The sequence below is a fragment of the Clarias gariepinus genome, chromosome 1 (assembly GCF_024256425.1).
Source record: "Clarias gariepinus isolate MV-2021 ecotype Netherlands chromosome 1, CGAR_prim_01v2, whole genome shotgun sequence".
NCBI lineage: Eukaryota > Metazoa > Chordata > Actinopteri > Siluriformes > Clariidae > Clarias > Clarias gariepinus.
In genome coordinates this window covers 10,311,054-10,383,142 of record NC_071100.1, presented here as the reverse complement: position 1 = coordinate 10,383,142, position 72,089 = coordinate 10,311,054, and the positions used below count along the sequence as shown (strand labels likewise).

The following is a 72,089-nucleotide window of genomic DNA, read 5'->3' as shown; positions in this document are numbered from 1 at the left end:
AGGAAAAAAAGGACATTTATAAGGGAAAAAGCACACATTTTTAAGGAAAAAAAAGGACATTTACAAGGGAAAAAGCACACATTTTTAAGGGAAAAAAGGACATTTACAAAGGAAAAAGCACACATTTTTAAGGAAAAAAAGGACATTTATAAGGGAAAAAGCACACATTTTTAAGGAAAAAAAAGGACATTTACAGGGGAAAAAGCACACATTTTTAAGGGAAAAAAAGGACATTTACAAAGGAAAAAGCACACATTTTTAAGGAAAAAAAGAAAAAAAGGACATTTACAAAGGAAAAAGGACACATTTTTAAGGAAAAAACGACATTTACAAAGGAAAAAGCACACGTTTTTAAGGAAAAAAAGGACATTTATAAGGGAAAAAGCACACATTTTTAAGGAAAAAAAGGACATTTATAAGGGAAAAAGCACACATTTTTAAGGGAAAAAAAGGACATTTACAAAGGAAAAAGCACACATTTTTAAGGAAAAAAAGGACATTTATAAGGGAAAAAGCACACATTTTTAAGGAAAAAAAAGGACATTTACAAGGGAAAAAGCACATTTTTAAGAAAAAAAAGGACATTTATAAGGAAAAAAGCACATTTTTAAGGAAAAAAAGGACATTTATAAGGGAAAAAGCACACATTTTTAAGGGAAAAAAAGGACATTTACAAAGGAAAAAGCACACATTTTTAAGGAAAAAAAGGACATTTATAAGGGAAAAAGCACACATTTTTAAGGAAAAAAAAGGACATTTACAAGGGAAAAAGCACACATTTTTAAGGGAAAAAAGGACATTTACAAAGGAAAAAGCACACATTTTTAAGGAAAAAAAGGACATTTATAAGGGAAAAAGCACACATTTTTAAGGAAAAAAAAGGACATTTACAAGGGAAAAAGCACACATTTTTAAGGGAAAAAAAGGACATTTACAAAGGAAAAAGCACACATTTTTAAGGAAACAAAGAAAAAAAGGACATTTACAAAGGAAAAAGGACACATTTTTAAGGAAAAAAAGGACATTTACAAAGGAAAAAGCACACATTTTCAAGGAAAGAAAACACATTTATAAGGGAAAAAGCACACATTTTTAAGGAAAAAAAGGACATTTATAAGGGAAAAAGCACACATTTTTAAGGGAAAAAAAAGACATTTACAAAGGAAAAAGCACACATTTTTAAGGAAAAAAAGGACATTTATAAGGGAAAAAGCACACATTTTTAAGGAAAAAAAGGACATTTATAAGGGAAAAAGCACACATTTTTAAGGAAAAAAAAGGACATTTACATAGGAAAAAGCACACATTTTTAAGGAAAAAAAAGGCATTTTCAAGGGAAAAAGCACACATTTTTAAGGAAAAAAAGGACATTTATAAGGGAAAAAGCACACATTTTTAAGGAAAAAAAAGGACATTTACAAGGGAAAAAGCACATTTTTAAGAAAAAAAAGGACATTTATAAGGAAAAAAGCACATTTTTAAGGAAAAAAAGGACATTTATAAGGGAAAAAGCACACATTTTTAAGGAAAAAAGGACATTTTCAAGGGAAAAAACACACACATATACGGGAAAGATGATTTGCCCTTCTAGGCCACCGTACTCTGGTCACTGTGCAGGACTTGTATCTGTCATTCCCAAGATGAATCGATGCTTTATTGGCTGCAAAACGAGGCCCTACACCATTCGAATAAATTATTGTGGTCTCAACAAGCTGTTAAAAATCCTGTGAAGTAAATCTATTACTAATGTTCTGTTACATTACTCATTTTTATAGCAGACAAATTTTTGAGTCCATTAGCAGCCTGCATCATTCCGTTTATTACTGTTTTTCAGGATTTGTACTAGTTATTAGTCCCATTGTTGTCTGGCTCTTCATTTTTCCAGTGGAAGTATAAGACACAAGACTGATCTGAGCAGACCCAGAACCTATTGTTATAACTGGCAGAGCAGCACCACTTAAACATTAATGAATAAATTCATAATTCAATTACTTAAAATACTTACCTTGCTATCCTCATTCCTATCCAGAAATAATCACTACTCCTATTAATCATGGCTTTTACAGTATTAATTTCTTTTTCACTCTCAATGGTTGCCAGGTCAGTGTATTTCAATCTGCAGTACATCTGAGCATCGGTCCAGTTCAGCTCTGTGTTCACCACATAAAACTGACGATATTCCCCCACAGTGAGAGTCCACAGTCCTACTGGGATAGACATTGCTCTTGAGCTAAATAATGTAAAAATGAAATAGAAGATCTTTATTAATTCTAAGAAACTGACCTGAGAAAAGCAGGTGAAAATGCAATGCTGAGCCCATAACTGTGGAGAACAAGTTCAAGTAGGCTTTATTGTCACTTCAACCATATACAGTTAGTACACAGTAAAACGAACCAACGTTCCTCCAGGACCAAGGTGCTACATGCAACATAAATTTCCAACATAAATTAACAAAAACATTAACATTTTTTTTTTATAGACAACATAAAGTGCACATGCAAATATGCAAACAAGAGCAACAAAGTGACAGTGCGACAAAAACATACCATAACATAATACTCTGTGGTGTTGAGGTGATGAGTTGAGGTAGTGGAGAAACAGTAAACAATCTTAAACGTAGCAGCAAGAATTAAGAAGTTAATGCAAAAAGTAATCCAGTAATGAATATTGTGCAAAAAGAGCATTTACAGGTTGGTGTGTATAATAGTTTGGTGGTGTAGGTCAGTGTGTTTGCGCTTGTGTTGATTAGTCAGTCCAGTCTCAATGTTTTAAGGTAGTTGAGTTAAGCTGTGTGATAATGTTTGTGTGTGTGTGTGTGTGTGTGTGTGTGTGTGTGTGTGTGTGTGTGTGTGTTTATCAGTCCAGTCCCTTTTTGTTGAGGAGACGGATAGCTTGTGGAAAAAAGCTGTTGCACAGTTTGGATGTGTGTGCCCGAATGCTTCGGTATCTTTTTCCAGATGGCAGGAGTGTGAAGTGTGTGTGAGAGGGGTGTGTCCGATCAGCCACAATGCTGCTGGCTTTGCGGATGCAGCGTATGGTGTAGATGTCTTCAATAGAGTGGAGAGAGACCCCGATGATCTTCTCTGCTGTCCTCACTATCTGCTGTAGGGTCTTGCGGTCCGATATGGCACAATTTCCAAACCAGACAGTGATGCACCCGCTTAACAGAGAAAGAGAAAAAAAATTAAATCCAGACAATAAATATTATTAGAATTTCGTAATTAGTACGACAGCAGACACTAGATTTACCAAATGCTTTTGAATAATGTCATGATTTCACACAAATTTTTCAAAAGCAGACGTCTGATGGCTTCATGATTCTGTACTAAAAGAATGACAGAACAAACGATCAGGAAGAAGAATAATGTTGGATTTCTTTAGTTCATATTAAATTCTTAATGTTTGACTTTTTTTAACTGCTAGATGAAAAACAAATAGTGCTTATGGACAGACTGTGTCACAGATAACCCCTAGACTCCTCGGTTGTGTTTTGTGTAGTTTGTGTTATTGAGCTGCAATTCCCAGAATGCACCTCGGTCAGGTGATGGGAGGTGATTAGTCTCATTATAAGTAGTCGTCTGTTCTGTTGATCAGGGTCTTGCATCTGTTATATTATACAGTTTTGTTCATCTCCTGGTCTGTTTATCTTCTGTTCTGTTTAGCTTCTATTCAGTTTGGTAAAGTCCCTGTGTAATGAAAGTTCTGTTAAAGTTTTGAGAAGATTTCCTTAGTTCCTGTTTGGTTAATTTAATGAATCACTGCTATTTTGGTTTTTCCTTGTTTCATTGTTTACTTCTTCTTAGTTCCAAACATGGGAATTGTTTAAGTTCTGTTTTCCTAATTAAAAGACTTTCTAAGTATTCACCTCTGTGATTATGCCTCAACTAAAGCCCTCACACAGAACCCTGTGACAGACTGGTGGTAGCAATGTTCTTTAATTTGCTATGTTTTCTTCTTCTTATTATTATTATTATTATTATTATTATTATTATTATTATTAAAATATTTTCTTCCACCCTTAAGTAGGAGAATTAGAGCCACCATCAAAACATATTTGAGTTCTGACTTTTATTTCACAATGAAAAAAAAGAAATGTAAAATAAAGCTTGAAAGAAATTATTTAAACAAATAACATAAAAGTAGTATAAAAAATTTTTTTTCAAAAGTTGCAAGCTGCCCGTCTGATCTCAGTCATGTGGTTGCATAAAAATCGCTGGTGCAGGAAAGGGTTCACAATAAACACCAAAATTGTCAGTGGGGTTTTATAGCATGTTATCTTCTCTATTCTATAGTAAACAGTGTATTTACAAAAAAATAGATGTGAACGTTTCTGCCAAACTAACAAATATCAGGAATAGGAGAAGGTACAAATACAGTTTAATTGTTGGAATAAAAACACTTGAGGAAGATAAACAAGAAGTAGGTGAACGCAGTAACACAAGAACACGACATGAGGCCAACAACCAGAAGACAACAGATGTTACAGATCCTAAATACTGTAATGCTTATTAGAAATAAACCTGACAGAGGTGCACTTAATCTCAGATATCAAGGCTGATGGGTAACTGAGTAATGTACAGTAGTTCTAACTACAAAAATTTAGTAAAAAGTTTTGACTAATAACACTTTAATCAATCAATCAATTAATCTACAAACAAATATGACCAATAATTATGGTTTTATTAAAGAAGATTTTTAAAAGAATTGAACTACTAAACAGAAATTTAAAAAAAGACATAACCAGAAATTGTTAGTGATAATAAAAGTTCACTCAAAAAAATTACTTGTTGAATGAACGTAATTAAATTATGGAAAGAATTTCCACCTGATTTAATGGCTTTCTTTGAGCATTAAGCAATTTTGTTGGCCCAACTTAATGTTTTTAGGTTCAGTCAAATTAATCTTATTAGGTTCATTTAACTTATTTACTACAGCTGCGTCCAACATAATTTAACACTGTTAACATAAATGAATAGCGTTGGTACAACACATTTCTTAGTTGTAAATTAAGTTGATCCAACTCAAGTAAATTTAAATTTCAAGACCTGGTCAACAGAATTCTGTGAAGGAAGGAAGCATAAGACAAACGGGATAAAACGGAGATTTTTATTTTACACCAGCAGCAACTTACAAATGAAGTCTCAATTTGAAAAGATGAACAAAACATAAAACACCACAAATAAGTATTAATCATAGAAAAAAACAATTTAACACCAACAAAAACGTTTTGTACTTTATAACTGTCCGTTATAACTTTTAAATATGACCGTTAGAGACGGTTGGTCAGGAAACTCCTGAAGTCAGATGCAGACAGGACACTTTCAGTCACAAACTCCTGTGAAAAAATACAGAGATAGATTCAATTAAAATTCATGATACTTAATTTATCAAATGAACAATATTTATACTTTCTTCCTCTCGCTTCACAACTCATGAGAACAGACCGAAACCAGAACCGAACCGCAGATTAAGCACGCGCATATAACCCTCGGTATTTTAAGTGTGATTAAAAATACAAGAAATAGCTTAACCCAAAACAACGTGACTAAACATCGCTAAACAGAAGGTAACATTTATGTTCAGTATTTGGTTTCTATTTAGAAAGATGGGAATTAATTCCTGCTTACCTTTTCCACACGCCCGCCAAACGTTTGTCTTCTCAACACGCTGTGTTCTCTTCTCGCGATGTCTTCTCGCGATATTTCCGGTTTTGCTATTTCCGGTTTTCATAGTGAGAAGATCTCTTTGGTTTATCTCAACATAATTAAATCTAATACATGTTAAGTTGTGGAATTTCATGTAAATACAACATAATTTATTCATGTTTATCTTGGAAACATGAAATTATTATGTACAAAACACGTATTACATTTTAGTACATGTAACAGGTAGCCATGTTCATTTTTTTGAGTGTTCTTTCTTACCTGAGGGTGAAGATTCTCTGTTGTCTCTGTCTGTATCTGATGACCACTGTGTCCTGTTTTCTCTGGAACTCCAGCTATACATTTATACATTACTTCCTTGTTTCCTGTGCTGCCTTCCATAAAGTTCCAAATAACAACATGCAAATGAACTAAAACACACTATATCTACTATGTATGTAAACAACTTGCTCATGGTTGTTACCTGGCCCCTGGGCCAGAATGCTCTAACCACTTATAATATAGGATAATTTCCCCCTTTTGATCTTTTACATTTTTATTGCATATTTGTCATACTTAAATGATTCAAATCATCATACACATTTTAACATTACACAAAGATAAGCCAAGTAAATGCAGAATGCAGTTTTCAAATAATAATAACGAAATACATTTCATTTATTCAGGGAAAAGAGCAGTCCAAACCTACCTGGCCCTATTTGAAAAAGTTGTTTTTATTTTTACTTAAATTTTAATTTAAATGACTAAAAGTGAAATTTCACTTGCCAATCTGTCCAAACCTACATTTGTGAAAACAAAAATAATTTCCAAATGACTAAATCATGAAAAAACTTGGATTTTTGTTTAGCTGAGTAAAAGTTCACTTGCTACACCCAGGCCTAATTACTGCCAGACCAGTTGAATTAAGAAATCACTTCGCACTTTAACAATGTCCACACATAGCTGGGTATTTTTAAAAATAGAGATTTTCTACTTAGTTTTTTCAAAAAATTCTGTCCACATGACCAACATTTTAAAAATATCTTTGTCCACATGAAAACGCAGAACACTGTATTAAGTGCTTTTAGGATCCTCCCTAATCAATAGGGGGACAATCAAAAGCCTAGACAAAATATTATTGTCTGTTGCGCGTTTTAGACGTCACTGTCTGCGGGGTCTTTGTCGTCGGAGTTTGTGTGTAGCAGCAGTGAATTTCATATTACATTAATATAATGTGCGAGTGTGTATGTACATGTATGTAGAAAGACCAGTAAGCAACATTAAGACAGTCACTAGTTTACTGTACGTAAGTCCACCATTGCACAAAATATCCTCACAAACAAATCTGATGTCAAATCAAGGAGACTAGCACACAGACAATGATCTCCATTTCCCCTGTCCACACAACACCTCTGAAAATGGAGTGTTGGAAAATCTTCACTTTGGAAGGAGTTTTCTAAAAGCTCAATTTTCAACAACCAAAATTGCGTGTGAACGAAAGGTGAAAACCGCAAAGAAAAATCTCTCATTTTTAAAAACACCCGGCTACGTGTGGACATAGTGTGGGCCTAAATGTTTTTGAGGCCTCTATTTTTCCGTTACTTATAAACATATAAATAGCTAAAGTCTGATTACACTGTATTCAGCACAAACTGGACTACACTAATATGTGAGCAGCTAAAGTGTTAAAGAAAATCAAAAGAAACAAAAGAGAAACAAATTAATTGATATGTACTGTATATTGATACATAGATAAACCTTAAACGTGGCCCGTCTATCAAAATTACTCCAAGAGCACAACAACGACTAATCCAGGAGCTTATTGAAGAACCCAGAACATCATCTAAAGATTGTAGGCCTTACTTGCCTTAGTTAAGGTTAGTGTTTGTGATTCAACAATAAGAAAGAGACTGACCAGAAGTGGCATCCATGAGTTTACGGCAAGAACCACTGCTGACCAAAAAGAACACAAGGCTCATCTCACATTTGCCTAAATGGGCCATTAGGTCATAACGATCAAGCTTAGGTGGTGTAAGGGCCATATTTCATTTTTGTGATTTGTTGTTATGTTTATCTTATTTCAGTTTATTAGTTAAGCATTAAGCATTAAGTATCATACTTATAATTTGTATTATGACATTATTTCATGAGTTGTTCTGTGACATCATCCCACAGTTATGCAGTTTCATGTTTATCACGCACGTTAGTTGTTAGTTGTTGTTAAGACACGGAAGGATACAGAAAGGTGTGGAGCACACAAGCTTTTGACCGTGAGACAGTAAGCTAAAAGGAATACAGTAAAATAAGTTGTTGTAACTGTAATCTATCGAAGCTACAGAACACAGCAAGCGACTTGTCGTGACTACAGTGGATTTATGCAAGAAACTGTAACAACCGTTGTTTTTGATGTTGAAAATAAACAAGAGACAAAGAAATCAACGAAACGTCTGGAGTCGTCAGTGACACTGTGTAACAAAAGACACGCGTCAGAACTTGTGAATAACAAGCACCTACATTAAAGTCAAAAGCTTGCTCCGCCGCAGAAATGAAGATAAGTGATTTAAGAGTGTGAAGAGCGCGCGTGCGACTTCGAAAACGCGCATCGACTGATAACGAGCAACCGAAACCAAAAGCGAGAAGAGGACTTGCCTGCCTTAAACTTCACCATGTCACACGGCGAGGACAACGCCGCTATCGCCGAATCTGAGCAGGTGATGATGCTCGACGAACTGAAGAGCACCAGAGAAGGCAAGTGGAGTCAGTTGACTGTATCATACAATGAACTAGAGGCTCTTATGGACAATGATTGTAATTTGCATGACGTTAAAGCCAAGTGCCGCCAATACAAAGCGCTGCTAAATGACTTTATTAAAAGCAATGTAACCGTGCGATCGTGCGCAAAGGATGAAAAGCGTGAAACCGATCAGCACCACTGGTTACACCCTAGATTAACGCGCTGCTCAGAATTCATGGTAAGAGTGAAGTCGTGGATCGCGAACACTAGTAATCGCTTTAAGTTGCCCCAAACAGGTGACGATGGAGTTTCGCCAAACGACAATGTGTCAATGCTGGCGCGCAAGACGCCCGCCCCCCAAAGGCACGGAAGCGTAACGTCAACGGCATCCAAGAGGTCCTTAACATCAGCAGCATCCGAAGCTCGACTAAAAAGGGCAGAAGCCAACAGAGCAGCTTTGCTGGCTAAAGCAGCAACCTTGAGAGATCGGCAGGCGCTGGAACTGGAGGAAGCACAACTAAAGGCTAAACAAGCACAATTTTTTTTTGGTAAAAATCATAAAGACTCAATTACAGTAAAGAGTAGTGGTGCATTAGTTATTAGTGCCTTCACTAAACCTTGTGCATCCTGTGAGCAAGATCATACCCTAGATGAATGCCACCAGTTTAACAATGAGACATATAAGGTCAAATTATATCAAATTCGAAACCGAACTAGTTCAAACATTGCCTGTTGCAGCGAGTCACGAAACGAGTGCGTGTATCGGGGCTGGAGATGACTGTATTCTCTCCATAGACCTGTTAAAATAAAGTGCAAGAAAGGCAACAAGACAGTAGAAGTATACGCCTTTATGGACCCAGGTAGCTCTGCTACCTTTTGTACAGAGTCATTAGCAAGGCGATTAAACGTACAAGGTAAAAAAATTGACATCATGTTAAGCACCATGAACGCGAGGAAACAAGTAGAAAGTTACGTGCTTACTGACCTAGAGGTTAGTAGTCTGGAAGAAAACACCTTTGTTGAACTCCCCAAGGTGTTCACACAAAAGAGTATCCCAGTCTCAGTGGAAAACATTCCACAACAGCACGACATCGATAAGTGGCCATACCTCAGCGAAGTAAAACTGCCTCACATTAATGCTGGAGTTGAAATTTTCATAGGTAACAAAGAGCACAGGCTCCTAGAACCATGGCAAGTAATTAACAGCAGGCACAATGGGCCATACGCAGTAAAGACCGCTCTTGGATGGACCATAAATGGACCTCTTCGAGAGTCGGTCGAGGAAGGCACATGTGACAATGAGCAAGTGAGCGTTGCAGTCAACAGAGTTTCCATCGAAAGTGTAGAACAAATGCTGATACAACAGTACAACCATGATTTTCCTGAACGGAATTATGATGACAAAGCTGAGTTGTCACAGGAGGACTATCAGTTTTTAGACTCTGTAACTAACTCTTTGCAGTTTACCGATAATCACTTCTACATCGGTCTCCCATTTAAGAAAGCAGCTATTCAAATGCCCAATAACCGAAGCGCAGCCATGCAGCGCGCACTGAACCTCAAACGGAAGTTTAAGCATAACCGCTCCTTTCACAAAGAGTATTTAAACTTCATGAACGACATGTTTGAAAAGGGTCATGCAGTCAAGGTCCCCACACCTCATCTAAGTCGACAAGACGGGCAAGTGTGGTACATACCTCACCATGGTGTGTACCATCCTCAAAAGAAAAAGCTAAGGGTAGTCTTTGACTGTGCTGCCAGCTATCAGGGAATATCATTAAATAGCGAGCTTCTGCAGGGACCCGACCTGACAAACTCACTCATTGGGGTGCTTACACGCTTTAGACAAGAGGAAGTTGCCATGATGGCAGACGTGGAAGCCATGTACTATCAGGTTAGAGTTCCGGAAAAGGACACAGACTTGTTGCGCTTCCTGTGGTGGCCGAATGGAGACGTGAGTCAGGACTTGGTTGAGTATAAAATGGTTGTTCATTTGTTTGGTGCAAAATCATCTCCAAGCGTAGCTAACTTCGCCCTTAGGAAAACAGCAGAAGAAAACTGTAGCAATGCATCTGCCGAGGCAGTCAACACAGTACTTAAAAACTTTTATGTAGACGACTGCTTGAAGTCTGTTTCTAGTCATAGTCAAGCAGTTGCGCTATATAGTAACCTCACCAAACTGTGCGCAAGTGGAGGGTTTCACCTCACCAAGTGGGCAAGTAATAGTCGTACATTGCTAGCTTCCATCCAAGAGAGTGAGAGAATTAAAGACATGAGGGACTTAGATTTGAGTAAAGATGCACTCCCTGTTGAAAGAGCTCTAGGGGTGTTGTGGTGTATTAATTCAGACACGCTCAAGTTTAAGATTAGTTTAAAAGAGCGGCCCGTGACTAGAAGAGGAATCTTGTCAGTTACTAGTTCAATTAATGACCCCTTAGGCTTCCTTGCACCAGTCATACTGCCAGCTAAGATCTTAATGCAGCAGTTATGTAAAGAGAGACTCGCTTGGGACGATGACATTCCCGAACAATTTATAAAAAGATGGAGGGCCTGGCTACACGAGTTGCATCAATTGTCTGAGTTTAGTGTAGCAAGATGCGTAAAACCAGTTGACTTTGGAGTCACAAATACAGCACAACTTCACCACTTCTCAGATGCAAGTGAAATGGGATATGGAGTTGTCTCGTATATTAGGTTAGTAAATGCTGATGGACTCACACACTGTGCATTCATGATGGGGAATTCTCGCGTAGCGCCCTTGAAACAAACTACTATCCCCCGAATGGAATTGACAGCGGCAGTGGTTGCTGTAAACAACGATAAAATGTTGAAAGGTCAACTGGAAACAGAACTGCTGGACTCTGTGTTTTGGACCGACAGCACAACTGTCTTGAGATACATTGTTAATGAAAAACTTCGCTTTAAAACCTTTGTCGCTAACAGAATCTCCATCATACGAGAGTCAACCAAGCCACAGCAGTGGAGGTATGTCAACACTTCAAAAAACCCAGCTGACGCTGCCTCCAGAGGAGTCTCCTGTGAAAAATTCATGAAAAACAACAATTGGATCCATGGTCCCCCCTTTCTTAAAACACCAGAGAGTAAATGGCCTGAGAACATTCACGATCTGTCAACGAAAGAGGATGAAATTGAGATTAAACACTCAGCCTCAGTGAATCTCGTAAAAACTACAGAGAGCACAGATGCCGTGGGTAAACTGATTAACTATCACTCTGACTGGTATAAGCTAAAAAGATCCGTTGCCTGGATTCTTTGCGTTAAAGACATGCTTAAACAGAGAACAAAAAGGATTACGGGACAGGCAAACAACTCAATAACAGAAAACCATAAGTCTCTAACAATTAAGGACTTAACAACGGCAGAAAACGAAGTCATTAGGTTCGTTCAAAACCAAAAATTCAAAGACGAAATTTCCATGTTACAAAAGGGTAATGCATCCGTAAAAAGAAACAGTTGTCTCTCCAAACTAGATCCAGTACTGCAGGACGGAGTGCTAAGAGTAGGAGGACGTCTTGGTAGGTCTGCAATGCCTGAGCATGCAAAACACCCTGTCATTATACCCAAAGACTCACACATTACAACTCTAATCTTAAGAAACACTCACGAACAGGTCAGACATTGTGGAAGGAATTATATGCTTTCAAAATTGCGGCAGAAATACTGGATTCCGACAGCAAATTCCCTTGTGAGAAAGTTTCTGTCCAGTTGTGTGACATGCAGAAAGATCAGAGCGAAGAATAGTGAACAAAAAATGTCAGAACTGCCACGCGATAAAATAACACCAGATCACCCACCGTTCACTAACGTAGGGGTAGACTATTTTGGACCCTTCGAGGTCAAACGGGGTAGAAGTAATGTTAAAAGATATGGCGTATTGTTTACTTGTCTGACAACAAGAGCCGTGCACATTGAAGTCGCGCAGTCATTAGATACAGACTGCTGCTTAAATGCTATTCGACGCTTCATGTGCAGAAGAGGCCAGGTGTCAGTTATAAGAAGTGATAATGGAACAAACTTCATAGGCGCTGAGACTGAATTGCGTAAAGCTATCCAACAATGGAATCAGTCAAAAATTAAAGGCGTCCTCATGCAAAAGGGGATACAATGGATATTTAATCCTCCTGCTGGGTCTCACTTCGGTGGAATATGGGAAAGGCAGATAAGGTCAGTTAAAAAAATCTTGAGGTCTGTACTAAAAGAACAAACATTAAATGATGAGAGCTTGCACACATTACTGTGTGAGGTTGAAGCTATAATGAATGACCGTCCCCTTACCACTGCTACAGACGATCCCACAGACCTGGAGCCTTTGACACCTAACCACCTGCTGCTGATGAAAAAACAGCCAAACTTGCCTCCTGGACTTTTCAAAAAAGAGGACATTTACGCACGTCGCAAGTGGAAGCAAATTCAGTACCTTGCCAACCTATTCTGGAAGCGATGGGTGCGTGAATACTTGCCCTTGCTTCAGGAGCGCCAAAAATTGTCTCAGTTGAGAAAAAAACCTTTCGATTGGAGACGTAGTTCTAATAATTGATGAGTCTTCTCCAAGAAATTCATGGGTCGTCGACGGATCACGAAAGTGTTCCCTGATAAAAAAGGACTTGTGAGACGTGTACTGGTCAAAACTAAAACCAGTACTCTGGAAAGACCCATCGATAAGCTGTGCCTCATACGTGAAATGGACTGTTAATTACCTTATAAAGTAGTCATGTTCCTTTCATTTGGTACGCAGCGATATGAATACCTTAAGTTAAACCGTTAACAAATGTTTTAAAGTGTTAAGAAAGCTGATTTAAATTTTAATCCAATAGTAAATGTTGTGGCCCAATTGTAAAAAACAACAAAACAAAAAATGTGTGTAATTGTCAGTCTTCCTGCCTGTCAATTAGGGGCTGGAAATGTAAGGGCCATATTTCATTTTTGTGATTTGTTGTTATGTTTATCTTATTTCAGTTTATTAGTTAAGCATTAAGCATTAAGTATCATACTTATAATTTGTATTGTGACATCATTTCATGAGTTGTTCTGTGACATCATCCCACAGTTATGCAGTTTCATGGTTATCACGCACGTTAGTTGTTAGTTGTTGTTAAGACACGCAAGGATACAGAAAGGTGTGGAGCACACAAGCTTTTGACCGTGAGACAGTAAGCTAAAAGTAATACAGTAAAATAAGTTGTTGTAACTGTAATCTATCGAAGCTACAGAACACAGCAAGCAACTTGTCGTGACTACAGTGGATTTATGCAAGAAACTGTAACAACCGTTGTTTTTGATGTTGAAAATAAACAAGAGACAAAGAAATCAACGAAACGTCTGATGTCGTCAGTGACACTGTGTAACAAAAGACACGCGTCAGAACTTGTGAATAACAAGCACCTACAGGTGGTTTATGCAGCAGGATAATAATCTGAAACACACAAGCATGTCCACATCTTGCTCCAAAAAACAAATTAAGGTTTTTGAGTAGTGCCCGGGCTTGAAGCCGATTCAGATCCTTACACAGGACACTCATGCTTGAAAACCTGTGTGGCTGAATTAAACTAATTTTGAAATAAAGAGTTGGCCAAAATTCCTCCACAGCGATGTAAAAGAATAATTTGCAGTTATTGCGAACACTTGTTTGCAGTTGTTGCCGCCAAGGGTGGCACAACCATTTATTAGGTTTAGGGGCAATTACCTTTTCACATATGGCCAGGCTGTTAAATAAAAATTTGTTCTCAAATATGCAAATAAAAAAAATAGGAAAGGGCAAATACAAATCCATTCAAAATGACAAAATATTTATTAAAACAGCAACAGGAAATGCAGTTTCGAGCAAACAGGAAACAAACAGCATTAGTTTACAAGATAGAGATAGTGTGCTGTGCAAGCATAAAAACTGTAAAAATAAATTACATCCTTAAACCTTATTTCATCTACACAGATTTTAACAGTCAAATTCAGACAATAAATAAATAACCTATTGGTGCCATTTATAATGGTACTAATTTAAGTTATCTTTATATCGCTTGTCACGCTTGCTGCTTTGTATTTTCATGCAAATCCCAGGAGCCTACACTGTGGGTTTTTTTCCATCTGAAAAGTGGTTGGTTATGTAAAATGTTGCATTCTTTACACACATGCAAATGTTCTTCTGTAATGTTATTTATTACTTTTAAAGTTATGTTTGGAAATATTGAATGGTTTTGTACATAATAATTTTGTACTAAAGGTAATATAGTGCCTAAGACTTATCTTAATTTTCTTCCTTGATTGTTTACAATTATGTCCTAAAATCTATGCTAGATAGAAACATGAATGTTGTGGCATTACATACAGTAGAACTGACATTAACACATTAATGGGGTAAAGTGACTTCATGGTAGATTATGTACATGTATAATATATACAGCATACATATACACTGATCAGCTAGAACATTAAAACCACCTGCATAATAATTGTGCAAGTCTTCTTTGTGCCCCCAAAACAGCTCTGATTGGTCAACGCATGGTGACCACGAGAGCTCTGAAGGTGTGCTGTGGTATCTGGCACCAAGGCATCAGCAGCAGGTCCTTTAAGTACAGGAAGGTGTGACGTGGGGCCTTCATGGATCAGACTTGTTTTCCACCACAGCACACAGACGCTCAATCTGATTGCAATCTAAGGATGTTTTAGGTCAAGTCAACACCTTCAAATGTATACCATGTTCCTTAATTCATTCCTGATCATTATCCACTGCTATCAAGGAATATTTTTCAGTGTGCGACAATATTTAGGCAAGTTGTAACGTTTGGATTGTGATTAAACCATTAGTTACTATGCTACGGGGTCTACATCTACCCAAACCTTCCCCCCACCCCCCCACCCCCCCGCCAAGCCTCCGGCGTCTGAGGAGAATGTCTGTAAAAGCACTTCAGATTCACCACATTCAATACATCAGTTTCTTTGTGGATTGCCCCAAGATACTGTGTAGTTAATTGGTCCTTTTCTATTCTTTAATTCTGCTGGTCCCTCCCACTTGGGCGCTAGCTGTGCAGAAAATCTCTTTGCTGGGGAGGAGAGTGAGTGAGGTCTTATCCCAACCAGTTCTCCCGGTTGAAAGTGCGCTTCTTTCCTTCGGGTATTGTGATATCTGGCTTGTTGGGATTTAGGATGTTCTACTTGGTGTTTAACCTCCTCCGTGATGAATCTTTGTCTGTCCAGTGATGAGTAGGTTGTATGAGCAGGTGTTGATAGGATATTGGTAAGCCTTGCTAGTGGTCTGCTAGGTTTAGGGTTTTCTGTTTTGTGTCGTTGACAAACGCTGCATGTTCTCATGTAGTGCCAGACGTCTTTTCGCATCATCAGCCACCATGCCACATCTAGCAGCCTCAGCAGGGTTTTTAGTTGCCCCCGTGTCATACCAAGGATTGTCATGGTAGTAATGGAGAAAGGTTTTAATTAATGCCTGGGGAACAACCAGCTGGAAGTTCTCTCCGTGTTTTACTGGTACCCGGCGATATAATGCGCCTTGGTGATGCTCGAATGAGACCTTCTGATCTAGTGTGCTTCTTGGGTGGGCCATAGAGAGCAGCTTTAAGATAGTAGGGTCCTTCTGTTGGGCTCGGATTATCTCCCTCAGGTCGCTGGGCAGGTCGGCAGAACCTTTCGTGTTCGTGATGGCTAGACATGGTTCGTCACCCCCTTTTAGTGACGGGGGCGCTCGGGAAATGTTATCTGGACCCAGATTTAAACAGTCCTCGCAGTCTTTCTCTACCCTGGAAACTCTCTTTACCAGCTGTTCCACGGTGTTCACAGTTCCTCTTAGACATTCTGCCACTTTTGAGTTGATTTGCCCCACTAGTTCTTCCTCGGAGATATCTGGCTTCCACTTTGGACAGAGGGCCCGGTAGTCATAGGCGAAGTCCCTCAGACATTGTCCCGGCTGCTGTACCCGAGACCTTAAGTTGACTTCAACTTCCGTGAGGTAGTCATCAGGTAAAAACGCCGCCATGAATGCCTGTTTAAAAGTCTTCCAATCCTTCACCTTGCCTTTCTCTGCCTTCCACCAACTCAGAGCAGGTCCTCGTAGAACCGTGCCGAGGGTTCCTAGCAGCTCTGGGCTGGGCAGTGGTCTGATCTCCAGATAATTCTCGGCTTGCTCAATGAAGTTGAACACATCAGCTGTCGCTGACGTGTCGCCAAAGGCTGGAAACTCCACGCAAATGAGTGGTCGAGCATAAAAAGAAGGAGAAAAGGGTGAGACTGAGGAGGTGGGCTGAGCAGGGAAGTGTACTGGAACACAAGGAGGAATGTCGTAGATATCATGACTGCTAGTGTGCTTTACCTTGGCCGTAGCTGTAGTGATTGAAGTGCTGGGCGAATGTTGATCCTGAGATTGTTGAGATGCAGGGGTGCCGGCCTGTAACCTGTGGCTGGTGGGTGTACTAGTGAGACGCAGTCTCTTCATCTGGTTTTCCCAGATGAGGTCACGTCGTAGAAAACAGTCAATGACGGCTCTCTCCATTTTCTCGAGAGCCTCCTGGCAGTAGCGCTTCAGCCCTTCCAAGCTCACGTCCACTGCGTCACAAAGACTGATTTCTCTGTTGATAATGCTGTCTAGGGACTGTCTAAAATCCCGCTCCACTGAGCTCACTTTATCTGTAAGCGCCACCATATCCACATTGCATTGATTTAGTTCATTTTGTAGTGTGTGCCCACATCAATATCAGTCACATGAGCAACAAGATCATCCTCATCATTGTCATCATCATGTCTATCAGATATATATAGAGAGCTAATCAATGAAGTTATTTCAGCTGTAAGGTTACGGCGTGTTACAAATGCATCATCCACATCCTCCATCACACTACTAGCTATAGCAAAGTCGGCCTTCACAGCACCATTAGCATTAGTGTTAGCAGTATTAGCGTCCATTTTGTTCAGCCACGCCACACAACACAGAAAAAAAAAAAAAATATATTGATTCCCTGTACGTATGGGCCACCACTATGTAACATTTGGATTCTGATTAAATTATTAATTACTATGCAACGGGGTCGAGAATCAAAATATGGGCTTGTAAACAGCACTTCCAGTATTGCGCAACCAAGGCAGGACAATATAAGACGCGACACAGAACAATTACTAAACCAGACCAAAGTGTATTATACAAAACAAACCAATAAATAAACAAACAAGGTGCACCACAAACCAATATATACAAAACATTTACAAATATAAACGAGGTGGGTGATGTATGCGGGTGTGTGAGTGTTTGTATGATAGTCCAGAGTCAAAGATATTGTAAGTATGCAATGGTGTACGGGAGAGATGACTCGGCCTCACCGGTATATGATGGTAAATCCGGGAGCTCAAGGAAACGGAATGAGATGGGTATTGTTGTGAGTCCAAGGGAAAGTAATCCACGGCAACATCACCAACAATCTCTCTGTCTCTATTCCACATGCAGCGCGCTGTCTTCATCTCTTCGTCCCGGGGCGCTTGCTGGTTCCGGCTTTATATCGGCCCACGTGACCCGATGCCGCTTCTGGGTTCTCCCGCGTTGTGATCGCGCATGCTCGCGAGAGCTTAACCCTGTGACCAACACTTGTCTATGGGGACAAGTAAAACCAGATAGGGCATATTTCCGTGCACAGGTGAGCAGAATTAGCTCCTTAATCATTTCCCTGTTATTTAAAATGCTCCTTTATGTGGCTGCGCTACAAGGTTATACATGTGAAAGCTATAATTCACTGTATTTTCCATCATGATAAGTTCTGGTGCTGATATCCGGCATGGTGCCGTGTTTAGTTGCATTTTGACGTCAGTCACATAGTGCATTGCGCATTAGATTTAGCTTTTAACTTGCAAAATACAGGAGAGAGTTCTCACATAGGGAAGAAGTATTTGCGCACAAACAGGAAAATTCATATATTTACACGGGAAAATCATACGTAGTCAAGGGGAAAATTATACATTTAAATGGGAAAAAACACAGGTAGAAAGGAAAAAAACCTACACATATACAGGAAAAATTATTTGCCCTTCTGGGCCACCATACACTGTCAGAAAAAAGGGTACGGTTGGGGTGCGTTTGTGACACTTACTGTAGGGTACAAATTGTGAAGTTGTACCCTCAATGGTTCATAGTCGCACCTTAGGGTACTTATATGTACCATTTAGGGGTGAAAAGGGTACAAATATGTTTTCAACTGTCTGAGGGTCCATTATTGGACCATTTAATCCCCAAATAAAGGTACAATTACTTGTGTGACAAAAGGAGTAGGCCAAAGTGTATAAAACAGTCACCTCAAATAGATTAAACAGAGAAGATAATCATTTTCATGGGTTGGTTATTTGGAAAAGATGCATAAAATAACCAAATATATTTACGAGCTCACATCTTCACTGAGTAGTTCTGAACAGTACACAAGCACATGACATTTTGATTATGCAGATTATCAAGATAATAACTTTTAAACATAAATCACATGCATTAAAGGCTGTATTTTTTATTGTAATTTTAAACTGATATAAGAGCGGTTTTAAGTTTTGCTTTTAGAGTTAAACAAATACATGTACTAATCTTTTTTAGCAAAATCACAATGTATTTTACATTTTGTTTATTTAACATTACATGGTGAACTACTTTGCCTCAAAGTTTAAGTACGCATTTTCGCAGCCACTCTCCTTTAAATTTTTGTCGTCCAATTGTACCCCGCGCGGTGCATTTTATGCGCGCGAAGAAGTTGAGACGACAGTTATTCGACATCATGGCTGACTCACTGCTGATGCTGTCGACTGAGGATCTTTTTCAAAAATTGAAAGAAGCTGGAGTAAACGTCACTGAAGACGAAGCAAAGAAATTCAGAGGTAAGTTTTGCTTTAAGAACTGTGAAAAACCGTTGATTCAAGTTCACTAGACATTGCGTCTGTACCTGACGCGTGAGGGAAACCTTTCTTCAAAAACACTGTCTCCTAATTAGCCTGAAATACTATAATTTACGGATATAATCCGTGTTGATTAATATCAGTTTTATTTGATTTATCAAAACTGGTAAACTCGTGAAATAAGTTCTATGAGCTGCTTAATTAAATAATTTTGCTTCTAATCGGTTATTCTCAGGGGAAAAAAATGCAGTTCTCTGTTCGTGCGTTAAGTGTACATATTGGTACCTTTTAGCTTTTGTACTTTAGGGTACTACCCAAATGACAGTTTTGTACCTTTTTCTGAGTGTAACGTTATGCCAGAGGTTCTCAACTCTGGTTGGCGAGATGCATTTTCCTGCAGAGTTTAGCTCCTACCTTGTTTAAGCTCACCTGGCTGTAACTTTCTAGTGATCCTAAAGACCTTAATTAACTTGTTCAGCTCTATATCCATATAATAACTTTTAATTTAAATCACATAAATGCATTGGACTGAAGAAAGACATGAACATCTTGGATGACAAGGGGGCGAGTACATCATCTGTAAATTTTAGTTCTAGAAGTGAACTTCTACTTTTTAAAAAAATGTCTAAAAAAATACTAGTCTAATGTACAGTAAAACATTTTACAAGTAGAAAATAATAATTTTAAATAATAATAATTATTATAAATTAATAATTTAATTTAAGACACCACACTGTAACATGCAAGTGTATAACAGTGGAGACAATAGTCCAAATTTTAGTTATTGCCCACTCCTACTCTGATCAGCAGTTTATGGACCTTACTGAGCCTAACTATTTAAAATTTTAAATTAATGAATAAGATACAGGCTATTTATAATATAAAATGTTTGAAAAGTACTTAATTTATTTATTTTTACAATAGATTCTGACTTTCGTGCAGCACTGATCCTGCTGCCCCACATCTTTAAAGAGAAAGCTGAGAGCTTAATCCCCTTGGGAGAGGTATGGAACTATTTGTTAAACTCTCACTTTGTAATAATCTGATACAGGTCTGGTTATGTAATTGTGACAGATGTTGCGTTGTTAAGATGTTTAGATAGATGTTTAACATTTTCTTTTCTTCTCACAGTGTGATGCTGATAATCCATACCCAACCATACAGTTGGTAGAAACTGACTGGAAAATGGCTTTCTCCAAGAGGGTTCAAGTCCTTGTCAAAGCAGATAGTGTGGAGGTGTACAGGGGAATAGGAGATGAAGAAGGGATACTTGCAGCCTTTAGTGCTCACTATGTTTTTAACTTGGCTTATCTACCCTACATGAAGAATACACTGACCTTCCTGCAGCATGCCATAGCAAAGATTATTGAGGTGGGTGGCAAGCCCCTTCCAATAACTGTCAGCCGAGTACTTAATATCCTGTGCTAAATATGCCACAACCATATCGATGCACAAGGTGTAAAAGAAAAAACTTCACCTTAATGAAACTAGTTCAACATGTTGGTCTGGTTCACAACCATGATTAAATACATTTTAAATATCAACACTGTATGGTTTCTGTGCGGCAAGTGTTTAATACAATTGTTGTATGATTCGCACTTTCACGCTTGCACAGATAAAGTTGACTTTGAATGGAGTGTAATAAAACCAGGGCAAGAGATGGACTTTCAGGCCCTTGATACGTAATTTGCTGATGATAAATTGTTTGTGATACTCAAGAATGTTTAAAAGATTCAAATGAAATGTGTAGTACTGTGTTTATGATCAAATGTTTTAAGGGTATAAAGTTACAATTAATGTGTAATGTGTACAAAAGATTGCTTTGTGAATTTACTTAACATGAGATCTAGTGCTATTTAAAAAAGTGAAATTACTAATTTTAATGTTACATGTTTTAATACAGGTTTTAAAAAGTTAATGTTTTTTAAAAGGTTTTAAATTTTTAAAAAGAGTATTAAAAATTGTTCAATATGCATCCTTTTGACACATTGTGATAGAGATTAAAACATTAATCGTATGAAAAATGTGAGAATGTATTGAATGTTCAATAAATGTCATGAATAGCATTCTGGCCTTTTTAATATGTTGTATGGAGTACAGATTTGCCATCACAAGGTACAGAAGGCTTGTCACTGGGGCAGTACCCTGAAAGGACACATTTGCACTTTTTTTTAAAGGTACACTGTGGTACCATAGCACTATATGGTACAATTAAGTCAGCAGGAGGTACATATTTGCCTTTCAAAGGTACATACTGCAAGGGTACAGATATGTACCCATATAAAAGGGTACAACAGGTGTACCCTTGAGGGTACTGCCCCAGTGACAAGCCATTGTACCCCTGAAGGTACAAATTTTTCACATTTTTTCTAACAGTGTATGGAAGGAATACTAAAGTAGTGCATTTACGCCATGGAGAACCCTGAGAAAAGTCGAAAAATTGTGCAGACCCTGGTCAAGGGGAACATGGATACATTGGATGACATGGCTGTCAGTGGCACTAGCGGTGAGTATGTTGTTTGTGTGGAACGATTTATGGATGACGGCTCCTTAGGTCTGGGCTGCCCAGAGGGACAGGAGCGTGCCGCCCTGCATGCATTTTTCTGCCTGTTAATAGGTGACTTGTGTAATGTTGATTTTATTGTACTCTTAATGTACAGGGGTGGGTCGGTATGAAACATTACAGACAAAGGTGAAAAATAAAATTTTGTACTTAAGGTAAAAATACAGTTACTTTAGTGAACTTTTACTGAAGTACAAGTAAAGTTACCCTTATAAAAATCTACTCAAGTAAAAGTAAAAAGTAGCTCATTAGAAATTTAAAGTTACTAAAAGTCAGTAAAAGTAAAAGTTACTGAGTTACTTTTTTTTTAAACAGTGGGGGTGATTTGGGGGATGGAACACCCTTGCATAATAAATCTGTTTCCTTTGTTGTGCTTGCAATCAAAGTGGCCGCTTAAATATGACCAGGGGTTTGCTTAATGAGAATTTGTTGGCATTTCACTTTCAGCTGTGTCTGCATCACTATCATCTGTTTTGTTCGTCTCCATCGTTCTTGTGAATTTAGTGCGTTTGTTCTCCACGCCCATAAATCAAATAGTGCAGTGGTTTCCTTCCCAGTTGTATTATTTGTATTATTTTTCATTCATTTATTTTTTACTCAGTAGCGAATATGATTTAAAATGTAGTAAAGCACAATACTTTAAACAAAACATACATGAGTAAAAATAAAATTACAGATTTTAAAAACTACTTTAAAAAGTAAAAGTGCAAAAAAAACCTACTCAATTACAGTAATGCGAGTAAATGTAATTCATTATTTTCCACCTCTGATTACAGATAATAGAAATGTCTTAATTCATTGTATAATGTACAATTATTTTAAATTAGGTGTGTCCATGGCCTCTACTGCACAGCTGACAGACAACAGAAAATTCTGAGTTGGAGATTTGTAAGATGAGATTAGAGTGTTAAAAGGGAAAAAATTCCTGACCAGGGAGAGAAACTATCTAAAAGAGCAACTGGCATCAGATTAGTCTCCCATCACACAGTACTGTATGTATTCAAATAATAGTATAATTTTCTCATTATGGGATTTTTATCTTTGTGGTTCTGTGTGCTTTTTCTGCTAGCTGTGAGCCTTATGTATGTATGTTTATTATTTATTATTTTATGTGTTTTTTTTTTTTTAACAGCTCTTAGAAGAGAGGCCACAGGTTCCATCCAGGCAATGCCCTTGTCTTCAAATGTCCTCTAGTGACTGCTCATCTGAATCTTCCTCTGATATTATGTTTGACTCCTCCTCTAAGACATCCTCATCACTTGGGAACAGGAAGAAGAAGAAGAGGAGGATAAAAAATGAAGATTGAAGGTAAAAAAAAAAGTATGGAAAGAAGTCAAAGAAAATAAAAGCAAACACATGCCAGAGAGGTTAGAATGCTATCTTCATCATGTCCTGACCTGGTCACTATTCTTGAAGACAAATTGCTCAAAATCCCTCTGGCCACTGTGCAGGACTTGTATCTGTCATTCCCAAGATTAATTAATGCTGTATTGGCCGCAAAAGGAGGCCCTACACCATACTAATGAACTATTATGGTTTAAAAAAAAGGATTTCAGTTTCATTGTCCAATGTTCCTGAGATGGTAATAGGAGGAGACCTTAAGAGGAATCAGCCTCAACAGGGAACCCCTCCTCATTTGTGTGAAAATGGATAGAACAACAAAAATGGAAATCAAAAACGTGTCTGTTAGACCCAATCCCAACCAGATTTTTAAAAGAAGTGATGCATACGGTTGGAGAGCCGCTTTTAAACATTATCAATTCTTCATTATATCTAGGTCACAACCCTAAACCTTTCAAGTTGGCAGTTATTAAGCCGCTTCTTAAAAATCTAATTTGAACGCGAATGAAATAATAAATTATAGACCCATTTCAAACCTCCCCTGTATATCAAAAATATTAGAAAAAGTAGTATCAGCTCAAATATGCACATTCTTGCAGGAAAAAACATCCTTGAAGAATTTCAGTCAGGTTTTAGGCCCCATCATAGTACAGAAACTGCACTAGTTAAGATTGCAACTGACTTGTTTTTAGCTTCGGACCAAGGCTGCATCTCAATACTAGTCTTGCTTGATCTTAGTGCTGCATTCGACACTATAGATCATAATATTTTCATAGATCACTTACAAAATCACGTAGGTATTCAGGGACAGGCATTAAAATGGTTTAGATCATACCTGTCTGATCGATACCATTTTGTAGATATTAATGGAGAACTGTCTGGTGTAATGCCAGTGAAATATGGGGTCCCACAAGGGTCAGTTTTAGGACCTCTGCTGTTCTTAATATACATGCTTCCCTTGGGTAACATCATTGGAAGACATGGGATTAGTTTCCCATGTTATGCTGATGATACCCAATTATATATATATATCAACAAAACCAGATGAAATACCTAAATTGTCTAGATTAACCGAGTGTGTCCAGGACATAAAAGATTGGATGACCAATAACTTTCTTTTACTAAACTCAGACAAGACAGAGATATTACTCATTGGCCCAAAAACCAGCACACAACAGCTTTGACAATTCAGCCTGCGTTTAAAAGGATGTACTGTTACTACTAGCTCAACAGTAAAAGACCTGGGCGTAATATTAGACAGTAACTTGTCCTTTAAAAATCATATTTCCAACATCACAAACACAGCCTTTTCCATCTTAAAAATATTGCCAAACTTAGGAGCATCTTATCCATATCCGATGCAGAAAAGCTAGTTCATTCATTCATGACCTCCAGACTGGACTATTGTAATGCATTACTAGGTGGTTGTCCTGCATCCTCAAAAAACAAGCTTTAGTTAGTCCAAAATGCAGCCGCCAGGGTTCTCACTAGATCCAGAAAATATGATAATATAACCCCAATATTATCATCCCTGCACTGGCTACCTGTTCAGTTTAGAATTAATCACAAAATAAGTTCCCTCTTGGCTCTTGACGAAGGCGGTCGCATCTGCTCTCCCTCCCTTATCTCTCCCCGCTTGCTTCTCTTGTCTGTCTTCTGAATACTATTCAGAGACTCTCCTCGCCTTGCTCTTGAAAATAAAAAGAAATATGGATTTGATCAAGTGGTCTCTGAATGCAATTGACACGATCTTCTCAACGAGAAGTGTGGGTTCTGGGGAACCTACTTGTCCTGCTGGGACGTTTGCTGCTGGATACACGATGGACGGTTGGGAGAAGTGGCGCATTGTGTGCCTGGCCGCACTGTCTCTGGAGGATGTTGAAGATATCTACCTATTCGGAACTTTGATAACAGGTATTCTGCCGATTGGATTAGGTGGGATACTTGGATATCGAAAAATCTTAAAAGCAGTCAGTCTCAACCCCAAGAGACTGGCTGGCTGGGAAATAGTGGTGACGAGAGCTGTCAGTAATCAGACTGTGGTTCTGGACCGCAAATTGGATAACATCTTGGTGAGACTAGCAGCTATGCAACGTGATTTGGACAGACCTGGAGACCAGTGATGGACATTAAATATCTGTGAAATTGGCAGATATTGACCGAAACCTGGCAAATATGATTTTTTTTTCGGCTGCCCCTTTTCTTTCCAGCTACTGCATTTCAAGACCGTGGCTGGAGACATAACTAACTCCCCGAAGACCAAGATAACGAGACGCTCTGGAATCCTACTCCCCCCCCTTCAAGGACACCTGGCGCAGACTATTACGGGATGTTACAGGCTTACAACTGACACGCACGCACTCACGCACTCACAGAACAGCTACAGATAGACACTCTACCTTCCCCATATCCAACGCCTTCGTGTGCTTATTCCCTTCAGTGTGGGCAGGCGGAATCGGGACCAGCGCTCTCTAGCTGCAGGGACTGGAGCTGTTTGCCTACATTGGACATTTCCTATCCCCTGTACCCTCATCGTTGCAATGTTTATGTCTTCCCACATGGAAAAAACCTATATAAAACATATATGTTTTAATATAGGTTTGATATAGGTTTTTAATATATGTGACATATATAAAATTGGCCGTTTTCCTATATTATATGTACATATATATGTACATATATACGTGCATATATGTACCTATGTGCATATATATGCACCTATATTTTTACCTAGATATTAGTAAAATTATTAAAATCCATAGCTGTTAGACAACATAAATAAAAGCCCAAAATGTAGAAATTTAATTTTTTTATTTTTTTTAAGAACAATCAAATAGTAAAAGAACAAAAATAAGACAAAAAAACTCAACAGGAAGAAAACATATATATATTTTGAGGACCTTCTCAGCTTCGTGAGTTTTGAATTGATAGATGTGCCTGTCTGCCCTCGGGTGGCTGCCGGCCACTTCTTCAATGTAGCATCTAGAGAAGACAAAAATAATAAGACAGTATAATAATAATAAATGATTATTTATTAAAACGTTTATAAACATCTGTAAACTCCATAAGGCATTAGCTTAGCCACCGGGAAATATCATGTTTGTGCTACATACAGAAAGGCAGCATGTTAGCATGATTTACCTAAACTATGTAAACGGCATTGAAAGCCAATGTGTCACACAAGCTGACAAGAGCTAGCTGAAGTGAGGAAAATATTTACTAATATTAGTTTAATATTATCAGAATAAGAGTTATATAAGACTTAATAACTTACCCAGTGTGTCCTCCTGGATTCTCTCTTCAAAATGCTCCCGTTCGTCGTCAGGGCCACACAGTCTTCTTCTGAGGTAAATGTAAACTCCTCCCACTTTCCAGAACATTCTGAAGAGTTTCCTTGTCATGGGGCGTGGCCTAGTATGTAAATTAGCCGGACTGATTTCCGTGTGATTGGCGTGTGGGCGTGTCCTGTCTCGGGTCATTAGCAGATAATGCGACAGAAATTCTAAAATGTGTTTTTTATTTAGTTAGTTCTTAGTTATTGCCTTGATAATAGAAAATATAAGCGCATCATGTATGACAGTTGCCAAAGTGAGATATGAGCTAAAATGACCAGATCCTGCCATGAGCTATATAGGAGACATATCTTGTATGTACATATAGGGCTTATATGTGGATATAAAGAAGCAATACAGAAGACCTATATGGCCTGTATATGCACATATACGCACCTCAATTTTGCCTATATGCAGCATATATATTATCATATATATGCATATATACTGCATATAGGCTTCATATATGCGCATATATCCCCATATAGGTGAGGATAAATGCGCATATATACTGCATATAGGCCTTCATATATGCGCATATATCCTCATATAGGTCAGGATATATGTGCATATATACTGCATATAGGTGAAGATATATGCGCATATATCCTCATATAGGTGAGGATATATGCGCATATACTGCATATAGGTTTCATATATGCGCATATATCCTCATATAGGTGAGGATATATGTGCATACATACTGCATATAGGTTTCATATATGCGCATATATCCTCATATAGGTTCTTTCCATGTGGGTTGTGTTTACATGTTTTTATGTGCTCGTTGCTGAGGTATTTTTTGTACCCCTGATCGCACACTGCCCTTTTCGAAGGACAGTCTGGGAGGGGATTTTTTACCCTCGTTATCCTAATGTATCTTATTCCTTATTTTCTATGATGGCGCCGGTTAGGTGGCTGCCGTCGCGACTCTGTGGTCGCACAAAATCATTTCACTGCATATTGTACTCTGTATGATTGTGTATGTGACAAATAAAATTTGAATTTGAATTTGAAATAGTATTACTTACTCATAAGGCTTTAAATGGTTTAGCTCCCACATACCTAACCAGTCTTCTGATACGCTATAATCCACCACGCTCCTTAAGATCACAAAACTCCGGACTTCTTGTAATTCCCAGAATTTCAAAATCTACAAAAGGGGCTAGCGCTTTTTCATATTTAGCTCCAAAGCTTTGGAATAGCCTTCCAAACAGTGTTCGGGGCTCAGACACAGTTTCCCAGTTTAAAAGTAGACTCAAGATGCATCTCTTTAACCTGGCATACACGTAACTCATCCCATAACCTCGTACTCCAGTACACCTATCCTGAATGGCAACTATGCTAATTCAATCCATCTGTTCTGTACTTTTCTACCCTTTCCGAGGCATCTGGAGATTGTACCAGCTTCAGTAGACAAAGGCCAACCCTGCAAGGATCCTGAGGCATCCAGAGAAGGACCAGCTTTAACTGGATTCTGCTTTATGATGATTGGAGCTACACACCCTGCTCCTGTGCTCCCAGTGATCCAGATCCCATCAGCCCTCTGCACCTACTGACTCATCCCTATGTTGACCTGGACTTCATATTAATTTAAAGAATTTCTGTTATATTGTACTTTCCGCTGCATAACACACATGATGTTATATCTTTTCTATCTGTTATCACTCAAATGAGGATGGGTTTCCTGTTGAGTCTGGTTCCTCTCAATGTTTCTTTATATTGCCATCTCAGGGAGTTTTTCCTTGCCACTGTCGCCGTCACCCTTGGCTTGCTCATCAGAGACATTTCATTCATTTATCTCATTTATATATAGACACATTTTTCTCACACATACACAATTTATTATTATTAATATTTTTTTTCTTTCTTTCTTTTTTATTATTATTTTTTTAAATGAATTTCTTTCATTTTTGTGAAGCTGCTTTGAGACAATGACCATTGTTAAAAGCGCTATATAAATAAAATTGAATTGAATTAAATTGAATAGCAGGGGTTGATCTCTATCATACTGTGTGTTAGGAGGCTGGAGTTCAGTATAACAGGAGATGTGAAGTTAACATAGAGTCCAGTTTGTTATTAAAGGCTCAGGTAGACTGTGGGAAACTTCAGTCCTAAACTATCGAGTGACTGAAGGCACAAGTCTTCTATTCAATGCAATTCAATTTTATTTGTATAATGCTTTTAACAATTGTCATTGTTGAAAAGCAGCTTTACACATTTAAAAGAATTATTTAAGTTTGTATGGAATTTGAATGTGTATGAATCAAAATGGTCAGATAGTCCCTGGTGAGCAAGCCAAGGGCGACAGTAGCAAAGAAAAACTCCCTGAGATGGTAGGAGGAAGAAACCTTAAGAGAAACCAGACTCAATAGAGAACCCATCCTCATTTGGGTGAAACAGAGATCAGGAATTTATCAGCATTCATACTGTGTGTTAGTTGGCAGGCAGTTCAGCATAACAGTTGATGTTAATTGATGTTAATATGGAGTCCAGTTAGTTATTGAAAACTCAGGTAGACTTGTATGAAGTTCCAGTCCTGCACTATCGAACTGTCAAGTCCTCAGAGAAACAGCTGCCACCACACCAGTCGAGAACCGTCTTCTAGGTAGAAAGAACCATCCCCAGACACCAGACGCATCCCAAGAGACACAGGGGGCATCCATTTAATGAGACCTCCAACCACAAGCGGAGCACCAGGATGGGTCAGACATGTCCGGAGGGCAGAGGGAGTCTGGATCACTGGCAGCTCAGGAACGGCATGTGAAGCTCGACAGAGAGAGAGAAAGAGAAAGAGCGGGAGAAAGAGAGCAGAACAGGAGAGATACCAGTAATAAAATAATGTGAATGTATATTTTAGGGCTGCAACTAACGATTGTTTTGATAATCGATTAGTTGGGCAATTTTTTTTATTTTTTCGATTAATCGGATAAAACCTAAACGCTTCTTTAATTTGATGTTTTGCTTATGACCATAAATCAGGGTATTATTTATGTATAAAAGTACATTTTAAAAAATGCAAAAGCCACATATAGAGTTTATGGTGGGCTGCTTTTGAAAACCGGTCGACGATAGTGAGGATGGTGTTCTTCCCTTCGGACACCGGCAGGCCCGTGATGAAATCCAAGGCGATGTGCGTCCAGGGCCCGCGAGGAACGGGAAGAGGTTGAAGCTCTCCGGGGGTTGGTCGATTTGTGTCCTTGGCCCTGGCGCACACCGGGCACGCCTGAACGAACTCCTCGATGTCTCTCTTCATGGAAGGCCACCAGAATGCCCGTCTTACGAACTGTAAAGTCCTTCTGTTTCCCGGGTGTCCGGCGACAGGCGAAGAGTGACCCCACTGGAGGACCTCAGCTCGTAGTGGTTGTGGAACGAAGAGTCGTCCAGGCGGCGCACCTGCCGGCCCGGCCTCCGCAGCCTGAGCCTGGCGAACCCTCGTTTCAAGATCCCACTGGAGGGGTGCCACGATACGTGAGGATGGTAGGACAGGCACGGGGTCCGCCCGGGGGACGTCTTCCTCCTGTTGTCGTGATAGAGCGTCCGCCTTGGTGTTCTTGGACCCCGGGCGGTATGACAGATGGAAGTCGAACTGTTCGAAGAATAATGTTTAAGGTTCCGGATGGTGATGAGGTTCTGGTGATCCGTCCAGACGACGAATGGCTCACTGGCGCCCTGAAGCCAGTGACGCCATTCCTCCAAGGCCCACTTTATGCCCAACAGCTCGCGGTCCCCTACCCCGTATCGCTGCTGAGTGGGATTAAATTTTTTGGAGAAAAAGCCACATGGGTGTAGCTTCTGGTCTGGACCTCGTTGGGAGAGAACAGCGCCAGTGCCCACATCCGACGCGTCCACCTCCACAACGAATGGTTGGTTGGCATCAGGATGAAGGAGGATAGGGGCGGTGGTGAATCGGTGGCAGAGTTCTCTGAAAGCCGTGATGGCAGCAGGAGTGAGTTGGAAGGGGTGAGATGCGGGCCTGGTCAGATTGGTCAATGGTGCTGCAACTGTACTGTAGCCCCGGATAAAGCGACGGTAGAAGTTCGCAAACCCGAGAAACCGTTGAAGCTGTTTGAGCGTCCTGGGTAGGGGCCAATGGCGCACAGCATCTAGTTTCTGCGGGTCCATGGCCACACCCTGGGGCGAGATAACAAAACCCAGGAACGTGGTGGAGTGCTGGTGAAAAGCACATTTTTCCAACTTACAGTACAGCTGGTGGGCGAACAATCTCTTTAGGACAGCTCGGACATGTTGGGTGTGTTCTGTCATGGTGCGGGAGTAGATAAGAATATCATCCAGATAAACGAACACCCATCGGCCTAACATGTCTCTGAGGACATCGTTGATAAATTGTTGGAAGGCCGAGGGTGCGTTACATAGTCCAAACGTGATGACCAAACTCTCACAGTGTCCTGTGGGTGTGATGAAGGCCGTTTTCCACTCATCGCCCTCTCTGATGCGCACCAAGTTGTAGGCGCTCCGGAGGTCCAACTTAGTAAACACGGTGGCACCAGAGAGGGCGTCCAGGGCTGAGTTGGTGAGCGGCAAAGGGTGACGGTTCTTGATGGTTATCTTGTTTAGCCCCCGATAGTCGAAGCACGGGCGAAGTTCCACCCCTTTCTTTTTCACAAAGAAAAACCCGGGCGCAGGAGATGAGGAGGGCCGGATCGTTCCATGTCGAAGAGCGTTGGTGATGTACTCCTCCATCGCCTGAGTCTCGGTCTTGGACAGAGAGTAGAGATGTCCACGGGGGGGAACGGAACCCGGCTGGAGCTCTATCGCCAGGTCATAAGGTCGATGAGGTGGAAGGTGGGTGGCTCTCCTCTTGCAAAAAACTCCAGCCAGGTCACGGTAGGCAGGCGGGATGGCGTTGATGTCGACATCGGGGGCCTCAGACTCCGTGGAACACGTCCCAGCCTGGGCCCGTAGGCAAAGTTCAGTGCAGGTCGGTCCCCACTGGAGGATGCGATTCTGATTCCAGGAGATGAGGGGGTCGTGCTGCAGCAGCCACGGGTAGCCGAGGATGATGGGAGGAGATGGGATGGAGGTGAGGTGAAGTTGGAGCTGTTCCTGGTGTTGGTCGATGATGAATGTGATTGGTTGGGTCTGGTGAGTGATAGGGCTAGATGAGAGGGGCCGACCGTCGACTGAAGTGATCTGAACTGGCTGGGATAACGCCTCGATCTTCATCCCAAATTTTTTGGCATAAGTTGAGTCAATGAAGTTACCAGCGGCACCGGAATCGATGAACGCCGTACCTCGAACTCGTTTGTGGCCAAATTGGAGAATTACCTGAACCGTGAGACGCGAAACGGTGGCGTTGGTCGTGGTGGAGAGGTGGAGAGGGCCCGGTGAGTCTCCTCTCGAACTCACCGGGGCTGGGCGTTTCCCGGGCGAAGTGGACAGATCGCCCGGTGATGTGCCGCTGACCCACAATAGGCACATAACCCCTCTCTGTACCGTCGTTCTCGTTCCGCCACGGTCAGGGAGGCGCGTCCTAGTTGCATGGGTTCCCCGGCTCCGGTGTCAACCACGGCAGGAGGTGGAGATCCGACAGATCCAGTAGTTGGGGCGGTGAAAGTAGTGGATGGTCGTGGTACGGTGTAAGAGAAGGTGGGTGCAGGCGGCAGGGTCCTCGGGGCTGGCTTCGGGCAAGAGAGGATACGCTGGTCAATACGGAGGGTGAGCTGGATCATCCCCTCCAGGGTGGCAGGAAGCTCTCGCCCGGCGAGCTCGTCTTTTATGCGTGGAGCCAGTCCCTCGTAGAAGGATGTCCGGAGCGCGGCATCTCCCCAGTCGGTCTGCACAGCAAGGGTCCGGAATTCAGCTGCACACCGGCTCACGGACGATCCTCCCTGCCGCAGATGGTAGAGTTTGGTGTCGGTCTCCACCTCGCCCGCTGGGTGTTCGAAGGTAAGCCTGAGTTGGCGGGTGAACTCATTATATAAATGCGCGGTGTCTGTATCCGCCCGGAGAACTGCCGTGGCCCACTCAGCTGCCTGCCCGGATAGCAACGAGACCAGAAGTGCGATGCGTAGCCGATCGGTGGAGTACCTGGTGGCATTAAACTCAAACACCAGATCAAGCGCTGTTAAAAACACATTACACTTTCCGTCCGTGCCATCCCATTTATCCGGAAGTGCCAGAAATACATCAGAAGGAGGGGGGGGGAGGTTGGGGCGGCGCCGCGGCCGCCGCGACGGGAGAACGGCTAGCCGCGCTATCTACAGCCGCCCGGAGATCCGCGTTCTCCTGCCGGAGCTCCGCGACCGGGACGTCTTGGAGGTCCCGGCGCAGATTAGCGATCTCCCCGGTTAGCGTGTTGATAAGCTTGGCGTGCTGATCTACCACGTCGCAGAGGTGCGCGTAGTCCGCTGGGTTCACCGCGGAAGGCTCAGTCATTCTGTCAAGAACTAACCTGGAGTGACCAGAAGACGTAGCTTTAGCGGTTAGCCCTTTGTTGCGTGAATGGTAAACCCAAACGCGGACGAACACGAGTGGGCAGGATAATCATGCTATTTGATCTAAGGACTCTCACGAATGGGGAGCAAGGGAAAGACACAATCTAACCCGCGTCCTATAAATACACACTCGATCAGGATTTTAAACCAAGAAGGTGAGTACTCACGGTTTGAAGAATTCCGACGTGGCATCGGCGACTCAATGACTGAGCGAGGTGCTATGGTTTGTTTACCTCTTTTATACTTCCTGGTTCGCGACCGCTTAACTTCCGGGTCCTAGTGCTGGTCGCGTTCCGAGTGTGCATGACAGTTTAATGATGTTTAATTTTGACATTTAAAGCTTTTTTGTTTGTTTTGCTTTTAACAATAATTGCAAATGGCAAGTTGACTGTGTGTTTATATATATATATATATATATATATATATATATATATATATATACCATTCAGTTGTTATGATATAAACAGCTAAAATAATGTAATTTTGTATAATAAAATGATATATGCATAAATAAAACCACAGTAAATTACGTTTGAAAATACATTTGCTAGTTAACAAGTTAACTTTGTAGTGAACTATAAAAAACTGTAGAAATGCAAAAAGCTAATAGTCACAAATGTACTGTTATTTGCTTTCGCTGAAAACCACAACAATCACTAAATGTAATATTCTACTGTTATTCGCACTGTGTAATTTAAGATAATCTAAAGTAGCGCCATTAAATTAATCACTATTGCTCATGAGGTGATTGTGCAATGTTATGCTAGCGAGTAGCAAGTGAACAGATCTAGCACGACTGTCCCGAAGTTAGCAAATAGTTTAAACAAAAGAACCTAAACTATACAACTTTTACACAATGAAGAGATACAGTTTTACTGACCCTGCTGATGGTTTGCCATCCGTAACACCAAAATTTTTTTTTTTTTTTTTTTTTTTTTAAGTGTTCGTGCATGACTGTGGTACTGCCATGGCATGAAAGCTCGGTCTTGCATAGCATGCAGGTTACTGTCTTCTTAGAGCTGTTTAATGTAAATTGCTATCAAACCTTGGAGGAATCGGGGCGAGCGCTTTTTCCTGCAGACGCTTCTGTAAAGTCTATTGCGCGAGCGGCTGTCTATCTTTGTGTATTTGTGCATCTTGTGGTCGCTCTCCTCAGTGATGTGAGCAGCCCAACTAATCGATAACGGCATTCGTTGACAACGAATTTCATTATTGATAATTATCTATTTTATCGATTAGTTGTTGCAGCCCTAATATATTTACTGTAGAGTGCAAGCAGAGACTCCGGCAGGACTAACTATGACAGCATAACTAAAAGGAAGAGCCGAAAGAAAACACAAACATGAGGGCTCCCTGAGATGTAAAGCAACCAAGCACTGTCAACAAACCTAAGTGATCAACGAGAGTGGGGAAGACAGCATCTAAACATAACAGTTCACCATAATACTCTACGTCCATGAGTCCCCCAGATCTGCTCTTTTACCTAAGGCAAATCTATTTATAAAAATGCTTGATTAAATAAATAGGTTTTTAGCCTGGACTTAAACACTGAGACTGTGTCTGAGTCCCGAAGACTATTTGGAAGGCTATTCCATAATTCTCGGGCTTTGTAAGAAAAAGCTCTGCCCCCAGCTGTAGTTTTTATAATACGCTGTACTGACAAGCAGCCTGCATCCTTTGATCGAAGTAGGCGTGGCGGATCGTAAGACATTAACAGTTCACTCAGATACTGCGGCGCGAGACCATTTAATGCTTTATATGTCAAGAGTAGTATTTTAAAATCAATGAGAAATTTCACAGGGAGCCAGTTCAGTGAAGATAAGATAGGGGCGATGTGCTCATATCTTCAGGTTCTAGTGAGGACTCTCACTGTTGCATTCTGGACTAGCTGAAGCTTGTTGACGCACCTTGTTGAACAACCAGACAGAAAGGCATTACAATAGTCCAACCTAGATGTGATAAAAGCATGAACTAGTTTTTCTGCATTGTTAAGCGACAATATATTTCTCATCTTGGCAATAGAATTAGAAAAAATGCTATCCTGGTAATATTATCTACATAAGCTCCAAATGAAAGGCTGGAATCTCCTCCCCCCTCCTTTTTCTTCGAGAAAGGCGTGTCAAGATTTCACAGTAAACACGCCCATTCAAGCCCTATTTATGCATTTACCTGGTTCCACCACTAGATGGCGCTTCGTTCTCAAGGACACGTTAACAACAAGCCAGCAATTTAGCTGCGCTGAGTTGCAATCACGTGATTTTAACAACCCGCTCCCACCCCCGCCGAACTGACGCTACCAAACTGCACTAGAGTTGAAGATGGCGGATTAATGGACTATTCACGGTAAGTGTTTTAATTTATAACATTTGTTTGGGATTAGTTTTAAGTTTATTTCCCAGTTTAGTTTTTTTATCGGCCATTTTGAAAATCACTGGCAGCACAAGCAGCGGTCAGATGTAACTTTAGATAACTTAATGATCTGTTTACCAGGTCTGGAGTTAACATTACAGTTTACTGTCAGTGTCACAAACACACAATGTCACTCCTCTTTAACTAAAAAAAGACACTAAAGCTTCGAAAATACTCTTAATGTCCCTATTACAAAAGCTGCACTACCGGATGAAGAGTGTTTGTGCTCTATAAAAATGCCTTTAGAATCTGACCGCGTGCTGTCTGGATGAATTCAGCATTTATTTATTCTTTGGGTAAGAGTTAATCTGCAAGTTATATCTGTGAATATAATGTGATGCAGTTCATGAAGGACACAAGCTGAGGATAGATGTACAGGAGCTCGCGAGCTAAACGCTCATAACCCGGTTTATATTTTCTCAGTTTGGCCGTGACTTTGCGCGGCAGCGCGAGCGCTTAGTTACCGAGCTGGATAAAAACTCTGAAGTGTTTATCAGCTAAGGAGTGTGAGGAGGGGGAGGTGTGTGTGTGAGGAGGTGTGGGGGGCTTCAGTACTGGGTAAGTTATAGTTTGGCTTCAGAGATGAACTAATATATACGAGTGTTATATCGCCTAACTTATTTGTATGAAAAGCGCATTTTAATTTAATGCAGACGATAATACAGACAGACCGGGGTTAACACTAACAAAGTTCAATGGTTAAAGTTATCCCAGTTTATTTACATTCCAGAATTCCCCAAAACAGTATTTTACACACTCTGTGGTGTAGGTTTACTAATATCTTTTATATTTATTACAACTAGATATTCTGTAACGTTTTGTAAGGGCCATATTTCATTCTTGTGATTTGTTGTTATGTTTATCTTATTTCAGTTCATTAGTTAAGCATTAAGCATTAAGTATCATAAATATAATTTGTATTGTGACATCACTTCATGGGTTGTTCTGTGACATCATCCCACAGTTATGCAGTTCCATGTCTATCACGCACGTTAGTTGTAGTTGTTGTTAAGACACGGAAGGATACAGAAAGGTTTGGAGCACACAAGCTTTTGACCGTGATAACGTGAGACGGTAAGCTAAAAGGAATACAGTAAAACAAGTTGTTGTAACTGTAATCTATCGAAGCTACAGAACACAGCAAGCGACTTGTCGTGACTACAGTGGATTTATGCAAGAAACTGTAACAACCGTTGTTTTTGATGTTGAAAATAAACAAGAGACAAAGAAATCAACGAAACGTCTGATGTCGTCAGTGACACTGTGTAACTAAAGACACGCGTCAGAACTTGTGAATAACATGCACCTACATTAAAGTCAAAAGCTTGGCTCCACAGCAGAAATGAAGATAAGTGATTTAGGATTGTGAAGAGTGCGCGTGCGACTTCAAAAACGCGCATCAACCGAAACCGAAAGCGAGAAGAGGACTTGCCTGCCTTAAACTTCACCATGTCACACGGCGAGGACAACGCCGCTATCGCCGAATCTGAGCAGGTGATGGTGCTCGACAACCTGAAGAGCGCCAGAGAAGGCAAGTGGAGTCAGTTGACTGTATTATACAATGAACTAGAGGCGCTTATGGACAATGCTTGTAATTTGCATGACGTTAAAGCCAAGCGCCGCCAATACAAAGCGCTGCTAAACGACTTTATTGAAAGTAATGTAACAGTGCGATCGTGCGCAAAGGTTGAAGAGCGTGAAACTGATCAGCAACACTGGTTTCACCCTAGATTAAAGCGCTGCTCAGAATTCATGGTAAGAGTGGAGTCATGGATCGCGGACACTAGTAATCGCTTTAAGTTGTCTCAAACAGTTGACGATGGAGTTTCGCCAAACGACAGTGTGTCAATGGCGGAGCGTAAGACGCCCGCCCCCCAAAGGCACGGAAGCGTAACGTCAGCGGCATCCAAGAGGTCCTTAACGTCAGCAGCATCCGAAGCTCGACTAAAAAAGGCAGAAGCCAATAGAGCAGCTTTGCTGGCTAAAGAAGCAACTTTAAGCCATCGGCAGGCGCTGGAGCTGGAGGAAGCACAATTAAAGGCTGAGGAAGAGCAATTGAAAGCACGATTAAAGGCTGAGGAAGAGCAATTGAAAGCAAGATTAAAGGTTGAGGAAGAGCAATTGAAAGCACAACTAAAGGCTAAACAAGCACAATTAAAGGCACAAAAGGAAAGGCTGGAAATGGAAACGGCGCTTGCAATGGCCGATGCTGAACTGAATTCTTACCAGAACCGCAAAAAACAACATCCTGCCAGACGGAGCGTGGTCGTTGAAACGAGTGGTGCACGCCCCTCGGAACCAGAGCAAAACGACCACTGCAACCACAGTTCGGCAACGGAATACCTCGAGCTGCCATCACGCCTCCGAGCAACCCACTTAAGCATGCCAGTGAGTGCCAAACCCATAATGTCAAGCACCCTAATGGAACGGCCCACCCAAGGTAACGAACACTCACTTTACAACACTGACATAGTGGAGCCTCAGGGTAGGATGCCACTTCAGGCAGATCTTACAGAAATGTTTGCAAAGAGTCAGAGGCAACATTCCTTACCTTCGCGCAACGTTCCTCCATTCTATGGTGACCCTCTTGAGTTCACGTCCTTCGTAAGTGCCTTTAAACACGCCATCGAAACCAACACTGATAGCAATCATGATAGGCTGTTCTTTCTCGAGCAGTATACTGAAGGACAGCCTAAGAACCTAGTGAGAAGCTGCCTGCTCATGCCAGAACATCGTGGCTACGCAGAGGCTATGAAACTGTTACATGACAATTTCGGAAATAGACAAATAATCGCTACAACGCTGATGCAAAAGGCACTCAACTGGCCGGAAATAAAGTCAGAGGACGGAAAGTCGCTAAAAACTTTTTCCCTGTTCCTAGTAGAATGTTACAATACCATGTCAAGCATTGATTACATGGATGAGCTAGACAATGCTACCAACTTGAGAGGTGTTGCCTCAAAACTGCCCTACAAATTGCGTGAAAAATGGAGAAGCCACGTATACAAGTACGAGGAGCGCAATCAGGAAAGAGCTAAGTTCGTGCAGCTGATGAAATTCGTAGAACGAGAAGCAAAGGTAATGTCCAACCCACTCTTTGGAGACCTGAACGTTTCGACTAGTGGTACAACGACTAGTGGTAAAAAACACAGCAGCAAATCCTCTCCAGGATTCAAGCAAAAAACTGAAGAAAAGAGGGGCAGCAGCTTTGCGACCGGCGTAAAACAGGTTGGTAAAGTTCATAGAGACTCAATCACAGTAAAGAGTAGTGGTGCATTAGTTATTAGTGCCTTCACTAAACCTTGTGCATCCTGTGAGCAAGATCATACCCTAGACGAATGCCACAAGTTTAACAATGAGACATATAAGGTCAAATTGGACTTTCTAAAAAAGAATGGATTCTGCTTTGGCTGTTTAGTAAAAGGACATTTAAGCAAAGACTGCACGAAGAAAATTACCTGCCAGTTGTGCTCAAAGAAACATCCTCGCATGCTACACATTGCAGCAAAAGACACAGCTCAAGCGATCGCAAAGGCTGACGAAACCGAACCAGTTCAAACATTGCCTGTTATAGCGAGTCACGAAACGAGTGCGTGTATCGGGGCTGGAGATGACTGTATTCTCTCCATAGTACCTGTTAAAATAAAGTCCAAAAAAGGCAACAAGACAGTAAAAGTATACGCCTTTATGGAACCAGGTAGCTCTGCTACATTTTGTACAGAGTCACTAGCAAGGCGATTAAACGTACAAGGTAAAAAAATTGACATCATGTTAAGCACCCTGAACGCGAAGAAACAAGTAAAAAGCTACGTGCTTACTGATCTAGAGGTTAGCAGTCTGGAAGAAAACACCTTTGTTGAACTCCCCAAAGTGTTCACACAAAAGAGTATCCCAGTCTCAGTGGAAAATATTCCACAACAGCACGACATTGATAAGTGGCCATACCTCAGCGAAGTAAAACTGCCTTGCATTAATGCTGGCGTTGAAATTCTCATAGGTAACAAAGAGCACAGGCTCCTAGAACCATGGCGAGTGATTAACAGCAGGCACAATGGGCCATATGCAGTAAAGACTGCTCTCGGATGGACCATAAATGGACCTCTTCGAGAGTCGGTCGAGGAAGGCACATGTGACAATGAGCAAGTGAGCGTTGCAGTCAACAGAGTCTCCATCGAAAGTGTAGAACAAATGCTGATACAACAGTACAACCATGATTTTCCTGAACGGAACCGTGATGACAAAGCTGAGTTGTCACAAGAGGACTATCAGTTTTTAGACTCTGTAACTAACTCCCTGGAATTTACCGATAATCACTTCTACATCGGTCTCCCATTTAAGAAAGCAGCTATTCAAATGCCCAATAACCGAAGCGCAGCCATGCAGCGCGCACTGAACCTCAAACGGAAGTTTAAGCATAACCGCTCCTTTCACAAAGAGTATTTAAACTTCATAAATGACATGTTTGAGAAGGGTCATGCAGTCAAGGTCCCCACACCCCACCTAAGTCGACAAGACGGGCAGGTGTGGTACATACCTCACCATGGTGTGTACCATCCTCAAAAGAAAAAGCTAAGGGTAGTCTTTGACTGTGCTGCTAGCTATCAGGGAATATCATTAAATAGCGAGCTTCTGCAGGGACCCGACCTGACAAACTCACTCATTGGGGTGCTCGCACGCTTTAGACAAGAAGAAGTTGCTATGATGGCAGATGTGGAAGCCATGTACTATCAGGTCAGAGTTCCAGAAAAGGACACAGACTTGTTGCGTTTCCTGTGGTGGCCGAAAGGAGACGTGAGTCAGGACTTGGTTGAGTATAAAATGGTTGTTCATTTGTTTGGTGCAAAATCATCTCCAAGTGTAGCTAACTTCGCCCTTAGGAAAACAGCAGAAGAAAACCACAGCAATGCATCTGCCGAGGCAGTCAACACAGTACTTAAAAACTTTTATGTAGACGACTGCTTGAAGTCTGTCTCTAGTCATAGCCAAGCAGTTGCGCTATATAGTAATCTCACCAAACTGTGCGCAAGTGGAGGGTTTCACCTCACCAAGTGGGCAAGTAATAGTCGTACATTGCTAGCTTCCATCCCTGAGGGTGAGAGAATTAAAGACATGAGGGACTTAGATTTGAGTAAAGACGTACTCCCTGTTGAGAGGGCTCTAGGGGTGCTGTGGTGTATTAATTCAGACACGCTCAAGTTCAAGATTAGCTTAAAAGAGCGCCTGTGACTAGAAGAGGAATCTTGTCCTTCACTAGTTTAATTTATGACCCCTTAGGCTTCCTTGCACCAGTCATACTGCCAGCTAAGATCTTAATGCAGCAGTTATGTAAAGAGAGACTCGCTTGGGACGATGACATTCCCGAACAATTTATAAAAAGATGGAGGGCCTGGCTACACGAGTTGCATCAATTGTCTGAGTTTAGTGTAGCAAGATGCGTAAAACCAGTTGACTTTGGAGTCACAAATACAGCACAACTTCACCACTTCTCAGATGCAAGTGAAATGGGATATGGAGTTGTCTCATATATTAGGTTAGTAAATGCTGATGGACTTACACACTGTGCATTCATGATGGGGAATTCTCGCGTAGCGCCCTTGAAACAAACTACTATCCCCCGAATGGAATTGACAGCGGCAGTGGTCGCCGTAAACAACGACAAAATGCTGAAAGGTCAACTGGAAATAGAACTGCTGGACTCTGTGTTTTGGACCGACAGCACAACTGTTTTGAGATACATTGTTAATGAAAAACTTCGCTTCAAAACCTTTGTCGCTAACAGAATCTCCATCATACGAGAGTCAACCAAGCCACAGCAGTGGAGGTACGTCAACACTTTAAAAAACCCAGCCGACGCTGCTTCCAGAGGAGTTTCCTGTGAAAAATTCATGAAAAACAACAATTGGATCCATGGTCCGCCCTTTCTTAAAACACCAGAGAGTAAATGGCCTGAAAACATTCACGATCTGTCGACGAAAGAGGATGACATTGAGATTAAACACTCAGCCTCAGCGAATCTCGTAAAAACTACAGAGAGCACAGATGCCGTGAGTAAACTGATTAACTATCACTCCGACTGGTATAAGTTAAAAAGATCCGTTGCCTGGATTCTTTGCGTTAAAGACATGCTTAAACAGAGAACGAAAAGGATTAAGGGACAGGCAAACAACTCAATAATAGAAAACCATAAGTCTCTATCAATTAAGGACTTAACAAGGGCAGAAAACGAAATCATTAAGTTCGTTCAAAACCAAAAATTCAAAGACGAAATTTCCATGTTACAAAAGGGTAATGCTTCCGTAAAAAGAAACAGTTGTCTCTCCAAACTAGATCCAGTACTGCAGGATGGAGTGCTAAGAGTAGGAGGACGTCTTGGTAGGTCTGCAATGCCTGAGCATGCAAAACACCCTGTCATTATACCCAAAGACTCACACATTACAACTTTAATCTTAAGAAACACTCACGAACAGGTCGGACATTGTGGAAGGAATTATATGCTTTCAAAATTGCGGCAGAAATACTGGATTCCGACAGCAAATTCCCTTGTGAGAAAGTTTCTGTCCAGTTGTGTGACATGCAGAAAGATCAGAGCGAAGAATAGTGAACAAAAAATGTCAGAACTGCCACCCGATAGAACAACACCAGATCACCCACCGTTCACTAACGTAGGGGTAGACAATTTTGGACCCTTCGAGGTCAAACGGGGTAGAAGTAATGTTAAAAGATATGGCGTATTGTTTACTTGTCTGACAACAAGAGCCGTGCATATTGAAGTCGCGCAGTCATTAGATACAGACTGCTGCTTAAATGCTATTCGACGCTTCATGTGCAGAAGAGGCCAGGTGTCAGTTATGAGAAGTGATAATAGAACAAACTTCATAGGCGCTGAGACTGAATTGCGTAAAGCTATCCAACAGTGGAATCAGTCAAAAATTGAAGGCGTCCTCATGCAAAAGGGGATACAATGGATATTTAATCCTCCTGCTGGGTCTCACTTCGGTGGAATATGGGAAAGGCAGATAAGGTCAGTTAAAAAAATCTTGAGGTCTGTACTAAAAGAACAAACACTAAACGACGAGAGCTTGCACACATTCCTGTGTGAGGTGGAAGCTATAATAAATGACCGTCCCCTTACCACTGCTACAAACGATCCCACAGACCTGGAGCCCCTGACACCTAACCACCTGCTGCTGATGAATAAACAGCCAAACTTGCCTCCTGGTCTTTTCAAAAAAGAGGACACTTACGCACGTCGCAAGTGGAAGCAAATTCAGTACCTTGCCGACCTATTCTGGAAGCGATGGGTGCGTGAATACTTGCCCTTGCTTCAGGAGCGCCAAAAATGGTCTCCGGTGAGAAAAAACCTCTCGATTGGAGACGTAGTTCTAATAATTGATGAGTCTTCTCCAAGAAATTCATGGGTCATCGGACGGTCACGAAAGTGTTCCCTGATAAAAAAGGACTTGTGAGACGTGTACTGGTCAAAACTAAAACCAGTACCCTGGAAAGACCCATCGATAAGCTGTGCCTGATATGTGAAATGGACTGTTAATTACCTTATAAAGTAGTCATGTTCCTTTCATTTGGTACGCAGCAATATGAATACCTTAAGTTAAACCGTTAAAAAATGTTTAAAGTGTTAAGAAAGTTAATTCTAAAGTGTTAAGAAAGTTAATTCAAATTTTAATCCAATAGTAAATGTTGTGGCCCAATCGTAAAAAAAAAAAAAAAAAATGTGTGTAATTGTCAGTCTTCCTGCCTGTCAATTAGGGGCTGGAAATGTAAGGGCCATATTTCATTCTTGTGATTTGTTGTTATGTTTATCTTATTTCAGTTCATTAGTTAAGCATTAAGCATTAAGTATCATACATATAATTTGTATTGTGACATCACTTCATGGGTTGTTCTGTGACATCATCCCACAGTTATGCAGTTCCATGTCTATCACGCACGTTAGTTGTAGTTGTTGTTAAGACACGGAAGGATACAGAAAGGTTTGGGGCACACAAGCTTTTGACCGTGATAACGTGAGACGGTAAGCTAAAAGGAATACAGTAAAATAAGTTCTTGTAACTGTAATCTATCGAAGCTACAGAACACAGCAAGCGACTTGTCGTGACTACAGTGGATTTATGCAAGAAACTGTAACAACCGTTGTTTTTGATGTTGAAAATAAACAAGAGACAAAGAAATCAACGAAACGTCTGATGTCGTCAGTGACACTGTGTAACTAAAGACACGCGTCAGAACTTGTGAATAACATGCACCTACACGTTTATTTATCTCTGTCTTCGCTAAATACTCCTGTTTTCTTTAATCAGAGCTCCGCCCTGGAGGATTGGGGGGTCAGACGGATGACGGTTGGCCTTTTGGAGCTACTGGAGGAGCCTGAACAAGCTGTTGAGGGAGCTGTAGGAGGGATGACGTCACAGTGCAACAGCTTTAGAATGATGTTTGGTCAGGTCTACTGTATGTTCTGAACATAGAATTGCAAAACGTCTGATACTTTAGGGGGAAAACAAAGAATTAAACAGTTCCATCTTTAATATTTTTTTTAAAAAAAAATGTTATTTTAATATAAAAGAACCAGATAGAGACTGATAAGCAGCTGGTGTTATCCGCGCATTTTAATGACCTTTAAGAAAAAATTTAACATGTTTTTACCTGTTTTATACAAATTATTGTTTTACCTTTTACTAGTTTTGGAAGAATAAATTTTATTTTTAAAGTCATGTGTGCGTGTTTTAATTGTTGGGGGATTGTTTGTGTATTTAAAAATACATTTACTTAAACCAACAACTTCAATGTGCAAAAATGGGACCCGACGTTGTTTGACGTGGCTCCCACTGTAATCACACCGAGGTCTTTTACTGTTGCACTTGATGGAATAGTTAATTAGCATCCAATTTCTTATGTCCTGCACACATTGCTCAACTTTAGTAAGCTGGTTTATCTCGTCAGGTTTTGCTGAGACATATAACTGTGTGTCGTCAGCATAGCAGGGAAAACTAATACCATGCTTACGGATTATGTTGCCCAGGGGAAGCATGTAAAGGAAAAAAAGTAGTGCGCCTAAAACTGAACCCTGTGGAACACCAAACTCCACTAGAGAACATGTACTGTAAAATAATCACCATTTAGGACTACATAATGATAATGATCGGTCAAATAGGATCTGAGCCAGTGGAGGGCTGTACCCTTAATTTCTACTACATTTTCTAATCTGTGAAGAAGAATACTATGATTAATGGTGTCAAAAGCTGCACTGAGGTCGAGTAATACAAGCATGGTTACACAAACTTGAGCAGAGGCGAATTGGAGGTCATTTACTACTTTAACGAGTGCTGTCTCTGTGCTGTGATGAGGCCTAAATCCTGACTGATACAGTTCATGTATGCCATTTCTATGTAGATATGAGCATAGCTGGTCCGCCACTATATTTTCCAGAATCTTAGAGATAAAGGGGAGGTTTGATATTGGCCTGTAATTGGACAGCTGACAGGGGTCAAGGTCAGGTTTCTTAATTATCAGTTTAATAACTGCTAATTTAAAAGATTTTGGAACATAACCATTGCTGAGTGAGGAATTAATTATTCTTTTCAGAGGTTCTGTTATTGCTGGTACTATCTGTTTAAGAAAATGTGTCGGTATAGGATCTAATATACAGGTTGATGAATTTGCAGAAGAGATGAGTGAAATTAGTTTATTCTCTTCAAGGGAAGTAAAGTATTCTAGGTTCCGATCTGACATGGCTAGATTAACATCTGCATCAATTACATTGTTCAGTTTCAAAACTTTAATTTTTGCCTAATATTTACAATTTTATTATTAAAAAAGTTCATGAAGTCCTCACTATTACACAATGTTGTTGTGGAGATTTCTGCAGTGGTCTTATTTCTGGTTAATTTGGCTACGGTATTAAATAAAAATCTAGGATTTTTTTTTATTTATTTTCTATAAGAGTGGAGAGAAATGTTGATCTAGCTACACCTAGAACTTTCTATAGTTCAGGATGCTCTCCTTCCATGCTATTTGAATACTAACAATTTAGTTTGACGCCATTTACGTTCTAATTTCTGAGCGGTCTGTTTTAAAGTGCGCGTGTGATCGTTATACCAGGGAGCAAGTTTCTTATCTCTAATAATTTTTCTTTTATCTGGAGCTACATTATCTAAGGTATAGCGAAGTTAAGATCGAGTTCTGTGGGGTCAGACGGTGATCTAATCAAAGTTGGTAACTCTGGGAGATTACTGATAAAACTCTGTGTGGTAGTTGATTTAAATGTACGTTTAATACGGTAGCGCAGCGCTGTGCGAGCGTTATTATTATGACGCACTTGAATTGAGACAAGATAGTGATCTGATATAACTAGACAGTGAAATTGTAAATAAATTTCTTATACTTAATTCGAAGAATATTATTATATCTAAAGTGTGACCTGCTTTATGATTTACTACTACTGAGTCCAGTACGGACATAAATACTTTACGCAGAGGATCTTCTGGATTCTCAAAATGAATATTAAAATCTCCAGCATTTAACGCCTTGTCTACAGAAACGACTAGGTTTGAGAGGAAATCTGCAAATTCACTAAGAAATTTAGAGTACAGCCCTGGAGGTCTGTAAATGACAATTAGTGGAATCCACTGAGCTGACCTAATATTCGTAGCTACACTTATGTTACTATAGAGAAATTTAAATGAATTAAATTTGTATCCGTGTTTTTGTATAATAGTCAGATTATCATTGTGAATAACTGCGATGCCTCCTCCTCTACCAGTTAACCGAGTGTGGTGTATGTAGCTGTATCCAGGAGGACTAGCTTCATTTAAAGCTACATACTCATCCTGTTTAATCTTGGTTTCTGTTAAACAGAGTATATCAAATTCCTAATCCGTGATAATTTCATTAACAATAGCTGCTTTAGATGCAAGAGATCTAATATTTAACAGTCCTAGCTTCAGATCAGAGGTGTACTAAAACAGACTTTCTGAGTCTTTATACATTTTTGCTTATCTCGGGAAACAGACACAGTCTTAATACAGTGACTGAGTGATGACTCTATGCAGCTAGCAGACGGTTGGTTTAGCCTGTCTGTCTGCTCCCTGGCCTGGGCTTTGAATTGTCACTGATTAACTAGGCCTCTTCTGAGACTATGAGCTATACTACAAGAAATGAGAGCAGCAACTTCCCGAGTGGGATGGACACCATCCCGCCCTAACAGGCCAGCTTTGCCCTCAAAGGTCTTACAATTGTCTATGAAGCCCACATTATTTTCAGAGCACCACCTGGACATCCAGCAGTTCAGCGACCATAACCTGCTGTAAGCTATGTTGCCACATCTCATTGGGATGGAACCAGAGCATACTACTTTATCGGACATCGCCTTTGCTAATTTAAACACCTCTTTAAAGTTACTCTTACTAACCTCTGACTGACGAAGGCGCATATCGTTAGCTCCAGCATGTACCACTGTCTTAGAGAACTTGTGCTGTCCTAGAGCCCTAAAATTACCTGCTATGTCCAATGCTCTGGCATCGGGATACACCTAACCACCACCGCTGGCGCCCCTAAAGGCCTGGCTAATTTCACATGTCTCAGTATAGAGTCTCCTATAACCAGAGCTCTTTCAGGTTTCTCAGTGGGTGCATCACTGAGGAGAGCAAACCTGTTAGACATGTGGAGCGCAAAGGAGGTGTGCTCTGGCGGGCTAGCCTTAGCGTTAGCTTTGGCTGAACCAGTATGCCGGAGAGTCGTCACCCACTCGCCCGCTGTGAGGGCTTTATTGCCGGAGCCGGGGGCTGGTTATCTCGGCCTTTGGCACCCAGACATTCTGCTACAGGAATAACGATGCTCTCTCGCTCTCTAACTCTCTCTAAAGTCTGGATGTGCTCCTCTAATGCTAATATCTTCTCCTTCAGAGTGCTCACTAACACACAATTATCATAAGTAAAATTACCACTAACAATGGAGGAAGAATGTCTAAACCTCCTGCACTCTACACACTGAACAAGCTGAATATTAGACATTATAACATACCTGAGTCGGAGTTTAGTTGTTCTGAGCTGAATTCCATTTGTTGTCCTTAGAAGAAAAAACTTGTGCGTTCTCCAAAAGGCGCAAAAGACAGGGAAAAAAGGCAAAGCCAAATTGTATGAAGATGTAAAAACTAGTTGCTATTAATATTATTATTGTATAAACAAAAAAGCTATATAATTTAAACGCTGATACAAGCGCGAAACTTTCACGGCAACGATACGAAAACAGGAAGCTACGTCATCAACAAATGCTTTGCTGCAGCAGAGGTTAGTTTTGGTCTTGCTTTCCTGGGAAGGTCTTCATGAGGTCTTCATGAGTGCTTGATTGGTCTTGCAAATGCACTTGACACAATACTGTTCTTTCAAGAACTGTTCCAGAACAAAAAATAACAACTGACTTTTGTTGTTGTTCTTAATTTATCAGGTAATTCTATCTATAAATTCCATCCATCTAATCTCTAGTAATGTACAGTGTATGCATAATTTCCAACACTTGCAATATAAGCTGTTGAATTACAATATAGTAACCATAAGTAATATAGTAAAATGTATTAAAAAATATTGAACATCTTTGGTTTTATTGTGTACCTCTAAAAATTTAAACCATTTTTATATATTCAGACCCGTCTGCAGTGTATGTCTATATGAGAGGGGTGAGAAGCGCCTGCACCGAGTAACCCGATGTTACAGAACAGAGTTCTTATGTCAGAAGAAACAGAACAACCTATCGAGGTGGTATAAATGCAAATGAGCACAAATTATAAATCCAGAGAGCTGTTTATATACAGGCAGGTTCAGCTTAAAATCCAGAGCTGAGCAACTGTTGGTAGCAATAATAAATATTGATTTGTAATTTTGTTACTAGAGAAGCATAAAACCTGAAAATAGAGGAAAAAACATATTTTAGAGCAAAAGGACTAACAGTTAAATTGTCATATGCTAGTTAGGTGCTTTTGTACTGATTATCAGCACAGCTGATATCCAATCCTTGTGCTGTGTCACTGTCACGTTTGTAGGATGATGGGCGAGGCATATTAGCAGAGGTTAAAACTTGGACTTTTAATAAAGAAATGTAAAAAAAACATAACCACTAATAACAGTGGTGCACGATAGGACGCCTGTAAAGGTCTGGAGTGTATTAGGACGTCAGCAAATATCTGCTTCTTGTAGTCAGTGTTTTGAAGTTTTGAATGCAACATATGTAGAAGACTTAATCAAAGGAAGGAGGAAGTGATTTTATTAGGATGTTCTGTACTGTGGGATGAAGAAAAGACATTGGAGGGAGTGTGATGCTGTAGGCAATATCTGATTCAGGTAACCTCTAGCTCAGGCTTTTGCCAGCACAACCGATTACAAAATCTTCATGGACTTTTAGTATCAAATATAAAATGTAAAAAGAAATGTATCCGCAAAAGTATTCCAGTAAACATATTTATTTATCTATTCATTGTAGAAAAGGATCAGCAGTTAACAAACCAACTGTAAGATGTGCATGAGGTGTGTATGATGTGCATAAGGTGTGTATGATGTGCATGGGGTGTGAGTGCCGCTCATAGAAGCGTGGGTGTGTGTGCCTGTGTGTAAAAGAGCCTGTGTCACAACACAGAGCTAGTGTATGTATGTCTCAGGTATTAGAGCCTGGCTATAAGAGTCTCTGTCCCCACTCTAAGCTAGTGTAAAGTGTTAAAGGTTTCCCGCATCCCTATGTGTTTTGTTTTATGGAATCCCTGAGTGTGTTTGGGTTATTGAGTCCCTGAGTGTGATGTTTCCAGAGCCAGTGTTTTATTTGTTTAGTTTTTATGTGATTAGTCTGTTTGTCAATAAAAGACTCTTTATTTTGAAAAGAACCCTCTGTGTTTATGCCTGCCCTTTGTAAGCCCACGGCGTACCATCAGCCCGATACACCCGAATTGTGACACCAACAGTGCTGATGAGCTTTACAATATATTTGTGGCAGGTTGTCTGTAACTAAGCCACAGACTAACTAATGTTTTAATGAAGTAATCAAAAAAAAAAAAAAAAACAGCTGTAACATTTCAAAATTTCTTGTGCAGTTAATATTATTGCACAAAATAAACAGTATTTTCTTTCTATTGGTTAAGCTCAAACAGATAGTCTGATTGTAAAATAATTCTTTATTAAGCTGCCAGTGCTGCTATTGTAAAACTGCATCAAATTAAAAGAGATATGGAGAAGGCTCACACCACTACTATTGGTTAATATTTCGAAAATGTTACTTGGATAGATTTGTCACGCTACACACTATTACAATGTCACTATTACTATGACAGGTCCATTATATTATACAGGAAAAAAAATTTTATTAGAAAAAAAAATACATTGTTTGGAAATTACTCTGGTAATTTCCAAACAATGTATTTTTGAGACACTGGTCTCATCTACCAGGCTGTATTAGTGTAGGTGAGCCAGTTGCATTGCTACATGTAACAAATTAATTCCCGACAAAGCAAAATATTGATAAAACATAAAACAGCTAACCAATAAATTATTGATAATACAATATAGCGCATGAGATTAAAAGGAAAGACCCGAATTATTCTAGTAATAATCATAGTAATAATAGTAGTATATAATAATAATAATAATAATAATAATAATAATAATAGTCGCTAATAGTAAAGCCAATAATAGCTATTTTGGAGGTAAAACTACAATCGGTGCTCTAATAGACCTTTCTTTAGAGATTATTGTACTTGCATGTCAATAAATTGGAGTAGAATTGTGTTGAGAAAGTAAAGTCCTGAACTGTGAGCATCCAGCTGAACTTCATGTGTTCACTTCTAGTATCCTAAAATATACAAAAAATTAGTTCAATTTCTCCACAAATAATTTAAATAATAGACAAATGTACAGATCTCTGACCTCCACTAGGTGGTGACACAGATGAAGGGGAGTTTTTGAGTCTCTGGCAGGCTGATCCACTTCTTACTGTCAAACAGCATCGCTCCAGTTCTCTCCACATCACCACAGTCTTCCACTCTGGTCCCGTTACCTGGAGCCCAGTTTTGGTAGCAGATGGGTTCTCCTGCCACCCAGTACCAGAAGCCCTGAGAGCAGGTGTGACGCAGACCAACCCACACACGTGATGTCACATTAGTGAAGGCATTTTGAGTGACTACTCCCACCCAGTCCTGCATTTCCTGTGACTGAACAGAAACCAGGTCCACATGATTCTGTCTGCAGAACCTCAGGGCTTCTCGCCACGTCTTCTCCTCTTTAATCACCATCAGTGGAGTTCGCTCTGCAAAATAAACAATAACAATAAGTAAATAAATAATATGAATAAGTCTGTAAATGAATAACAAGTATAAGAAAAAATGAATAAAAGATTTAAACAATTAGTCATAAATAACAGAGTATAAAAATGTATTTTAAAAAGATGTATAAAAACCGATGGCTAATTTATATCTCTGTTCCACCAGCTCCAACAACAAGCTGTTAAAGAGAAATAATTAATCCTGTGAAGTAAATCTATTACTAATGTTCTGTTACATTACTCACTTTTATAGCAGACAAATTTGTCAGCCAAGTAGCAAAGTGCATCATTCCATTTATCACTGTTTTTCACTATTTGTACACAGTTACCAGTCACACCGCTGTTTGGCTCTCCACCATCCCAGTTAAAGTATGAGACACAAGACTGATCTGACCAGACCCAGAACATATTGTTATAACTGGCAGAGCAGCAGCACTAAAAAATGAATGAATGAATGAATGAATGATTAATACCAGTGTGTGTGTGTGTGTGTGTGTGTGTGTGTGTTATAGCTATAAGGTATATTGTGGCTATATGTAAGGTAGAGTTGTTTAGTAAGAGACAACATCAAAACAGAAACAGCTATTTGTACACCGTAAACATGTTTAATAAGCTGATCAGCTAAGCGTATTGTCTTACAGATATGCACCTGCTATTGCTTTTATGTAATTCAGTGTTTTGAAATGATTAATTAATGTGAAGTTATTTAAAAGGACACAGAAGAGACATATCCTTGGTGCTACAATAATTGCAGTCAAATAATTAAAATACTTACATTGCTATTAATCTGCCTCATTCCTATCCAGATATAATCACTACTCCCTTTAAGCATGGCTTTTACAGTATTCATCTCTTCATCACTCTCAATGGTTGCCAGGTCAGTGTATTTCGCTCTGCAGTACGCCTGAGCATCGGTCCAGTTTAGCTCTGTGTTCACCACATAAAACTGACGATATACACCTACAGTGAGAGTCCACAGTCCTACTGGGATAGACATTGGTCTTAAGCTGAATAGTGTGATAATGAAATTGAAGATCTTTATGAATTCTAAGAAACTGACCTGAGAGAAGCAGGATGAAGTGCATCGCTGAACCCATAACTGTAGAAAACAACAGAGAAAGAGAAAAAAAAATCTAATCCAGACAATAAATGTTACTAGAATTCCTATAACAAGAGTTAACTTAATTTTAACTTTATTTATTTTTGTCTTTAGATGTAATTATTGTTAGTGTAGTTAATGTTAAAGTTTGACAGCAGACACTAGATTTATCAAATGCTTTTGAATAAAGTCATGATTTCACACAAATCGTTTAAAAACAGACGTCTGATGGCTTCATGATGCTGTTCTAAAAATCTGACAGTAAGAAGAATAATGTTGGATTTCTTTAGTTCATATTAAATTCTTAATGTTTGACCTTTTTAATTGCTAGATGAAAAATGAATTGTACATGCTTATGGCCAGACTGGTGGTAGCGATGTTTTTTTTTTACTTTCACTCACTTACTCACTCACTCACCTTCTCTACCGCTTTATCCTGTACTCAGGGTCGTGGGGACCTAGAGCCTATCCCGGAAGGCTTAGGGCATGAGGCGGACATGGTGCCAGTCAATCGCAGAGCACACACATACATACACTCATGCACTCATTTACACATTATGGGCAATTTGGGAGTGCCAATTAGCCTAACCTACATACCTTTGGACTGTGGGAGGAAACCAGAGTACACGGAGGATACCATGCACACAGAGACGGGAATCGAGCCTGAACCTTGGAGGTGCAAGGCGACAGTGCTGTTTTTTTTATTATTATTTCATTTATTAAAAAGATTGAAAGAAATTATTTAAACAAATAGTCATAAGTAACATAAAAGTACAGTGGAAACTCAGATTACAAGTAACACGGTTTACAAGTGTTCCGCAAGACGAGCAACGATTTTTAATTAATTTTGACTTGAAAAACGAGCAAGTCTTGGTTTACGAGTACCAAGTATCATGTATCACACATGCGCATCTTGTTTTGATGGTAAGCGTCACGTGATTACAACTGAGTCAATGGTTTTTCTCTCTCTTGCACTGCGGAATTGTAGGTAATCGTTTCCCCTGCTGGGTCTTAATGCCCGTCTCTTACTGATATAATCAACATCCGTGCACCTCCAGAAGATTGGTGGACCTCCAGAAATGTGGCTCATCCTTAGGTGCAATTTCCAGATTCCTGAGGGTCTCACGCATAAAAAAAAGTATAAGAAACATGGGAATGTACAACCATCATACTGCTCAGGATGGAGATGGATCTTGAGTCCCAGAGAGAAATGTTTTTTGGTGAGAAATGTGCGAATCAACCCCAGGACAACAGCAAAAGACCTTGTGAAGATGCTTCCTGAAACAGGTAAGACAGTGTCATTATACACACTACACCAGTCCTGTAAAACCATGAGCTAAAATTTACTCTGGGCGGAGGAAGCCATTACTTAAAACCACCATAAAAACACCCAGTGCAATTGCACATGGGAACAAAAATCTTAATTTCTGGAGACATGGTCTGTGGTCTGACAAAACAAAAATGGCAAAGCTTTAAAGCCTCAGAACACCATCCCAACTGTGAAGCATGGGGGTCGTAGTACTGTATAATGTTGTGGGGCTTCTTTGCTGAAGAAGGCACTTGTGCACTTCACAAAATAGATGGCATCATGAGAAAAGAAAAGTATGTGGATATATTGAAGCAACATCTGAAGAAATCAGCCAGGAGGTTAAAGTTTGGATGCAAATGGGTCTTCCAAATGGACAATGACCCCAAGCATACCTCAAAATTAGCACAAAGTGGCTTAAGGACAACAAAGTCAACGTATTGGAGTGGATATCACAAAGCCCTGAAAATAATTGGCGGCACTGAAAGGCGTGTGCGAGCAAGAAGGCCTACAAACCTCACACAATTACATCTGTTCTGTGAAGAGAAGTGGGACAGAATTCCTGCAAACTATTGTACAAAGCTTGTGGAAGGATAGCCGAAACAATTGGTCCAAGTAAAACAGTTTAAGGAAATGTATGTATACTTCTAACTTGGTGAAAATTATGAAAAAAATACATAAGAATTCTCCCTTGCGCAATTCTGACTTTTAACAAAGTAGTAGTAATATTTATTGATCGAAAACATAAAAGTTTACTCTGATTTAATGTTTAACAGTAAAGAAAAAATTTCTGAAGTGTATGTAATTACCTGGTAATACATAGAATCATGATTTTGTTTAAAAAGATTTTTTTAAAGAATCGAACTACCAAACATGATTTTAAGACATGACCAGAAATTGTTAGTGATAATAAAGGTTCTTTCTTACTTGTTAGTGAGGGTGAAGATTCTTTGTTGTCTATGTCTCTCTATCTGACGACCTCTGTGTCCTGTTTTCTCTGGACATCAACTTATACATTTATACATTACTTCCTTGTTTCCTGTGCTGCCTTGAATACAGTTTTAAATAATAATATGCAAATGAACTAAAACACACTATACTTACTATGTATGTGAACAACTTGCTCATGGTTGTTACCTGGCCCCTGGCCCTCCTAACATAGGATAATTTTTCTCTTCCTGATCTTTTACATTTTTATTTCAGATTTGCCACACTTAAATGATTCAGATCATTATACACATTTTAATATTACACAAAGATAACCCAAGTTAATGCAAAATGCAGTTTTCATAGAATTATTTAATTTATTCAGGTAAAAGAGCAGTCCAAACCTCCCTGGCCCTTTATGAAAAGAAAAATAATTTCCCTATTGTATTAAGTCATGAATAAACATAGATTTTTGTAAAGCTGAGTAAAAGTTCACTTGCCACACCCAGGCCTGATTACTGCCAGACCTGTTGAATTAAGAAACCATTTAACACTTTGACCATGTCAACATGTAGCTGGGTATTTTTAAAAACAGAGTTCCCTTTCAAAAGCTACACTTGATGAAAAGCTGTGTGAAAACGCTACGGGAACATCTTTTTGTGTTTCCGGTTGTGAAGCATGTGTGTGTAACAAACACGCCAAATTTTTGTCTTATATAACCTTGGTCAGGTGACGTCATCTGATGAAGTGCACCTGCAGGTTATAAATAGGAGTGAACCGGAACCATTCCTCAGATCTTTTTGTCTTCAGGACCGTATTGTGTCTGCGCGTGTGTGCAAGCAGCTTTAAAAGTATTAACTTTTAAGTTTGTAAGGAGATCCGTGCATCCGCGTGATGGATTTCTTTTGGAGCGCGATCTCCACACTATTGTTCTGAGCGCTTCACCGGCGCATTCCTGGGGTTAAACAGTGCAATCTGGCAGACGTGCACGAGACGGATTCCCCCTTTCTCTTGCGTTCTCGCCGGATCAGGAAGTTTTTCAATCCATTTCTCAAGCATGCCTCGGCGCTTCTGGTAAAAAGGCAGGAGAGACCTACACGCTTGTCTCCGCGGATACGGAGTTACAATGCATGCATTTGAGTATTGCATATCGTTTGGCTGCTGAAGCGGGATTTTTTTCCCCAAGCACTCAAAATTAGACGACAGGTTTCTGTCAGGTGGCCGGGGAGGGCGGAGCCTCTCTCTCTCTCCCCTCCTTCTTTTGGGCGACCTTCATGACGAGTTAACTCTTTCATGGAATAAACCTTATTCATCCCGTGTGTTTTCGTGCCATCGACTTCGATTTATTCAAATATCGTTGATGCGAAGGCGCAGGGTTATATCATGATACCCCAGATAAAAGAGATGCTTGCGGGCTATCTAGGGATTGGTTTGCCACAATCGACCTGAATGACGCATATGTTCATATAAAAATATTGCCACAACACAGGAAGTTCCTGAGGTTTGCTTTCGGGGGCGAAGCTTACCATTATCGGGTCTTTTCATTCGGCCAAGCTCTGTCATTCGCACATATACAAAATGCATGGATGCAGTTCCTAGCTTCTTACTACTCCAGGGCATTTGTATTTTGTATGACATAGGCGACTGGCTGATTCTGGCTCTGTCTCAGAAGCTAGCGCTCCGACATAGGCATGTCGTCCTAGCTTACCTTGATTCCTTAGGATTGAGACTCAACGCCATAAAAGCGTTTTCTTTCCTGCTCAAAACACAACATATTTGGGTGTCACGTAGGATTCGATCGCAATGTGGGCACAGCTGACTCCTGCATGTGTCGAATCTATTTCCAACACCCTGAAGGAAACCAAGCTAGGCCAAAAAATGACTGTTCATCACTTTCAGAGATTTTTAGGTCTCATGGCAGCTGAGTCCACGATGACACCTTTGGGCCTTCTGCACATGAGATTGTTTCAGTTGTGGCTTAAAGCAAGGGGATTTTACTCAAGGCCAATCCCCGGGAGCAAATAAGGGTTACGTGCCAAGGGCCTCGTACTCTTTCTATGTGGTTCGGACCCCTGTTTCTTTCACTCTATGTGCGTTTTGTCGTTGCGAGACGCTAATGACAGACGCTTTCCTCACGGGCTGGGGTGCAGTCTTAGATGGCTGTCCAGCCCAAGGGGGCTGGAGAGGCCATCTTCTCGCGTGGCACATCAATTGCCCCGAAATGACAGCTCTATTTTCTGCCCTAAAACACTTCCTTCAGCAGTTGAGAGGCTACCATGTCCTAGTGCGAGTGGATGACACTATGGTAGTCTCGTACATAAACGCCTTGGCGAACTGTGCTTGCTCCGCTTGAATAAGCTAGCTCATCAGGTTCTGCTTTAGGCACAGGGAGAATCCCTGTCCCTCGGGGCGATGTACATTCTGGCTAAAAGTCAGTGGATTTACTCCGGGGCCTGGGTGCCGTCCAGCCCAAGGGAGCTAGTGAGTTCCTGTCCCTCAAGGCGATTTACATTTCAGGGCATATGAAGTTGGGAGCCCTGGAACCTTCACGCACTAGCAGAACTTATGCCTTCAAGGTGAGGGTGTTTGAAAGTGGTGCATGGTGAAACATGTAGACCCAGTCCACTGCCGAATTGGTTCAGTGCTGAAGTTTCTGCAAGAAAAGTTATTCTCAGGCTTATGCCCTAGTACTCTCAGAATGTACACAGCCTCTATTTTGGCCTGTCATGTTTTGACTGATGGGGTCTGGTTGACACCCCTTCTAAACCACTAGAGTCAGCGCCTGTCTGGCTCCTGACCCTTATGATAGTTTTTCTTATAGTTTCTTCTTTCAAGAGAATTGGAGATCTGCTGGAGGCTTCCCATCCTGCCTAGACTTTGCCCCTGGGCTAGTCAGAGCTATTCTGCATCCTCACCCAAACTATTCTCATTCTTGACCATGCACCCAGTTTTCCTCGAAACCTTCTGTCCTCCGCCTTTTACGGCTTCGGAGCAGGAAAGGTTTCACTTACTGTGTTTAGTACGCACTCTTCATATTTACATCCACCGCACTAGACAGTGGCGTAAGTCAGAGCAGCCTTTTTTATGCCAAACGCTGTCACATTGGGTGAGAGATGCTATTGCCCTAGCCAACGAGGCGCGTGGTCACACTTCGCCTCTAGGAATCAGGGCTCATTTGACCAGGGGGATTGCCTCATCTATTTACTAAAAGCTTTTTCTAAAAGCTATTGTGCTGGCGAGAGGTGTCCCCTTGCAGCAAGTGTGTTATGCAGCAGGTTGGTCCTCTCCGCACACATTTGTTAGATTCTATATTTTGGATGTTCATGCTACTCTGGGCTTACAGGTCCTCGAGTCAGCCTCCCAGAGCTAGGTCTGAGACCTCCTTGGCTATTGTGCACACACGCAACACAGCCCTGGGGGTCCAGACACTTGCAGTGCGACAGCGTTGGTAATCTCGTTCCTATGGCGTTTTCATGCAGCATTGAGTGTAGCTTTTGAAGAGGAACGTCACGCGTTACTTTGCTGTAATCCTGTTCCCTGGAAAAGCGGGAACGAGATGCTGCACTCCAATACCCCACTGCTTGCGTGACTGGATGTCCTTTCAGACTAAATTGATCTGAGGAATGTTTCCGGTTTACTCCTATTTATAACCTGCAGGTGCACTTCATCAGATGACGTCACCTGACCGAGGTTATATAAGACAAAAATTTGGCATGTCTGATACACACATGCTTTACAACTGGCAACACAATAAGATGTTCTCGTAGCGTTTTCATGCAACATCTCGTTCCCGCTTTTTCAGCAAAGTAATCCGAGACGATATTTTTACTTCGTTTTTTCAAATAATTCACGACCAAAGTTTTATAAATATCTTTGTCCACATGAAAACGCAGAACACTGTGTTAAGTGCTTTTAGGATCCTCCCTTATCAACAGAGAGCCAATCAGAAGTCTAGACAAAACATCATTGCCTGTTGCGCTTTGTAGAAGTCTGACCAGGTCTTGTCTCGGAAACCACCGTCGCTGTCTTTGTCATCGTAGTTTGTGTGTAGCAGCAGTGAGCTTCATAGTACATTATTGTAATGTGTGAGTCACTGCGTGTGTATGTACATGTATGTAGAAAGACCAGTAAGCAACATTAAGACAGTCACTAGTTTACTGTACGTAAGTCCACCATTGCACAAAATATCCTCATAAAACAAAGCTGACGCTAAATCAAGAAGACGAGCACACAGACAATGATCTCCATTTTCCCTGTCCAGACAACACCTCTGAGTTTTGGAAAATCTTTACTTTGGAAGGAGTTTTCTAAAAGCTCAGTTTTCAACAACCAAAACTGCGTTTGCGTGTGGACGAAAGGTGAAAACCTTTTTTTTTTTTTTAAATCTCCATTTTTAAAAATACCCAGCTACGTGTGGACACAGTGTGGGCCTAATGAGTCTACAGGTGTTTTGAGGCTCTAAAGAAGTTCTGACATGTCCTAACATTTGTGTATTTTTCAGTTACTTATAAACATATAAATAGCTAAAGTCTGATTACACTGTATTCAGCACAAGCTAGACTACACTAATATGTAAGGAGCTGAAGTGTTAAAGAAAATCTAAAGAAACAAAAGTTAAAATCCAAAGAAACAAAAGAGAAACAAAGTAATTGATATGTACAGTATATCGATATGTGGATAAACCTTAGGAGTGGCTCATCTATCAAAATTACTCCAAGAGCACAACAACGACTTATCCAGGAGCTCATTGAAGAACCCAGAACATCATCCAAAGATTGTAGGCCTGACTTATCTCAGTTAAAGTTAATGTTCATGATTTAACTATAAGAAAGAGACTGGCCAAAAATGGCATCTATGGGAGAGTTACATTTAGGCATTTGGCAGACGCTCTTATCCAGAGCGACTAACATTTTTATCTCATTACACATCTGAGCAGTTGAGGGTTAAGGGCCTTGCTCAAGGGCCCAACAGTGGCAACTTGGTGGTTGTGGGGTTTGAACCTGGAATCTTCCGGACCGTAGTCCAATGCCTTAACCAAATTTTTTGCCTAAATGAGGCATCAGGTCATAATGATCAAGCTCAAGCTCAGGTGGGTTATGCAGCAGGATAATAATTTAAAACACACAAGCATGTCCACTTGAATCCGATTCAGATCCTTACACAGGACACTTATGCTTAAACCTTCCAGTGTGGCTGAATTAAAACAATTTTAAAATAAAGAGTTGGCCAAATTTCCTCCACAGCGATGTAAAAGACTAATTTGCAGTTATTGCCGCCAAGGGTGGCACAACCATTTATTAGGTTTAGAGGCAATTACCTTTTTACATATGGCCAGGCAGGTTTGAACAGCTTTTTTCCTTTAATAAATAAAATCTTTTTAAACTGAATGTTATATTTGCTCTGGTTATCTTTGTGTAAAATAAAAATTTGTTCTCAATATGTGACAAATATGCAAATAAAAAAAATAGGAAAAGACAAATACTTTTTCATGGCACAGTATATTAATGAATATGATTATTCAGAAAAGGAAAATAGAAGATATTGTGCCGGTTTGAATCCATTCAAGATGACAAAACACTCATTATTACGGCAACAGGAAATGCAGTTTCGAGCCAACAGGAAACAAACAGCATTGGTTTACAAGATAGAGATAGTGTGCTGTGCAAAGCATAAAAAGTGTAAAAATAAATTTAATCCTCAAACCTTATTTCATCCACACAGGTTTTAACAGTCAAATTTAGAAAATGAATAAATAAGCTATTGGTGCCATTTAAAATGGTACTGTACTAATTTGAGTTATTTTTATATCGCTTGTCATGCTTGCTTTGTATTTTCATGTAAATCCCCGGAGCCTACACTGTGGGGGTTTTTCCATCTGAAAAGTGGTCTGTCATGTGAAATGATGCATTCTTTACACACATGCAAATGTTCTTCTGTAATGTTATTTATTATGTTTAAAGTTATGTTTGGAAATATTGAATGGTTTTGTACATAGCGCAGGTATGATAAACATTTAACAAAATTTGTACTAAAGGTAATATAGTGCCTAACACTTAGCCTTATTTTCTTCCTTGATTGTTTACAATCATGTCCCAAAATCTATGCTAGATAGAAACATGAATGTTGTGGCATTACATACAGTAGAACTGACAGTAATACATTAATGGGGTAAAGTGACTTCATGGTAGATTATGTACATGTATAATATACAGCATACATATACACCAATCAGCTAGAACATTAAAACCACCTTCATAATAATTGTGCAAGTCTTCTTTGTGCCCCCAAAACAGCTCTGATTGGTCAATGCATGGCGTCCACGAGAGCTTTGAAGGTGTGCTGTGGTATCTGGCACCAAGACATCAGCAGAAGATCCTTTAAGTCCAGGAAGGTGTGAGGTGTTTTGATTGTTTTCCACCACAGCACACAGACGCTCGATCTAATTGCAATCTAAAGATGTTTTAGGTCATGTCAAGTCAACACTTTAAACTGTATATCATGTTCCTTAATTCATTCCTGAACATTATTCACTGCCATCAAGGAATACTTTTCAGTAATGAACTAAGTAATAAACTTACTTTTTAGTAATGAACTTAGTGTGCAACAATATTTAGGCAGGTTATATGTGTGAAAGCTATAATTCACTGTATATTTCAATGTGATACGTTCTAGAGCTGATATCCGGTATGGTGCCATGTTTAGTTGCATTTTGACATCAGTCATATAGTGCATTGCGCATTAGCTTAAGCTTTTAATTGGCAAAATACAGGAGAAAAAGAGTTCTCACGTGGGAAGTATTTGCGAACAAATGAGAAAGTTCATACATTTACACGGAAAAATTATACGTAGTCAAGGGGAAAATCATACATTTAAATGTCAAAAAACACACGTAGAAAGGAAAAAACATATGCATACTGTATACAGGAAAGATGATTAGCCCTTCTGGGCCACCTTATGTAAGGAATACTAAAGTAATGCATTTATGTCATGGAGAACCCTGAACAAAGTAAAAAATGCATGTGGACCCGGGCCAAGAGGAACATGAATACATTGGATGGCACGGCTGTCAGTGGCACTTGCGGTGAGTATGTTGTTTGTGTGGACCGATTTATTAATGATAGCTATCATAAGGTCCTAAGATTGGGGACGCCCAGAGGGGCAGGAGCGTGCCGCGCTGCATGCATTTTCCTGCCTGTTAACATGTGACTTGTGTAATGCTAATTTTAATGTACTCTTAATGTACAGGGGCGGGTCAGTATGAAACATTAGAGATAATAGAAACGTCTTAATTCATTGTATAACGTACTGTACAATTATTTTCAATTAGGTGTGTCCATGGCTCCCACTGCACAGCTGGCAGACAAAAGAAAACCCCATGAGTTGAAGATGTGTAAGATTAGACTAGCACAACAAAAGAAGAAGTTTAATGAGCTGACCAGGAACAGAAATTATCTAAAAGAGGAACTGGCATCAGGTTAGTCTCCCAACACACAGTATCTATTCAAATGATAGTACAGCTGTCTCATTATGTGATTTTTATCTTTGTGGTCCTGTGTGCTTTTTCCGATAGCTGTGAGCCTTATGTGTGCATTTGTATTCATTTTAACAGCTCTTAGAAGAGAGGCCACAGGTTCCATCCAGACAATACCCTTGTCTTCAAATGTCCTCTAGTGACAGCTCATCTGAATCTTTCTCTGATATTAGGATGGTATCTGGCACCAAGGCATCAGCAGCAGATCCTTTAAGTACAGGAAGGTGTGAGGTGGGGCCTTCATGGTTCAGACTTGTTTTCCACCGCAGCACACAGACGCTCGATCTGATTGCAATCTAAAGATGTTTTAGGTCAAGTCAACACCTTCAACTGTATACCATGTTCCTTAATTCATTCCTGAACATTATTTACCGCCATCAAGGAATACTTTTCAGTAAAGTGATTAACTTAGTGTGCAACAATATTTAGGCAGGTGTCAAAGCTATAATTCACTGTATATTCCATCATGATAAGTTTTAGAGCTGATATCCGGTATGGTGCCATGTTTTGTTGCATTTTGACATCAGTCATATAGTGCATTGCGCATTAGCTTAAGCTTTTAACTTGCAAAATACAAAAGAAAAAGAGTTCTCACGTGAAAAAAAGTATTTGCAAACAAATGGGAAAATTTATACACTTACACAGGAAAATCATACGTAGTCAAGGGGAAAATTATACATTTAAATGGGAAAAAACACGTAGAAAGAAAAAAACATACGCATACTATATACAGGAAAGATGATTAGCCCTTCTGGGCCACCTTATGTAAGGAATACTAAAGTAATGCATTTATGTCATGGAGAACCTTGAACAAAGTAAAAAATGCGTGTGGACCCGGGCCAAGAGGAACATGGATACATTGGATGGCATGGCTGTCAGTGGCACTTGCGGTGAGTATGTTGTTTGTGTGGACCGATTTATGGATGATAGCTATCATAAGGTCCTAAGATTGGGGACGCCCAGAGGGGCAGGAGCGTGCCGCGCTGCATGCATTTTCCTGCCTGTTAACATGTGACTTGTGTAATGCTGATTTTAATGTACTCTTAATGTACAGGGGCGGGTCAGTATGAAACATTAGAGATAATAGAAACGTCTTAATTCATTGTATAACGTACTGTACAATTATTTTCAATTAGGTGTGTCCATGGCTCCCACTGCACAGCTGGCAGACAAAAGAAAACCCCATGAGTTGAAGATGTGTAAGATTAGACTAGCACATCAAAAGAAGAAGATTAATGAGCTAACCAGGAAGAGAAATTATCTAAAAGAGGAACTGGCATCAGGTTAGTCTCCCAACACACAGTATCTATTCAAATGATAGTACAGCTGTCTCATTATGTGATTTTTATCTTTGTGGTCCTGTGTGCTTTTTCCGATAGCTGTGAGCCTTATGTGTGCATTTGTATTCATTTTAACAGCTCTTAGAAGAGAGGCCACAGGTTCCATCCAGACAATACCCTTGTCTTCAAATGTCCTCTAGTGACAGCTCATCTGAATCTTCCTCTGATATTAGGATGGTATCTGGCACCAAGGCATCAGCAGCAGATCCTTCAAGTACAGGAAGGTGTGAGGCGGGGCCTTCATGGTTCAGACTTGTTTTCCACCGCAGCACACAGACGCTCGATCTGATTGCAATCTAAAGATGTTTTAGGTCAAGTTAACACCTTCAACTGTATACCATGTTCCTTAATTCATTCCTGAACATTATTTAAATCATACGTAGTCAAGGGGAAAATTATACATTTAAATGGGAAAAAACACGTAGAAAGGAAAAAACATACGCATACTGTATACAGGAAAGATGATTAGCCCTTCTGGGCCACCTTACGTAAGGAATACCCAAGTAATGCATCCAGACAACACCCTTGTCTTTAAATGTCCTCTAGTGACAGCTCATCTAAATATTCCTTTGATATTATGTTTGACTCCTCCTCTAAGACATCCTTATCAGTTGGAGACAGGAAGAAGAACAAGAAGAAAAAGAAGAAGAAGAAAAGAATAAAAATGAAGATCAAACGGAAAAAGTCAGAGAGGTTAGAATGCTATTTTCATCATGTAGTGACCTGGTCACTATTCTTAAAGACGAATTGCTCAAAATCCCTTTGGCCACTGTGCAGGACTTGTATCTGTCATTCCCAAAATGAATTATGCTGTATTGGCCGCAAAAGGAGGCCCTATACATTTAGGCATTTGGCAGACGCTCTTATCCAGAGCGACTTACATTTTTTTTTTTTTTTTATCTCATCACACATCTAAGCAGTTGAGGGTTAAGGGCCTTGCTCAAGGGCCCAACAGCGGCAACTGGGTGGTTGTGGGGTTTGAACCTGGGATTTTCCGAACCGTAGTCCAATGCCTTAACCACTGAGCTACCCCCGGCCCATACTAATGATTTATTGTGGTCTAAAACCAGGCATTTCAGTTTCATTGTCCAACCTTCCTGAGATGGTAATAGGAAGAAACCTTAAGAGGAACCAGATTCAACAGAGAACCCATCCTCATTTGGGTGATAATAGATAGCAGGGGTTGATCTGCATCATACTGTGTGTTAAGAGGCTGGAAGTTCAGTATAACAGGATATGTGAAGTTAACATAGAGTCCTGTTTGTTTTTGAAGGCTCAGGTAGACTGTAGAAAACTCCAGCCCTGAACTACCAAGTGACTGCAAGCACAAGTCTTCTGACAACAGCTCTAAGCATCAGCCGAGGACAGGCCTGTCTTCGTAGAAAAATGGAACCATCTCCATTCACCACATACATCCCAAGCAGACCACAGGAGACATCCATGCCACAAGATCTTTAACCAGAAGCGGGACACCAGGACGGGTCAGAAATCTCCAGAGGGCAGAGGGGGTCTGGATGACTGGCAGCTCAGGAGCAACATTTATAGCTCGACAGAGAGATAGGTAGAGGGGAAAAGAGAAAGGTAAACAGAGAGAGGAGAAGAGATAGAGAGATAACAGTTGGTTATGGTCACTGTCAGAAAATGTATAAAGTGAATGTACTGTATGTTTGTGCAAGCAACAAATGCTTTGCTGCAGCAGAGGTCAGTTTTGGTCTTGCTTTCCTGGGAAGTTCTTCATGAGGTCTTTATGAGTGCTTGATGGGTCTTGTAAATGCATTACACACAATACTGTTCTTGCAAGAACTGTTCCAGGACAAAAAAACAACAACTGACTTCGGTTGTTGTTCTTAATTTATCACCTAATTCCATCTATAAAATCCATCCATCTAATCTCCAGTAATGTACAGTGTATGCATAATTTCCAACACTTGCAACATAAGCTGTTGAATTGTATATAGTATCAATATAGTATCTATAAGTAATATCTTCTTCTTTGTCTTTCAGCTGTTTCCTTATAGGGGTCGCCACAGCAAATCATCTGCCTCCATCTAACCCTATCCTCTGCATCCTCTTCTCTCACACCAACTAACTTCATGTCCTCTCTCACTGCATCCATAAATCTCCTCTTTGGTCTTTTTCTAGACCTAGCAGTTCAAACATAACTCAGCATCCTTCTACTGATATATTCACCATCTCTCCTCTGAACATGTCCAAACCACCTCAATCTGGCCTCTCTGACTTTATCTCCAAAACATCTAACATGGGTTGTTCCTCTGATGAACTCATTCCTGATCCTATCCATCCTTGTCACTCTCAAAGAGAACCTCAACATTTTCAGCTCTGCTACCTCTAGCTCTGCCTCCTGTCTTTTCTTCAGTGCCACTGTCTCTAAGCCATGGAGCATTGGTGGTCTCACCACTGTCCTGTACACCTTTCCTTTCATTCTCGCTCATACTCTTTAATCGCACAACACACCTGACACTTTTGTCCATCAATTCCAACCTGCCTGTACCCGCCTCTTCACCTCCTTTGAACACTCTCCGTTGCTCTGGATTGTTGACCCTAAGTACTTAAAATCCTGCACCTTCTTTACCTCTGCTCCCTGTAACCTCACCGTTCCTCTTGGGTCCCTCTCATTTACACACATGTATTCCGTCTTGCTGCGGCTAACCTTCATTCCTCTGCTTTTCAGAGCTTACCTCCACCTCTCCAAATTTTTCTCCACCTGTTCCCTGCTCTCGCTACAAAGCACAATGTCATTTGCAAACATCATAGTCTATGGAGACTCCTGTCTTACCTCAACAAACATCTGTCATCCTGTCCATCACCAGAGCAAACAAAAAGGGGCTTAGAGCCGATCCTTGATGCAGACCCACCTCCACCTTGAACTCTTCTGTCACACCTACAGCACATCTCACCACTGTCTTACAGCTCTCATACATGTCTTGCACCACTCTAACATACTTCTCTGCCACGCCAGACTTCCTCATACAACACCACAGCTCCTCTCTCGGCACCCTGTCGTACGCTTTCTCTAAATCTACAAAGACACAATGCAACTGTTTATTACCTTCTCTGTACTTCTCCACCAGCATCCTCAAAGCAAATACTGCCTCTGTTGTACTATTTCTAGGCATAAAACCATATTGCTGCTCACATATGCTCACCTCTGCCCTTAACCTAGCTTCCACTACTCTTTCCCACAGCTTCATTGTATGGCTCATTAGCTTCATACCTCTGTAACTGCCATAGCTTTGCACATCTCCCTTGTTCTTAAAAAATCAGCACCAAAACACTTCTCCTCCATTTCTCTGGAATCCTCTCACTCTCCAAGATCTTGTTAAACAAACTAGTCAGAAACTCTACTGCCACCTCTCCTAAGCACTTCCATACCTCCACAGGTATGTCATCAGGACCAACAGCCTTTCCACTCTTCATCCTCTTCAACGCCCTTCTCACCTCACTTTCACTAATATTTGCTACTACCTGTTCCACAACAGTCACCTCTTCTACTCTTTGTTCTCGTTCATTTTCCTCATTTATTATTTCCTCAAAGTACTCCTTCCATCTTCCCATTACCCTCCTGGCATCTGTCAGTACATTTCCATCTCTATCTTTAATCACTCTTACTTGCTGCACATCCTTCCTATCTCTATCTCTCTGTCTTGCCAACCTGTACAGATCCACCTCTCCCTCCTTACTGTTTAGCCTAGCATACAAGTCCTCATATGCTCTTTGTTTGGCCTTTGCCACCTCTACCTTCATCTTACGCTGCATCTCCCTGTACTCCTGTCTACTCTCTTCAGTCATTTCAGTGTCCCACTACTTCTTAGCTATCCTCTTTCCCTGTATACACTCCTGAACATCCTCATTCCACCACCAAGTCTCCTTGTTCACTTTTCCCTTACCTGGTAATACACCAAGTATCCTACTACCTGTCTCCCTGATCACATTGGCTGTAGTTGTCCAGTCAACTGAAAGCACCTCCTGACCACCCATAGGCTGTCTCAACTCCTCCCTGAAAACTGCACAATATTTTTCTCAGCTTACACCACTTTGTCCTCTGCTCTGCCTTTGTCCTCTTTGCCTTCCTCACCACCAGGGTTATTTTACACACCACCATTCTGTGTTGTCTGGCTACACTCCCCCCATACCAACACTTTGCAGTCATTGATCTCTTTCATATTACAACGTTGACACAAGATGTAGTCCACCTGAGTGCTTCTGCCTCCACTCTTATATGTCACCCTATGTTCCTGTCTCTTCTGGAAGAAAGTATTTACTACTGCCATTTCCATCCTCTTTGCAAAGTCCACCACCCTCTGTCCTTCTACATTCCTGTCCTGAAGACCAAACCTGCCCATCACAGTTCCCTTCCCCAACATGTCCATTGAAGTCTGCTTCAATCGCCACTCTCACACCACTGGGGATGCTCTGAATCACTTCATCTAACTCACTCCAGAATTTCTCCTTTTCTTCTAACTCACATCCTACCTGTGGGGCCTAACCACCAACAACATTAAACATTATCCCTTCAATTTCCAGCTTCAGACTCATCGCCCTATCTGATACTCTCTTCACCTCTAGAACATTTCTTACAAACTCCTCTTTTAGAATAACTCCTACTCCATTTCTTTTCCTATCCACACCATGGTAAAACAATTTAAACCCTGATCCTAAGCTTCTGGCCTTGCTACCTTTCCACCTGGTCTCCTGGACACACAGTATATCCACCTTCCTTCTCGGCATCATATCAACCAACTCTCTTGTCTTCCCTGTCATAGTCCCAGCATTTAAAGTCCCTACTACCTCTTTTAAACTCTTGCCTTTCCTTTTCTCTCTCTGCTTTTGAACACGCCTTCCTCCTCTCCTTCTTCAACCAACAGTAGCCCAATTTCCACCGGCACCCTGTAGGTCAACAGCACCAGTGGCGGTCGTTGTTAACCCAGGCCACGACCGATCCGGTATGGGAATTATATTTGTGATTCGCATCATTGATTTGGCAAATGTTTTACGTCGGATGCCCTTCCTGACACAACCCTCTGCATTTATCTACACTTGGGACTGGCACAAGAACACGCTGGATTGCGCCTCCGTGGTTGCATTAGTATCTATAAGTAATGTAGTAAAATGTATTACAAAAAATATTGAACATCTTTGGTTTTATTGTGTACCTCTAATGCAGCATTTCCAAAATTGTCTCAAGTTTCTACACTGAAAAAAATGAATCTGAGATGTTGTAAATGTAGCATAATTAAATCTGTGTATTCAACAATAAATAATCAAGTTTGTACGTTTACATAAATATATCTAAGTTAGAACTTAATCTGCATTTGTTAAGAATACAAGACAATGTGCATTTTTTCCTTAACATATATTTTTTACGTAATCCCTGACAATCTTTTAAAGTGGACACACACAACAAGCAATAATCTTGTTCATTTTACTCTGTTTAAATAAAACTGCCTCCCCATGGAAAAAGCATGGGAAACCCCGTATCAAATTAGTGTACCAAAGCCTCATTGCGGTAGGAAACAACTCTTTGGAGCGTTATGTTCACCTCGTGTGTAAAAAGTTTTAACGGGTTGTTTTTTCTACCCAAACGCTGGGTTACCGCTCTTGGGTATTTTTTCTGGGTTATTTACAGAGAGTTGGGTAGTTTTTGTGTAACCCAGCTGCTGGGTTGAAGTTTGCTTGGCTCCCCCCCAAAGTTCACCGGTGGATTCAGCGGCTGTCAGTCAGAGCTTCGTGTCTCTCTTGAGCTCCCACACCGCTGATGACGGTTCATCCTCCTCGGGCATTTAAGGGAAAATGGCGTTAAATACAAGGTCTGTATACACATGTTCACTCACCTAAGTCACATATGACTGAAAAATTATTACTATATGTGACATTTATTACTGTTACCGTGTTACGGTTACACTTAAACTTTCAGGCTGGTCTGAGGTAAGATAATTTAGCTGCTATAGTTAGCCAAAGAACCCCAGCTGTGTGTGAAAGAAACGGATAAGATGTCTGAGCTTTTTATCTTTCTCTGTAGAATGTTTGCGGAGTGACGAAGATGCTGAAGTGATGAATGAACGCTAAACCGTTAACTGTAGTGCTAGCATGACGCAGGCATTTAGTTAGGTTGCTAGCGTTAGCAAACACATTAAGATTAGAACTTTATTAAATCTCACTGCTTGTGAGAATAAAATGCTGGGGTGTTACAAAACACTGACCCTCTCACAAATATACACACCTGCTAACCTCCCGTTTTTCACTAGTTAGTAATTTACTCCGCGGTCAAATTTCTCCCGAGGTATAACAATATTTTACACCTTTCCCCCTTTGATAAGTATGCAAATGTATCACCAGTAATTGCATGTAAGCTAACCAGGTAGCCCTCTTTAACCAAAGTTGCCTGTGACTCAGGCTAAATTAACTATCAGTCAACGCGCCACCTACAGGAAAAAGTACCACAGCTGAACAGGTAACTACTAGATGAAAGTATTAATATTTGGGTGACTGTGCCAGTATGACCCCAGCTATGACATTTTTTTCGGCAATTAGCTTAAAATCAACGCAGACCACAAGATCAACTAGTCTGACATATAAAAAGACTTTATCCTAAAAGCCATGCTTATTTTGCTGTTTTATTTTTGGTAGTAGCTGTCTCCATGTTTTTGTTTCAGGTTACCTATACCTTATCTTATTGGACAGCTTTGTCATTTTTTATTTAGTATCAATCCTATTACACACTAAATTAATAGTTTTATTCAGTTTAATCCTTGCTATTCAACAAAATTGTTTACTTTCTTTAATTTTTTTTTTCTTTCTAAGGTTGAAACCAACATGGTGAAATACCTCCAGCAGGCTGAAGGGTCAAGGCCGTACCCCTACATCCTGACGTTGGGAGAAAATGACCAGCGCTGCTCTTAGGCGTTCGTCATTCTGGTGGGACAGGCTCTGGAGCAATGCACACTACTTGGGGCGGTTGATGTGTGCTTAAAGGCATTTTATATTTTTTACATTAACTATCCAAAGCAGTGTGCTCCTGTATAGGACTTTTTGTAATGTTGCTATGAAATAGCGAGGCCTACTTGAAAAGTCATAGACAGTGTTTGTATGTTAAAATGAGACCAGGGCTGGATAGTTTTGTTCTGCAAAAAAGATATTTGGAGTCACAGAGATCCTGCTCTGTAGAAGCTGCCTCAGCCTATTTGTGCAATTACTCCATTCTGCCCTTGTGAGTAATAGTATGGTAATGATGTTGCTGTTGATTATCTGTTCTTGTGCTTTTGAAAAATAAATATTTTTTTCTAGGAACATTTAATAGTATGATGTTTATTGCATATATGTATGGTTTGCAAAACTTGGAAGTTTTTTTGTAATAGACCAGTATATCAAAGTATTTTAACTGTTTAATAGACAATTTTTTTATTCATTTTTTTTTTATTTTTTTACTGATTCACTATAAACAAATAACCCATTTTGCTGGGTAAAATTAACCCAGCATTATAGTTAAATGTGACTTAGCATTTAGGTTGAATATTTAACCCATCTTGCTGGGTTAAACAAATAACCAATTTTGCTGGGTTAAATTAACCCAGCAATATTTACCCAGTATTTTTAGGGTGGTTCTTACTTCAAGTTTGTGCTGGATGAAGTTGCATTTCAAAGTACAAAATTACACAACTAGTATTTTAACTATAACATATAAGAAATGCCTAACTAGATAATGTGAGTATATATAACTTTAAAATGAGACTAGGACATTTAAAAATTAAAACAAAGTAGGCCCCACTCCAAGTAATGTGGAAACTTAAAAAAAAATAGTTAAATTTCAATTAATAATACATATTTTAAAATCTTAGAGTTAAGTAGCATGGACACAAAAGAATGACTAGGGAAATTATTAAATTAAGTAGGATTTACTTGCGAAATTAAATAGACTTTACTAGAAAAAATTAAGTAGACTTTACTAGCAAAAAATATTTGTTACATAAAGAAATGTAAGTAGTAAATACTAAGAATAGTCTTGCTTAAACTACATAATTATCTGATGCAAAAAGTTACCTTAATTTTTTTAAGTAGATCAGGCTGGATATTTTTTTCAGTGTAGTCATTATGTAACATTTACATTTCAACCATTTTTTGACATTCAGACCCGTCTGCAGTGTATGTTTATACGAGAGGGTGAAAAGCGCCTGCACTAAGTATCCCAATGTCACAGAATTTTGAATTTAATGCAAAAAACTTCTAATTTTGTTTTGAGAGAAGCATAGAATCGGAAAATAGAGAAAAACATATTTTAGAGCAAAAAAACTAACAGTTAAATTTGCATGTGCTAATTAGGTGCTTTTGTACTGATTATAAGCACAGTTGTGTTACTGCCACATTTGTAGGATGGTGGGTGAGGCATATTAGCAGAGGTTAAATAAAGAAATGAAAAACACAACCAACTAATCATGAATAAACTAAACATGAAACTGTGGTTATAGGAGAACTCAAACAAAACATGAAGCTATGGCCTACAGAGAACATAAAACATGCTGAAACAACAGAGAAGTAAACAAAACAGATTCCATCACCGGACCAAGGTGCATTCTGGGACATGATAAATGGGAGTCCAAAATAAAACCCCTGGACCAAGTTGCCCTCAAAGGGTTATTCTGATAGTCTTATTTAATCAGATTCATATTTTTATCAATTTGTTGATATTAAAAATTTGCAATTTATTTATGTACTTAATCTGTATATTTTGATAAAATATATAACTAAAACACTCACAGTAAATACAGAATAAAAAGATATTGCAGTGTTTTTTCCAATTTAAGTAACCATAGAATATCAACACTTGCTGCATATTTCAATTAAGCATTTGAAGGATTCTAATATAAATCTTAAAATACTACAAGTATGAAGGATCAGAACCGTCAATTTAATACATGACATTTTTTATGTACATACAGTTTAGTAGACTAAACATTTCTTTATTGTGCACCAATTAGCCAAAGCATTATGGATGCTCACAGATGAAGGGAAAATGTTGATGATCTAATAACAGTAGTGCATGATGGAGTGCATGTAAAGGTCTGGAGTGTATTAGGCATCAAAAATCTGCTTCTTGTAGTCAGTGTTTCGAATGCAACATATGTGAAAGACTTGAGCAATTCAAGTTGAGCAAAGGAAGGAGGAAGTTATTTTTTTAGGATGTTCTGTACTGTGAGATG

At 40.2% G+C, this 72,089-nt stretch overlaps 1 protein-coding gene across 1 annotated transcript; it reads right to left on the bottom strand.

Moving 5' to 3' along the window:
* Window positions 1-50,082: 50,082 nt before the first annotated feature.
* LOC128513846 (macrophage mannose receptor 1-like) lies at window positions 50,083-52,948 on the bottom strand. The gene is made up of 6 exons (XM_053487425.1): window positions 52,935-52,948; window positions 51,733-51,771; window positions 51,448-51,656; window positions 50,918-51,107; window positions 50,279-50,657; window positions 50,083-50,204 (listed from the first exon to the last, which is right to left on the bottom strand). The coding sequence occupies exons 2-5, from the start codon at window positions 51,767-51,769 to the stop codon at window positions 50,284-50,286; spliced, it is 810 nt and encodes a 269-aa protein (XP_053343400.1). The 5' UTR covers window positions 51,770-51,771; window positions 52,935-52,948; the 3' UTR covers window positions 50,083-50,204; window positions 50,279-50,283.
* Between the last annotated feature and the right edge of the window lie 19,141 nt (window positions 52,949-72,089).

Coding starts and splice junctions, on each gene's coding strand:
- LOC128513846 (XM_053487425.1), bottom strand. CDS start 51,769: ATGGGTTCAGCGATGCACTTCATCCTGCTTCTCTCAG. Junction 51,657..51,732: donor CTTCATCCTGCTTCTCTCAG/GTCAGTTTCTTA, acceptor TGTCTATCCCAG/TAGGACTGTGGACTCTCACT. Junction 50,658..50,917: donor CAAATTTGTCTGCTATAAAA/GTGAGTAATGTA, acceptor TTTATTTTGCAG/AGCGAACTCCACTGATGGTG.